The 71,030-nt window shown below is 46.0% G+C and overlaps 4 protein-coding genes, 2 non-coding genes and 1 pseudogene across 8 annotated transcripts in view; 5 read left to right on the plus strand and 2 right to left on the minus strand.

Moving 5' to 3' along the window:
• Positions 1-5,230: 5,230 nt before the first annotated feature.
• Positions 5,231-15,575, plus strand: LOC127342999 (probable NOT transcription complex subunit VIP2). 3 transcript variants are annotated; one of them, XM_051369067.2, is made up of 16 exons: positions 5,231-5,567; positions 7,960-8,064; positions 8,523-8,628; positions 8,725-8,888; positions 9,080-9,440; positions 10,411-10,617; positions 10,696-10,797; positions 12,292-12,377; positions 12,453-12,530; positions 12,715-13,143; positions 13,287-13,339; positions 13,545-13,586; positions 14,121-14,265; positions 14,353-14,438; positions 14,529-14,611; positions 15,267-15,575. In XM_051369067.2, the coding sequence occupies exons 2-14, from the start codon at positions 8,047-8,049 to the stop codon at positions 14,425-14,427; spliced, it is 1,866 nt and encodes a 621-aa protein (XP_051225027.1). In that variant the 5' UTR covers positions 5,231-5,567; positions 7,960-8,046; the 3' UTR covers positions 14,428-14,438; positions 14,529-14,611; positions 15,267-15,575. The 3 variants fall into 3 exon arrangements, with proteins under 3 accessions (XP_051225027.1, XP_051225026.1, XP_051225028.1); XM_051369066.2 differs by having other exon boundaries at positions 5,231-5,562; XM_051369068.2 differs by having other exon boundaries at positions 5,231-5,562; positions 12,292-12,353.
• LOC127346320 (small nucleolar RNA snoR35) lies at positions 7,343-7,420 on the plus strand. The gene has a single exon (XR_007879488.1). It is a non-coding gene; the product is annotated as a small nucleolar RNA snoR35 (small nucleolar RNA).
• Positions 8,551-8,628, minus strand: LOC127346318 (small nucleolar RNA snoR35). The gene has a single exon (XR_007879485.1). It is a non-coding gene; the product is annotated as a small nucleolar RNA snoR35 (small nucleolar RNA).
• Positions 15,576-16,983: 1,408 nt separating the features above from the next.
• LOC127339749 (uncharacterized) lies at positions 16,984-25,585 on the minus strand (annotated as a pseudogene).
• Positions 25,586-28,102: 2,517 nt separating this feature from the next.
• LOC139838076 (B3 domain-containing protein At1g49475-like) lies at positions 28,103-29,709 on the plus strand. Its single transcript, XM_071827429.1, has 2 exons — positions 28,103-28,108; positions 29,326-29,709. The coding sequence occupies exons 1-2, from the start codon at positions 28,103-28,105 to the stop codon at positions 29,707-29,709; spliced, it is 390 nt and encodes a 129-aa protein (XP_071683530.1).
• A 19,498-nt stretch (positions 29,710-49,207) lies between these two features.
• On the plus strand, positions 49,208-53,243 carry LOC127343000 (uncharacterized). The gene is made up of 3 exons (XM_051369069.2): positions 49,208-49,367; positions 49,437-49,588; positions 52,855-53,243. Exons 1-3 carry the CDS (start codon positions 49,280-49,282, stop codon positions 52,933-52,935), a joined length of 321 nt encoding a protein of 106 aa, XP_051225029.1. The 5' UTR covers positions 49,208-49,279; the 3' UTR covers positions 52,936-53,243.
• A 16,708-nt stretch (positions 53,244-69,951) lies between these two features.
• The window catches only part of LOC127343002 (calcium-dependent protein kinase 1), a 3,842-nt gene continuing 2,763 nt past the window's right edge, over positions 69,952-71,030 (plus strand). The window contains exon 1 of the mRNA XM_051369070.2: positions 69,952-70,698. Within this exon, the coding sequence (XP_051225030.1) occupies positions 70,014-70,698 (685 nt within the window). The 5' untranslated portion in view covers positions 69,952-70,013. The remainder of the gene's footprint in view (positions 70,699-71,030) is intronic.

Genomic DNA, 71,030 nt, shown 5'->3' on the forward strand with positions numbered 1-71,030 from the left:
CGGGATTTGCGACCCAGTCGGTGTGGATAACTTCTATTACAAAACCTGCCTCTAGTAACTTAGCTAGTTCCATTCCTATGGCGCGGCGCTTCTTATCTCCAAAGCGTCGCATAGCTTGCTTCACCGGTTTAGCCCCCGGATTTATGTTGAGGTAGTGCTCGGTGAGTTCCCTAGGTACTCCGGACATGTCAGAAGGTTGCCATGCGAAGATATCCATGTTAGCGCGGAGGAACTCGACGAGTGCGTCTTCCTATTTGGGGTCCATGTTGGCTCCGACTGAAACCTGCTTGGAAGGGTCGCCTTTGATGAGGTCGTGCTTCTTGGTTTCTATCGCGGCCTTGAAGGAGGTCTTCTGTTCGGAGATCTACTTCTTGGTGGTCTGCATCTCAGTCGGATCCACCGCGGCTGTAGCCTTGCAGCTCCTCTCCAGATATCACAGACTCTGCGAAGGCGGCTTCGCCTAACTCGCACTCATGAGCCTTTTTGTAGTCTCCGGATACGGTAATCATACCCTTAGGACCCGGAATCTTGAGCTTGTTGTAGATGTAGCATGCTCTTGCGTGGAAATTGTGGTAGGTGGGCCTGCCGAAGATGACGTGGTAGGAGCTCTTGAAGGGCACAACTTCAAACGTGATCTTCTCTTCGCGGAAATTGTGAACATCGCCAAAAGCCACGGGAAGTGTGATGCTGCCGAGGGAATTCGCCTTCTTACCCGGAACCACGCCATGAAACTCAGTGTTGCTGGGTTTGAGCTGTTCCTTGGTGAGGTTCATCCGCTCTAGAGTCTCCAGGTACATGATGTTCAAGCTGGCTCCACCATCCATGAGGCACTTGGAGAAGTCATACCCGTCTATGCGGGGACTTACAACCAAGGCGTAGCATTCTTTTGGCACAATGGCAGGGTGATCCTCCCTATCAAATGTGCACGGGACTTCCGACCACGACATATCTGCGGCACGGCCGGAATCGTGGCGTTCAGGATCCGGGTAGCTGACTTGGCAGCGCGGACTGTTGGGGTTCCGAGGAAAGTGTGGTAAGCCCCCACGCTCTTTTTCTCGAATGGGTTGGATTTACCTGCGGATCCTACCTTGGGATCCGGCGAGTTATCATCCTCATCCATCGCCTCGGAACTATCTTCCTCTTTGTCCTTGTTCTTGCCCTTGCCTCCCTTGCCGCGTGGGCGGTGCTTCCGGGCTCGCTTGTATCCTACCTTCGGGTCGTTCTTTAGATCATTGACCCACTTGCAGTTGCGGTTGGTGTGAGTGGACTTCCCTGTAACCGGATCCAGGTGGGCCAGGCAGGGCATGTCTCTGTACTCCTCGTAGGTTTGCGGGGCGCGGGATCCGCCAGCTGTGACCTCAGTGGCATGCTGCTGACCCCTGCCGGCTCCGCCTCCACGGCCGCGTCCTCTTCCGCCTCCTGAACCTCCGCGTTGAAACGCCATGGCGACCATCTCGGATCCGCCACTCTTCTGGTCATCAGGGTTCTTGCGCTTATGGCTACTGCTGTTGCCGTTATCACGGTTCTTCTTTTGTTGATGTAGGGGGATTGCTGTAGCTGCGAGATCACTGCCTGCGTCATCATCGGCGGCAGTATGATCACTGGCAATGGAGATCATTTCGTCCAAAGTCAGCTTGTTTGAGTTAGCCAAACGAGTGAGCGTATGCCTCAGCAATCCTCCCCTTTGCAGTCCACCAATGAAGGCGTACCTGGCGGTGGTGTGGTCAACATTTTCGCACTCGTTCCTGCATGCCAACCATCGTGTGAGGTAGTGTCTTGAGGTTTCTCCCTTCTTCTGGATGCAGGCTTGCAGGTCGCTTGCCGTGGCAGGTCTTTTGTAGGTGCCTCTGAAGTGTTTCTCGAAAGCGGTCTTCAGGTCGAACCAGCAAAAGATGGAGTTCTTCTCAAGGTCACTGAGCCAGATCCGGGCTGGACCTACAAGGTACAACTGGAGCATGCGGCAGGCGATGTTAGGGGTTCCTCCGGCAAAGGTTACTGCATTATAGTAATCCTCAATCCAGGTATCCGGCCTTTCGGTGCCATCATAATGCTTCAGGTTTCCGGGTAGCTTGAGGTTCATCCTTGGCTTTGGTTCCTCTCGAATCATCCTGCCAAAGCACTTCGGACCAATGTAGTCGGTTCTGTATTCGTTAAGGCGTTCCCGCGCGTCGCGCGGGCCGTGGCGAGGAGATTGTGAGCGAGAGCGAGATCTCCGGCCGTCGCCTCCGCCTCCACCTCCACCGCCACCGCTAGGTGGTGGTGAGGGAGACCTGCGAGGTGGTCGGTCCGATTTCTTGCTTCCGCCTTCCGATTCTCCTCGGCCTTCCCGGTGCTGGCTCCGGCTTCTGTGGCTGCCTTCGCCATGGCGCTGGCTGCCCTGGTCGTTCCGGCTCCGGCGAGGCTCCGGGTCGCGGCTCCGGCGAGGCTCTGGGTCGCGCTCCTCATTCCGACTCCTCCTGGGCTCGGGCTCACGATCGTTGTTCTGGTTCCGGCGAGGTTCCGGCGAGCGCTCCCTGTTTCTGTTTCTTGGCAGCACGTTGTCGCGGATAACAATCCCACCATGCCCTGGGGGCCTGGTGTTTTCGGCTGGACTACGGCGGCGAGGGGGTCGCGGGTAACCATTAGGCGGAGGAGAGGGGTTGCGATATTTGTCTCGTCCAGAGTACATTGCATCCTTTCCCTTTCTTGGATCTGACGAAGGCGTTTTTGACGGTACGGGGATCGGATTTGGGTGTTCCCTGGTTTTTCTTCTGCGCTCCGAGGATCCGGTGTGTGATTCATCGTCGGGATGTCGATCGGCGCGAGCGTCCTTCTGCGCGGTAGATACACAGTTATCCGGATTGGATTCTAACCTGCGCGAGGTATCCGCCTTGCTTTGTCTTTGCATTCTTTGAAGCGACAAGTTTGCGGAGGTAGTTGATATCAACCTCTTCGTCCTTCTTTTTCAATAGCTCCACAGCTTTTAGCATGTTGTCCTTTGGGGTTTCCAGCGGCTGCTGCTCTGCGGGCGTGGCGAAGTTGATTCTGCGAGGCGGAATTGCTTCTCTAACGATTCGATCGGCCTCCGCCTGCGCATAGGTCATCTTTACTTCCCACTCTTGCCTCATGCTCTTGACATGCTCGAGTGTGTCAGCAATTTCGCGATCCTGTCTGTCGAAGTGGTCCATCAAGCTTGCAGCTTCTGCCCTTTCATCCCTTAATGCGGCTGCGGTATCGGCGAGCTTCTTGGTTGTGGCCAGCATTTCCTTTCTAGTGGCCTCTAGAGCCTCCGGATCTGCGGCGTCGCCCGAGGTTATAGGTTTGTTAAGAACTGCTCGTGCAACCATCTCTTCAGGTGACAGGAGTTCCTCCGAGGAAGAATCCCTGCGGGGTCGCTCCCGTGACATTGGAGATCCTTGGCGGGATGGCTGAGGGTCGGATTGGTTGGTTGCCTCTTCTGATCCAGGTTGTCCCAGCGCTGCTACGGTTGCGAGAACCTGCTTAGGCTGGGCGGAGTCGACTTCAGGCTGATCACCGAAACCGTACTCTCCTAACTTGCGATTAAACTCGTCAGTATCCATGGAGGGGGTATCTCCGGAAATTGGGCTCAGATTGCCCAAAATCGACTCTTCAACCGGAGTTTCGCTTCCTCCGACAGGCTCAGCCTGATCCGGATCCGCGTCGTTTTCCGGTGCCTCTACCTGCTCAGGACCAGCTCTGTCTTCTTGAGGGGTGGTTCCGGCGGTATGGGCCAAGAAGTGTACGAAGTGGCACCTCTGCTTTTCTAACACCTGGGAGACCCAGGCGGATCTGCATTGGTCTTCCACCGTTGTTTCTGCTCGGGGCGGATTGGGTGGGCTTTGAAAATTCCAGATCCGAGGCGGAATCTCCACAGGAAGCTCCTGCATCTCAGATCGGATCTTCGCGACAGCGTCCGGCTCTGCGGCGGTCGCGTCTGCGTTACTTACCAGTGGGTTTCCGTCGGAATCGACGGTTTCCCCGATGAAGATGTGTATGCCGCCAACTGGGACGATGGAGAGCTTGACGGGGTTTGTCCTAGCCGGAATCCAACACTCATCCGGAGGGACGATCGGTAGATTTCCGGCGTAGAGGACGCGCCCCACAGCGATGGTGTCGTCGTAGCTTCCCATGGCGGAACCCTCCCGGTTCCGGCCTCCAGACGCCACTGGCCCCACGGTGGGCGCCAACTGTCGTTGCCTAATCGACGGTACCTCGGAGGAGGGATCCTCACGAGGGGGAGAAGAAGTAGGGGCCATAGGGCGGAGTGCACACGGGACGGTGGTACGCGATTTACCCAGCTTCAGAACACCTGCACGATGACAGGGCCTACTGCTGCTTGTCTGGAATTATCTGGGCGCTTTCGCGTCGTTACAATGAGTTGTGGTTGTGCCTCTAGGGCTCCCAGGATCCGGCTTATATAGGCGCACGGATCTAGGGTTTACATGGAGAGTCCTAGCCGGAATACAAGTTACCTAACTACGGTAGAATATCTTGCCGTGTACGTCAAGGATCCGCCTTCCTTCTAGGCCGTGCTGGATCCGGATACTTTATGGGCCTCTACGGATCCGGCCTCCTTCGTAGGTCGGTTAAGATCCGGCTCCTCGTTCCTGGACTGGACTTCATCCTTCACGATCAACAGCAACTGGGCCGCCCGATGGCCACATGCCACCATCACCGTCGGTGGGCCACCCGGGCTTGCCGGATCCAGGCCATGTCGTTGATATACCCATAAAGTATACCCACAACACCGCCTCTCCATGAGTGTGAAGAGAGGCAGAAGGAGGATTAGCAAGCCCTCCATCAACAGCGAAACCAATGGAGTAGACGACGGACGGACTATCCGAGAGAAATCCAAAAGAAAGGAAGGAGCCGGGCGGAGCGGAGAAACCGCAACGCTCCAGCGGGGCTCCACAAAGTAACAGCGGTGAGACAGCGCGGACCTACAGTAGCAGCACGAAAAGGCTAACCACACACGCACGGAAGGAACGAAATCTCAGGGCAGACACAGAAAATCCGATCTGAAAAAGCAGGACGTCCCCATCCGTGTACACGAAACTAACTGGATGCATCGAAATACACGTGTCAGCAAACGGCTTAAACAACTAAATTAGCCAAAAATCTGAGAAAAATCGGATCTGTTCAGGTTTAGTATAGTAGTAAGGTTTTAGGGCGTGGCCTGTTATGCAAGCTCCAGCCCAAACCAGGCCCAAAAAACTCACATTACCATACCGTGCTCGCCAACAACAAAAAAACAACAGACACAGGCATCCGCTCAGTTAGGGTTCGTACCCAGCCGCCACCTACCTCCGGGCCGCCTTCGCTCGATCTCCGGCGACCGGTGCCGCCGCCCTCCTCCAGCAGGCGGAACGAGATCCCGCCGCCGTGAAGACCTCACTCCCGGCGCCGACTCGTCGAACCCTGTGGCCTCTGCCCCGACCCGAGCTCCCAACCGGCCGGCCACCCGCGAGCGTCGCCGAGGAACTGTTCGCCGTCGAACTCCCGAGCCGGCGAACCCCCAATACCTCCTGCGCCACCACCAGACGCGACCCACACCAGCTCAAGGTAAGGTCTGCTCCTTCCCATCCCGTATTGCTTTTATTTGTCAAGATTGGGGGTCCTCCTGCGCATGTCAAATACTAGATACTGTAGGCATGTACGCTGTTCTATTGTTCTCGATTGGTACTCCTCTGTTGGTAGATACGTCTAGGCTTGTATGCCTATGTCAGATGATGATCTGCTGTCCACATATATACTACTGCCCTGTTCTGTCCAAATGCTTTTGTTAATTAGATGATGATCTATATGTGAACTGAAAATTCTGTTTAGATGGAGACTGGGAAAGCTGTGTGGGATGCTGCGGCAGCAAGATTTTTTTGTGAGTGTGCAGCCAAACAAGTCAGGCTTGCAAATAGGCCAACCAAGTTCTTGAGTGCCACAGGATTTCAAGAGGTTTGTTGACCATGTCATTAGTGAAGGCAGTAATACTACTGAAGATAGTGGGATCAAAGCCATCATGGAGGAAGTTGCCAAGTGTGGGGCTTCCGAGATGAGTGATGAGTACTACATGGCTACAAATCTGGCCGGGCATAAAAGACCGAACCCGAAAAAACTGGGACCGAACCCGAAAAAACCGTAATTCGGTCTTTTGTTACAGCTCGGTCTTGGACATCAGCTGACCGAAATTTTGTTGCGCTGTTCGGTTTTGGCTAGATGGAAACCGATATGACCGGAAAGACCGAGCATCTTCCCAGGCATCAATTTATTTCGCACGCGCAGCACCACAAGCCCACAACCCCGTTCATTTTACTATTCCCCTCGAGTTCGTTTGTTTTCCCCTTGAACTAGTGACACAGGCGACGCGCCGCCGGCCCACCAACCACCCTCGCCGACCCCGCCTGTCTCTCCGACCACGGTCGCTAGCAGCTGCAAGACCCAGCTCCGCGACCGTCGCGCCCCTTCCACACCACCTCGCTGCCACCGACCCGGCCAACCCCGCTGCATCTCCTACCACGGGCGCCGTCAGCCCAATGGCCGAGTAGATGCAGCGCCGCCGTCGCGCCCATGCCCTTTCCGCACGATCTCGTCGCGTCGTCGCCCGTCGCCCGTTGCCAACCACCCGTGCATGCTGCAGCGATGCAGAGTCGAGATCCCCAGCGATACAGACTGTTGAGAATGGATAGTGACGTGCTTTCTTGCAGCTATTTTCTAGGGTGCATCTGAATCTCAAGATGCAAATTGCGGTAACCAATATGTTGATGGCTAGTTCATTATGAGCTGAACGAGGATGTAGCTGGGCTGCTCGTTTGTACATGGCTAATTGTAAATTTTGTGCTGCCACCGTATGGTGTTGTTCTATCATTCTGTGGACTTGCGTGCCAATATAATCGGAATGGCAAGTGAAATGCTGCCATTTTGTATATATAACTGTGCTGCCAAATTTCTCTATTTGGTCTATATGTTCATGACCGAAGACCGGACCGAAAAAACCGAAGACCAAATACAGAAAGATCGAAAAGACCGAAGGCAATATGGGTAGCATTTCTAGATGACCGAAATTGACAAAGACCGAAGAGACCGGACCGAGCAAACCGAACAGACCTAACGCCCTGGGAAGCTGTCTCCATGAAATGCTCCCTCCAGTTTGCTGAACCCCAGAGGATGGTAGGCCACTCATTGCAGCATTCCTTTGAGCAAGCGACCCAGGCATATTTGGAAGATTGAAATTTCCATGAATGTCGTGCAGACCTGGAAAAGGTAGAAAATCATAAAAGATAACAGGTTTCGTCAATGGATGTTGCACTATGTCAACGCACTAACCGATCTAGGTGTATTTTAAGCTCACCAGAGTGATGGAAACCTTGAACTTATCCAGATTGGGCAGAAAAGGATGCTGCAAATGGTCGTCCTGTTGAGTCTGGAAGATTTGATGCCGTTAAGATTTGACTGCCAAGGAAAAAGTATAAGTTATCCAAACAAAGAATAAGACATACTAACATGGCAATACTAAAAGGATAACCACATTGACTTAAATAGGAACTATGGAAAAAATAAACAGTAACCAGTCAAAGTTAAATCCCACTACCTACTATAGCTCATTTAAGGGTGGCAAGGCAAAGAAAGAGAAGCATAGTGTTATCTTGAGACAATCAATGCATACATCATTCAACGACAGTTATTCAAGTGTTGACTACTGCCGCTGAATTCAGCATCCAACGACAGTTATTCAAGTGTTAACTTTGGTTTACGGCTCAGCAACCGCTCTGTTGGGAATTATGCCTGTTGAAGCCTTGCAGTACTAAACTCAAGCCTTAACAGCAGACTTTTGGAGATCCACGTGGCTTGTGTGTGGACTGCTGAAATCTGCACATGTAGCTGAGCTGAGACGGCTATCTTATATACCATTAATTTTTTTGTTTTGCAATTTTACAAACTGCTAATATATATCTGTTTCCGTTTCAGACTGGCAGGTTTCACTGTGTCGAGCAGTTTTTGTGGACAATCTTCAGTCGCTCCCTAGTGCTGACTTGCTGTTTTGTTGTCATCACAATGTCAGGCTTGCTGAACGTACGTGCTTCTTGTAACTTTCTTGTAACTGGAGTACTATGCATTCACCAGCATTTTCTTATTCTATCTGTTTATTATGTTTTGAGTTTGGTAGATGATTGTTCCTGCTGTACCTACCCAGTAACTGTCTGCAGTTGGACAATGGATGGGTATTTCAGTTTTGAACACTTGATAAATATCTCCTAGTCAGTAGTCAGGAATAGTTAAGTCTGCTTTTGAGGAATCTGTTGATTGATGTATGCATTGATTGTCTCAAGATAACACTATGCTTCTCTTTTTTTGCCTTGCCACCCTTAAATGAGCTATAGTAGGTAGGTGGGATTTAACTTTGACTGGTTACTGTTTATTTTTTCCATAGTTCCTATTTAAGTCAATGTGGTTATGCTGTTCTGAATAGTATTGCCATGTTAGTATGTCTTATTCTTTGCTTGGATAACTTATACTTTTTTCCTTGGCAGTCAAATCTTAACAGTTCAGCATCAAATCTTCCGGACTCAACAGGACGACCATTTGCAGCATCCTTTTCTGGTCAATCTGGATCAGTTCAAGGTTTCCATCACTCTGGTGAGCTTAAAATACACTAGATCGGTTAGTGCGTTGACATAGTGCGACGTCCATTGACGAAACCTGTTATCTTTTATGATTTTCTACCTTTTCCAGGTCTGCACAACATTCATGGAAATTTCAATCTTCCAAATATGCCTGGTTCGCTTGCTCAAAGGAATGCTGCAATGAGTGGCCTACCATCCTCTGGGGTTCAGCAAACTGGAGGGAGCATTTCAGGGAGATTTGCTTCGAACAACCTTCCAGGTGCCATGTCTCAGGTTTGAATGCCCACCTTTATGTACTATGGAGAATTGGGCATGCAGTAGTAATATTTTTGTAGTGCGAACAGCATGAACCTGCAGTTTAGTGGATTGTGCAATCTAAGTAATAATTTGTTGGTTGAATTTATAACATATACTCCTTCCATGGTTTTGCGTGGAAGACAATGACCGTTTCTATTTCTTTGCAGATTCCTCATGCACATTCAGGTGTCGGTGGTAGAGGAATGAATGTTGGTGGAGGTCAAGCATATAGTAGTGGCATGAATATTGGTGGTACCATTCAAGGCTTATCCTCAAACTTGGGCAACAGTGTCAATCGGAATTCTGTTCCTGGCATGTCCGCGTCTCCAGCTTTAGGAAACTTGGGTGCACGTATTACAAGTTCTGTGGGAAACATTGTGGGCGGGAGTAACATTGGAAGAAATATGAGCTCTGGTGGGTTGTCGGTGCCGAGTATTGCGTCACGCATGAATTTTGGTGGCAATACTGGGAGTGGAAGTCTAAATGTGCAAGGATCCAACAGGATGATGACTGGCCTTCTTCCGCAAGGTAGGTGTAGTTTATTTCACTACTGCATGGAAAAATGTTACACATAGCCATGTCATCACGCTTAATTTGTTGCTCGAACTATTATCTTTTTATCATGTTTTAACCACTGCTACACTGATTCTCTGTTCAGCTCCTACTTACCACATTGCTTACTTCATAACATGTTTTAACCCCTGCTAAATTAAATCTTTGTTTAAAATTTTAACCACTGCTATATTAAGTCTTTGTTCAGCGTCTCTACTTACCATATCCTGGCAAAAAAAAGTTGTGCATAAAGTAAGCACTCAACATCCCTTATGATATATTGATATTTGGATATTTTTTTTCCGAAAACACAGTAGGTATTCTTAATAAATTGTGAACCATGTGGTTCTATAGAGTATACTGAAAAATTCGTTTCTGCAAGTGCAACAATGAAGCAGTGAAAAGAAAAGAAAATATAGCTTCTGAACAATCACAATCTTCCCCCGAACAATCTCCCCACAATAAACAAGTTTGAATTTGTTATTCATTTAATTCTGGAACAACTCAGGAAGCGTGTTTGTTAAAGTTTGGTTGCCATGTCTGCCATGAAAGTAAAGCCTGGTGAACACCACTACCTATCTGGAGGAATCTGCATTTTTCGCTCTGGGTACAATATATGCCAGCTTATAGAAACTACAGTTTCGACCTTAAATATTAAGTCCAACTTATCATCAGAGTGCCGAGTTTCTGGTATATTGATGTTCTTCATTTTCCAGGAGTATGTTGGATACCTGAAATCACTTTGCTTACTAATTGAAACATCACCTTTTCCTTAACGTTATTCTGTTTTGTGATAGGTCCAACTAAAATTCATGAAAGCAATTGGGTTGTGATAAAAACTTGTTCTGTGAGATTGAATGACCAAGAACTATACAATGCGTTATTTTCTCCTATTGAAGTTACTTATTCAGCTATTTTTTTTGCTTCTATTTGTTTCTGAAACCAGGATCATCTCAACTGATTAGTATGATTGGAAGTTCATATCCAACGTCTGGAGGTTCATTATCCCAGAACCAAATGCAAGGAGGTAATAATTCTCTAGGTTCTATGGGGATGCTACATGACCATGGTGACAATGCTCCATTCGACATCAATGATTTTCCCCAGTTGACTGGCCGACCTAGTTCTGCTGGTGGGCCGCAAGGACAATATGGTAAAGCTAAATGCTGGAAAACCGTGAATATTTTCCCCAAATTCTGGAGGATGCTTTGCCAACCTCTTTAAATTGCAGGATCACTACGGAAGCAAGGAGTTGGTGTTAACACTATTGTTCAACAAAACCAGGAATTCAGTATTCAAAATGAAGATTTCCCGGCTTTGCCAGGATTTAAAGGTGGTTACAGTTGAATTATTCTAGAACCTATCCGACTCAGCGAGATTGTTCTCATTATACTTTTGTTGTATTGGTTCATGATTACTTAATTGTGTTACTTTGTGACCATGAAGTCTTAGTATCGGCTTACATGTCTATTACTATACAGCCCTGCTAGTCCAGCATTTGAACAGCTTAGTTCCCAACAATACCACTGTCATAAAATCCTCTATCTTGTGTAGAGTCCATTGTTTTTTTTACTTATCTACTATGGAATGCTGTGATCTTTTCCTCAGGTTAACTAATGGTTAGTACCGTGCCACTTTTCACTAACCTAACTAGGAGATGTCCCGCGTTGCAGCAGAATGTATAGCACAATTTTCTTGTAACGCAATCATAGAGAGGCAAGAAGATGAGAAGGTGGCATTTTCTTGAGAGGGCCAGCGCCCAGTAGGGTAGAACCATTCAGCTGGCGTGGCCTCACGAGAATCCAGAGAAAATTATAGTAAATGCTTATAGTGGGTAGTGGCTTTATAAGATATACAGATGCTAAATCAAGGGTTCAAATATGCACGATGCATTTGTAATAATAATAACAAATTATAGTAAATGCTTAGTGGGTAGTGGCTTTATAAGATATACAGATGCCAAATCAAGGATTCAAATATGCACGATGCATTTGCAATAATAATAACAATAATAACTACTACAGTTGTAATATGATGCTCCAATTGGAATTACCGTGAATCCTACTTAGAACAATGGTGGTCCCCTAGGAAAAATGCGCCAAATATTGTTCAGATGTTATGGTCCAGGCGCAACTTGCTTACATCCCATGCCGTTCAGATGATTATAACCTGTGCCTGTATTTTGTGGCGAGGAATGGAAGCATATAATTTTTTTACATATGTGGGATAGTTTTCCTACATGAGATAGGACACAGCAAGCTACCGTGTTGACCATTAGGGATTAGAAAAATGTCGAAATTGGGCGCAACATTTATTAAGGGATTGCTGCTACAGCTACCAATTAGGCCATCCACACATATACCTCGTGTCAGCGTATTGAACTTTATTTTCTTGTCCCCACTTGGTTACATCAAGATAGCTATACCGATCAATACAAATTGTCGCAATTAGGTTTTCAGCTCCAATTGTGTAAGTATCTAGTTTTTCTTTCTAAAATAGTTGTATTTGGGCTTCGGACCATCGTGCTACAAAATGTGATTTATCATTTGTTAGGTCAACTTAAGCGCCGAACTCCTTTAATGGTACCACATGTTTTGCATGGTTTTAATATCTCAAAATTTTGACCTATTCTTTCCACGTCGGACATGCTCAATCATTAATGCTTCATAACGCAGGAAATAAAACAAGACCATGATAGTGGTTTCTTGAGGTTTTAAAATTCTTTCCTAAAGTACCATCTTTTGGCTGATCATTGCACTACCTTAGTACTTTCCTTTATACTCCGTTTTGCCAAGTTATACAGAATAATGATATTTTCAATTATCAGGTAGCAGTTCAGAGTATGCTATGGAGTTACATCACAAGGAACAACTTCATGAGAATGTACCTGTAATGCAAGCACAACAATATCCAGTGGGTTTACATCTCTGAATTTTGAATCTTTGTTTCTCTGAGCATTTATTTTGACATGTTTGAACACTTATACAGATGGCAAGGTCAGTTGGTTTTAATTTAGGAAGTAGCCACCCACCAAATCGTCAGCAGCATCAGCTGGGTGGTAATTCAGTAAGTTCTATCAGGAATCCCTCTAAACAACCATCAAACGTGTAACATGTGCGGATCTGCCGCAACTATCATTGTTATGTTCTTTTCGACTTTGACATGATACTGCTAAGATGCATGATTCAGGTTTACTGTTTACATTTACCCTTCTATACAAGGAAGACTAATCTTCATTATGTTCTGTCAGATTCAGAGTGCTGGACCCCAAAACATTGGACTAAGACCACTAAACTCTAGCCAAGCTTCTAGTTTGGGATCATATGAGCAACTGCTCCAGCAGTACCAGCAGCCGCAGACCCAAAGGCCTTTCAGGTTGCAGCAGATGTCTTCGGGCACCCAGTCACACAGGGATCAAAGTCTAAAGGTCATTCAGGGAGGCCAGACACCACCTGATCCATATGGCTTGTTAGGATTGTTGGGAGTTATAAGGATGCATGATGCTGACTTGACATCTCTTGCTTTAGGAATAGATTTAACAACATTGGGTTTAAATTTGAACTCAGCAGACAATCTGTACAAGACATTTGGCTCCCCATGGTCAAATGAGCCAGCAAAAGGAGATCCTGATTTTCAGAATCCAGCTTGTTACTTGGCTGAGCAACCCCCACCACTCACTGTAAGTTGCCAAAAACCATTGGCTATTTCTTCCTAATTTGATATTAGACCAATCTTCTTAAGAAAAGAAACTCAAATTCTTTCGTTGGTGCAACCGGTTCATTTTACTATAAAATTATTGTAACAAGTTCTGTCTTGGTGCAGCCTTTGCATTTTCAGAAGTTTCAGACACTCATACTGTTCTACATATTCTATAGGTACTTCTGTTACTTGAAAATCGTACCCCATCCATCCATAAAGGGATGTCTCAACTTTGTCAAAATATGCATGTATAACACATCTAGATACATGCATATTTTGACAAAGTTGAGCCATCCTTTTATGGACAGAGGAAGTATTAGGTTTGCCCATTAGTTCCAGCAAATTTTTTAAGGTGATTATTTTGATGTCTTTGGTTTTCAGCATGCCAAAGGACGAAGCTCAGATATGTGCTGCCATCGAACTGTGAGTACATCGTTCTACCGTTCCTTGTTCATGATCTGAGTCTTTTACCAAGAAATGTGGTCTTATCGCGGTAACATTTGATAAGGGAAGACACTGCTATGTTGTTATCAAAGTTTTAATGCTATGATCAAAGTTGTATGCTAACACATATTAACTTGTAATCTATCAGATGCCAAACCAGACACAGTAACTGTCACGGATCTACCAAAAAAAAGAGAACATTTTTGGATTTATTTATCTTCCTGGATGAATACTTTAACTCGGCAACATTTGATTGTATATTCATAGTCCGACTATGTAATTTTTGCTAACTCTCAAAGATCCTGTTTAGCATTGCATCCTGCAAAATTCCTTCCAAGCTTTTGATCTTTACTATTGTGTGTCTTCACTTAAAAGTAAACCAATAATATCTTAATCCTTGCTCACAACTAGTGCGACGTAGGCACGTAGCACAACTGAATGGCGCTTCAACCAGTTTGTTTTGTGGCATATACTTATTCTTAAACATTAATGCATGCATACCATTTTCCTCAGATATAACCGTGGATGGTTTTACCATAGAGAACTGCGGCTGTGGTTCACAAGAATTCCTAACATGGAACCTCTTGTCAAGACTCCTGATTATGAACGGGGTTCTTATGGTTGCTTTGATCCACACAATTGGGAGACAGTCCGTAAGGTTTGGTCATGTAAATTTGTAGTTTGGATGTGTATCCTCTCTTATGCACTGCTGCAAAATGATAGTTGAGCACGTGGCTTGCTGCAGGATAACTTTGTTCTCCATTATGAGCTAGTAGAGAAAAAGCCAAGTCCCCCTTCTGCATACCAAATCGTTAGGTGAAAGAAATCTGGGTAAGCACTTCCTGGCAACAAGCATACCATTTTGTCCCCTGTGTATCGGACAATCATCTCATTGTTGTTTGCAATGCTTTTTTTTTGTAGGTACCTCCTGACTCTAGCTTTGTTGGACATGAACAAAAGCCTTCATTTGAAACAAAACAAGTGTCATTGCCCAATTCATCAAGGTACTATTTTTCTTAGAAGTACATACGCTAAACACTTTGATTTATTTATATTTTGTCATAAGTTAAAACTAAAAGTGAACTACTAGTTAGGAAGGAATGTTGCATGTGACCATTTTAGAAAAGTAATTATTATTTTTCTTTACACAAAAACTTGACCCATGGGTAGTAGCACCATGTATCCAGGGCCTGTTTTAATGCAGAGGCAGGGCCTCGAACGCGGTTGGGCAAGCACGCGATGCACGGTGCTGTCCAACCGAGCAATGCTCGATTCTCACTAGGAAAGAAACTATTTTAATGTTGTTTCAATTTTCCATCCGACATGTTATTGAAAAGTGAAAACCTCGAGGTACATTTAATCTCTGCGACAATTATTTTGGAACGGAGGGAGTACATGTTAATTTGGTAAATCCAAATATTTCCCCCATATATTGAGGGAAGGAATTTATGACCGCTAATCATCGCCAATTGTAGCTCATCTCGTTTAGTCTGATATATGTTGAAGATGTCATGTTCATTTGGCAAATCCAATTTTTTCCCCTTTATTTTGAGAGAATTAATTTATCGCTTGTAATCATGTTTGATTGTGTTGACCTGTTTTGAGACTATTTTGATTGGATTGGACATTAACATCCGCTCCTACGTTTTGCTTGTACAGATGAGGGCAAATCATGTCGATATGCGGAGAGAGAGAGAGAGGATAGGAGGATGCATAAGAGAAGTTGTTGTAATTATAGCAAAACAAAGCAAAGCAAAACAAAACAAAGAGAGATAGCATTGCATTTTTATTACCTTACCTGGATGATGGGGAGCCCTGTTGTACGACACCCTGTAACATTCGTCATTTACAAACTTTGATCTTAGGAGCAGCTGTCTGCATATTACTTTTGTACCTGGATGGATCCTTAAACCAACAAAACTCTTAACTTTGACGGTGCAAAATTAAAAATCTGTGAGCTTTCCCTTATTGGCATTGCCAGGTTGTTCAACCGTTGAGATCTGATGAAACTTTTGGATTTTTTTTACAGGAGCTACCACCATTTTAACAGAAAATATGATGGATTGTAAAACCACCGAGTGAAACTTTCAGAGGAGTAACCGGACCTCTAAAATTTAGAGGAGTAGAGCATCGCCCGTAAATTGAGCGGAAACTGAAAACTCGGTGGTTATACAGGTTTGGGCTGAAACTGGGCCAGAACGGAGCCTGAACTCGCGCATGGCCCGTATAACGAGTTTGGGCCCCTGAGAAATTGCGCGGTTGACCCATATTAAAAGGGGCCGTGGAGGGAAGTTCGGTTTCCAAATCCTACTCCCCTCCGCCGCCGCCTCCCCCGTATTTCAGCGAGCAATCGAGCAGCCCGCAGCCACCCTTCCACCCTCGTTTCCGGTGCGATGGCCTCCCGTGGCGGCTCAGCAGGCCGCGGCGCCACCGCCGCGGCCCCCTGTGTTCTGCACCGACGCGGAACGGCGGAAGTGGAACAGATCGGAGGGCGCGCGCAAGCACAACGCCCGCCAGTGGACGAATTGGGGGCTCACGCCCCTAGGGAAGCTAGCGAGGTACGCCAACGCCGGCGAGGGGTCCTCGTCCGGCGGCTCCAGTGGCGCACCGCGGCTCCCCATTGCCGACAGCTCGGACGACGACGAGCTCGTCCCCGCGCGGTCGCCCACCTTCTCGGCGGGCGACTACGTCCACGGCTCCGATGAGGAGGAGGCCGTGCTCGTGCAGATGAAGGCCATCTCCGAGGCGGAGGCCCGCGCTCGCTTCCGCTGGGAGGAGGCGGACGCCGTCCGCAGGTGCGTGAGTACGAGGCGGCCTACTGGGAGGAGCGTGTCCGCCGCGTCAAGCTCGAGATAGTCGAGCTTGACGCCGACGAGGAGTGAAGCTCCTCCAGCCAGCGTCGATGTCGTCTGCCGCCGAGACGCTCTGCCACCACCGGCACCGCCGCGCGCATAGGCCATTATTTAGGCCGCATTTTGGTTCAATTTAGTAGCGCCCGCCGGTGTATAAGTAATTTAGGTTTAATTTCTCGAATTATGTAACTTGCTCAATCGAAGCATCAAATCCATCTATATATATGATCATCGACTAATTTACCCGCGACATTTCAAATTCAGTTTTTCAGTTTCTATTTTACGGATTATACTATGTGACAAGATTTTTCTGACCCGTAAACACGAGTTCGGTGAACTAAACTCGCAGTTTTCAGTTCACGTGTTTACGTACTGTTCTAAAGTTTTGGGGTTCCTAACCGAACACCTATGTTTGGAGGAGTAAATTTTTTTTTTATATAAATCTATGTTGCGATCAACAGCCATCAATGTGTTATGTTTACAGTTTAGAGACTTCTTTTTTGCGAGTATAAAATTTAGAGACTTCATTCCTTTGTATCAGCAAACCCTTCATTTCCTGCCTGCCAGCCTCAAGTATTTGTCCTTACGGGTGAGCTTGGTTGACTGAAACCCAAGAATCCTACCAATCTCACCCTGCACGAAGTTGGCCACCTCGTAACTCTCGCATCTTTTCCCATCGATCACCATCCTGGTTGGCATCTTGTCCATGAACTGAACGTCATAAGCCGGGCGTGGGTTCATGAAAAAGTAGAAGTGGTCTATGTACTTGGACTTGCCGGTGGAGGTGCCGTGGAACATGCTGGACCAGTTCACCGGTGCGACTGGATAGACCTCATCAACGAGCTCCGCAAATAGATGGCTGAAGCGAAGCAGGTAGGGCTCCCGGCATGTGGTCACCTCAGGGCAGACCACCAAATCCCCCAGCCTCAGTGACTGCTCCATCCTCCTCCGGTCCTCATCTCGGTTTCGGGTCAACCAGACAGTCCTGATCGGTGATATGAGCTCTGTTACACGGCTGACACTGTAAGTGACGGCCGATACCAGCTTGTTCAGCATTGCTGAGATGTAGACTGGGTCGAGAAGTGTGCGATGGTTGCACACGTAAAGATGGCCATGCGGGCTAGGCTGGGCATGTGGTTCAGAGCAAGGTGAGGGGCAGCCACATGAACATGGCTATGGTGGCTTGAGGGGTAGGCCTAAAGGCCAGCCTGCCGTCATGGAAGATCAGGGGCCTTAGGTACTGGTCTTTTGGCAAGGGTGGCCATTTTCTTTTTTCTTCTGGTGTCACCAAGTATACTTCCTGCAAATGAGAAGCAATACTTATATTAGATCTCACATCTCAATGCTTAAACTGAACCTATCTGCCCTGTATTTTTTTTTTGCAAATTGAAGCCAACAAGTATAAATCGACAAAACTGAAGAAACTTTCTCAGGGTAGAAGGTAAATTGTTGGTACTAAAATATTTTACTTGTGTCTTTCATATATTGCCTTGCAATGAGCTATCTTTTAAAGAAAGCTCACACATGGAGACATACCTCCCATAGCTGACCCATGAATTCAAGGATACTCCCGGCTTTGTTACCAACTGATAGAAACCCCTTAATATAACGTTTTTCAAAAATAGCATAAGGTAGGTAGACCCGGTCTTGCGCTCGTCCGGTTAAGTGGCACATTGTGCTAAGTGCTCCAACCGTTGGCTGATCTCAGCTGTATCGCCTCATAAAAATTAGTTAAGCGAGAAAACAAACGGCTACATAGGAGCTCTATGGTGGACCACCAGCATTGTGGACGAGACATGCATGAAGAATTTTTATAGTCTTTTTTTCTATTCAAGTTTAGATTTCCAGGCACATATGGGTCCTTTTCTCCATCGCAAAGCAACATATCTCGGTTACCTTTTCATGGGGCCTTCAACTACCACATGTGTTGTGTCCAACTAACTTGTGTAAGTAAGGTGTCCCGTAATGATGTAGGAGGCTAGCTACATTGAGCTAAGTCAAAAGCTGCACAAATACATATGTCATGTTGTGCTTCGGCATAACACGTGTGATAGTGATGCTTAACTGCATGTTATGTGGTTTTGAGCATGTAGATTGTGAATGACTGCGCCGTGGCCATGGGTGGCGGCGGCGGGCCCAGATCTGGGCCATCGGGCCTAGGTCTGGGCCTCATCAGGGCTGCCTCGGGTGGGCGGCCTCGATGCGTCTGGTCGGCGAGCAGCGAGGGTGCTGGTTCGTCTCCCCTGATGTCCTGCGGCAGGCATCGTGGTGGGTGCCTCAGTCCGGCGTCCTCGACTCCTCGGGATGTGAGGCAGCAGCGGGCGGCGTCTGCGGCGTGGAGCTACGGTTCACGTCAGTTCTGAGGTAGTAGCTGTTGTCCTGGGCTCATGCTCACCTTTCCCCCACCTCCCGGACGAAAGTACAAAATCTTGTTGATTGGGCGGCGGCGACGCGCTGTTGCGCCGTGACCTTCTTGGAGGCGCCGGCTGGGGAGGTTTCGGTAGGTTGGCGGAGCTGAAGGTTGCAGCTTTGGGCAATGTCGGCCCTGAGCAGTTGCGGTGATCTCTATCCCGTATGCGTGCGTCGACGGCAGTCTGCCCCGTCCTCTGCAGGTGCTCCCGGCGGATTTCTCGTCGTTGGTGGATGTCCAAGTGCTCGGCATTGCGGCCGGTATGGTGTGATCCTTGTCAAGGTAGTCTTCTCCAGGGTGGCGTCGGGTCCGGAGCCCAACACCTCTGCGGCTCTCGGGTGAGCCTCTCTCATGTCCGATGGTTCGACGCCTTCGAACCAGGTGAGTGGGCAGGGGCCCTCTTCGGCATGAGAACAGGTTGGTGCTTCTGGTGCTCGGAGTCCTGGTTGTTCTCCTCGGAATCAAGACTACAATTCTGCTCATGGCAGTTACTCGCCGTGCCTCTGGTCGGTGTCCTTGGTGTCGAACAGCGGCGGTCTGCACTCCTGCAAGCTTGTCCTCGCTCGTAGTGCAGTGTTGTAATTCGTTCTGTATGTACCCGTGTATCTTTCCTGCCGTGGTGTGCGTGTGTGGTGTGGTGTCATGTTGTAACTCCTGGCCGGTTGATGGCTTTGTTAATTCAAAGCTGGGCTTTCGAGCCTTCTGTTTTAAAAAATGACTGCCCTTTAGCTCATACTATTCTCAGGTGCATGATTTATTTGTACTCCATGTGGTGAGCTAGGCAGCTAGTTTCAGATATTTAGTTACATATATAATTTCTGCAGATCTAGGATGCTCTGTACTGTGTACATACGGATATAGATGTGTAAAAATCAATGTCTACACATGGTGCAGGATGGTGGAGCTGTCTGGCGTCACGGTGACATCGACGGCAAGTATGGCAAGATCAATGTGGTGATCCCTCTTGAAGATGGGTGCGAGGAAGACGGCGGTAGCAATTTCTGTGGCGTGTGTGTTGGCGTGCGCTGAGAGTCTGCTTGACTGGGTGTGCTTCTCACCTGCTATTGGGCGGCTTGGGAAGGCATTCGGTTGTTTGGATGATGTGAGTTGGTGTATTGTCACCCCCTTCATCCCTCTGTAGGTTTAGCGAGGTGGCTTCGAGTTTGATCTTTTGTATTGCTCTTGTAAGATGTTATGAATAATCTAATAAAAAAGCCGTGTGCATTCCTTGGATGCAGAAGTTGGGGCAATTTTTTCCCCATTTCGAAAAAAAAATGTATTCATAACTGATTTCGAAAATGTTAAAAACTGTAAGAGTAACACACATATGTTCAGTAACCAGTATGATGTTAAACCTATATAGCTTTGTGAAATGGGATAGCTTGTGAATGGTTATTTCATGGAAAGTATCAGCAATGAAACACCTTTCAGCTTCAAGTGATACTAGTTCACCACATGATTGTTTCATAGATCAGCCACAGTGCTCAACTAATCAAGTAACACTCGATTGGACTAATTGGTATTTTGCAACAAAAAATATCACATGGATGAAGGAAAAAGTGGGTAAAAGACACGATGCAGTATATTTCAGTAACATAAACGATATCCACTCATAGTATCTAACCTTGCACCAAGAGAAAAGCTGGTGATGACCATAACCAAAACAGCTTGAGCTGCATCCGAACCCTATCATCTCTGTTTGGTCGAACTTTGCCTGCTCTAGCCTTCCTTCGCACTCCTTTTCCAATAAACCAACATAACACCCTTTTATCATCTTCGCCTCCCTTCCCACCACCACTTCCAACCCCATATACTCCTTAAGAAATGGTTCGACCATTACCCTTTGTAACAGGCTACAAACCCCTGCCACCCTCTTCATCCCTCTGAGCACCTCAAATCCTTCCCTTCCCACATACTCTAGGAAATACTTGGGTAACGTTGCTCTTGAAACCCTAGCCACCTTCTCCTCACTTAACCCCATGAAGCACATCATGACAATGATCTGTAATTCTACTTCTTGTGACAGGCAACATAGCAAAGGGTAGATAGATAGTAGGACGAGGCCTCTTAGGAAACTACTTGCCTCTATTGCAACAAGCATGAAGTAGGGAAAGGTAGATGGAGACCTCCTTCGACACCTAGGATTAGAGTTTTGTTCCCGAGGTGTTCATCATCTTGTGGAGTCTGCAAGGATGTGAGGATAATCTCAGGATAGGTAGATATGCCAGTCGAGCGTTGCCGGTGATGGTGTTGGCCTAGCATTGAACCCCAGAGAATTATACGTGCTGTGTTGGTGTCAAGCTAGTTTATTTGATGCAGATTGTAAGGTGCAATTGTAAGAGGTGTCATATATATATATATTTGCAGCTCAAGCTTACAGATGGATGGTGAAATGGGCATATTTTTTAAAGGAGAACAATTATTGCAAGAAAAGTAAGTTATGATCCGAGATTAGTCACACCTTATGTCTCGGCTTAGCACTCTAAATTTTGCTGCTTCACACCAGATCTCAAAATGAACCAGGATTACTTGAGCCTTACTCACCAGGTAAGGACATTGATTTGCTGACGATAGTAATCATATATATGTATGTTGACCACCTACACTATTTAGGATAAGAAAAAAAGTGCTAAACTATTAATGTTTTAGGGTTTAACCGGTGTACCTTTTGGGTCCCGGGTTGCATGTTTATATAGGTTGGAAAAGCCCTAGTCGGAGCATTACAAGAGCATGACCTGGGTCGGTGTACTACACCGTACCCAGAGTCATATACAGTATTACATGTATTCTAACAACCCCTTAATCTAACTCATGAAGATTTTTAACTAGAAGTGCCTTAGTGAAACCATCTGCAACTTGATCTTTGCTTGACACAAACCTAATATTCAACTTCTTTGCAGCCACTCATTCGAAGTGGAAATTTATCTCAATATTTTTTAGTACATGCATGAAATACTGGATTTGCTGACAAATATGTGGCACCAAGGTTGTCACACCACAAACAAGGTCTTTCCTTTAACTGAACTCCAAGTTCACCAAGAAGTGCTTCCACCCAAATCATTTCAGCAGTTGCATTGGCCAATGCTTTATACCCAGCTTATGTACTTGAACGTGAAACCGTTGCCTGTTTTCTGACACTCCAAGAAATCAGATTTGGTCCTAAAAAATTTGCAAAGCCTCCTGTAGATCTTCTGTCATCAAGACAACCAGCCCAATCAGCATCAGAGAAAGCACTCAAGAGTGTAGATGATGATGGTTGAAAGTGATAGCAATATCAACAATGTCTTTAACATATCTGAGAATTCTCTTGACAATTGTCCAATCAACAGTGGTTGGAGCATGTAGAAACTGACATACTTTTTTTACTGGGAAAGAAATATCATGCCTTGTAAGTGTAAGATATTGTAGCCCTCCAACAACACTATGATATTTTGTGCTATCTTCAGGACCAAGGGGGTCTCCATCAACAAGAGAGAGATGATATGTAGAAGAAAGCGGCGTAGGAGCTGACTTGCATATACGCATACCAAGTTTCTCAAGTAGATCATTGGCATACTTCTCTTGCGTAAGCAGTAGACCATGCCGAGTTTTCTTGACTTCAATTCCTAAAAAGAAATGCAAATCACCAAGATCTTTAATAGCAAAATTATCATTGAGATCATTGACTAAGGCAGTTATAGCATCATTTGAGGAACTTGCCACTATAATGTCATCAACATATATTAACATGAATATTGTGATACCTGACTTCTGATATAGGGACAGGGATGTATCTGCCTTTGATGGTATAAAACCAAGATCATGTAATTTGAAGCTAAGACGAGAGTACCTTGCTCGAGTGGCTTGTTTAAGACCATAAAGAGCTTTATCTAGATTGCAAATAAAATCAGGAGATTCAGGATTTTCAAAACTGGAGGTTGTCTCATATAAACCTCCTCTTCCAGAACACCATGCGAAAACACGTTCCTGACATCTAGCTGCCGCAAATTCCAACCTCGAGAGACTGAAATAGCTAAAACTGTTCTGATAGTAGCTACTTTAACAACAGGACTAAATGTATCTTCATAATCAATTCCATATCTTTGCTTAAAACCTTTTGCAACAAGATGAGCTTTATACCTGTCAATAGTGCCATCTGCACGTTTCTTGATGCTATATACCCATTTGCAATTAAACACATTTTATTGGAGCTAGATGGTACCAGGTGCCATGTTTTATTTTGAAGCAATGCCCCATGTTCCTCCTCCATTGCTTGTCTCCAATGTGGATCCGCTAGTGCATCAGTAAGAGAGCAAGGATCATCTGAAGATGCAAGCATGCCATAACGAACGGTATCATCTTTATAAATTTTGGGTGGTTTTATACCTTTTTGTAACCTGGTGTGAACACCAGATGCAGGAACATATACAACAAAAAGAGTCGTATAGGATCCAACAGGCTGGCGAAGATCCTCCTCGGGATCGGTGTTGCCACCAGCAGGTGACGGAGATTCTCCTAGCGGGGACCTGGGGCGACCAGGTGGTGACGGGGACTGGGATGGGTCCCGCGACAACTGCTGGCACGGCAGGGCGTGTGTCGTGGAAGCATGGATGGCAGGAGGGGCCCGCAACATCGACTGGCGATGTGTGTAGACGTGTAGTGGGGCGAAGGCGCGTGGCTGCTGCTCCTCAGCAGCAGATCTGACATGATGGCGGGAGGCAGGAGGATCCTCCTCGGGATCAGCGCCGTCAGAGTCCGAGGTGATAGAGGAATTAGCCTCGGATCTAGTGCTCGCGTTGTCTTCTTCTGCAGCATCAAATATACCACTGTTTTCACTTGTTTCTTCATCATTTTCACTCGAATTTTCACCAGTATGTTCATCTTCAAAACCACTATCTTCAGCAGCAGCATGTGGGGGAGTATCCTGAGTAGGATTAGTGACAACAAGAATAATAGGCAGTGGCATATGATCATCAGATTGAGTATCCCCATGAGTACATGCATTATGTGGTGTGGGTAAAAGAAGAATATCTTGGGTGAGACGCCTACCAGCATTAGGATGGAGAGATGCAAAGGGAAAAATATTCTCATCAAAAACTACATCCCGAGAAATGTAAACACGGCCAGTAGTCACATCGAAACACTTGACACCTTTGTGAAGTGGGCTATATCCCAAAAACAAACAGCGTGTGGATCTGTAAGCAAGCTTTCGTTTGTTATAAGGATGAAGATTGGGCCAATATGCATGCCCAAAAATCCGAAGGGAATTATAATTTGGTTTGACTTTGAGATGGCGTTGTACAGGAGTCTCATTGTTGAAAACTTTACTAAGAAGAAGATTTATAATAAAGGTGGCTGTGAGGAAAGCTTCATCCCAGAATTTCAAAGGCATGGAGGCATGTGCGAGTAGAGAGAGACCTACTTCGACAATATGCCGCTGTTTTTGTTCAGCGGAATGTTTTGTTGATGGGCATGAGGGCAAGACACATGATGAGTAATGCCTATTTTCTGAAGAAGCCATTGAGCTTCTCATATTCACCTCCCCAATCTGTTTGCATAGTAACTATTTTCTTCTCAAATTTGCGCTCAACATAGGATTGAAAGTTAATAAAGACTTGGTAAACATTAGAATGCTTTTTCAGCAAGTAAATCCATGAAAATTTACTAAATCATCGATAAAGCTTACATAATATGAATGTTTGCTAACATAAGCAGGTGGTGGACCCCATACATCAGAGAATACAAGTTCAAAGGAAACTGTAGACACACTGGTAGACACCGGATATGGCAACTTGTGACTTTTGGCAAGTTGACAAGAGTCACTAGCATAAGGATTTATTTCTGGACTATATGAAAGCTGATTTTTTCTAACAATCTGCTGCACCACAAAGGAGGAGTAATGTCCTAAGAGGCGATGACATGTGGATGAAGATGACATTATTGTGATGAATGCTTGCTTGGATGACCCGGTAGAGAGAGGCATTAGCGGGTAGAGACCACCATAGCATAGTCCCTTAAACAGAGTCCTTTGCGTTTCATGATCCTTGAACTAGTCGGATGGAGTAGATAATTGGTCCTTGTTACAATAGAGAAAAACCCCTCCCCACATCGTGCACACGACTTTCCCTATGTAGAAATAGCCTATTTTTATTCCAAAGAGGAAGTTCTACTAGTTTTTTATTTATTTTTTATTCGTAAATTAGTAAGTGGATTCGCCTCCTCGTTATTATAATAATTTATTATAATAAAAAGAACATTTCACAATGCAAAATATGAAAGTTTTATCTTGATCATTTATCAACCCTTTTCTATTTATTAGTTCTATTTAGTGATTAATTAAGAGGCTTCACCAGGTTGTTGATACGTATAATATCAAAATACCAAATACGATCACACACACCAAGGGTGAAATTCAATATAAAAACATTATCAAGGCAAAGTTTATGAACAGATAAAAGATTTTTGGAAGCATTTAGGACATGAAGGACATTATTTAAATGCAATGTACTATGGGGAGTATGCAACATGGAATGACCAATATGCGATATAGCCGTACCATTTCCATTGGTAGTGTGGACGCGGTCCTGGCCCTTGTACTTGTCGGAGGTGGTAAGCTTGTTCAACTGGCTTGTAATTAATGTGATCGGTAGCTCCTGTGTCGGAGTACCAATTGCCGTCCACTCCATAGGATGCAACATGTGCACCCTTCTTCCCACGTCCAGCATCATCCTCATCATCGCTGTCATCATTCTTGAAGCGCCACCAACAGACGGAGGTAGGGTGGCCGTGGATTGTACAAATTTGACATGTCACATCCACGAAGGGAGTGGGGGCATGACCATGACCACGACGACGACGACGGTGCCCTCCATTATCTCGGTGGCGATCAGAGCCACCATCATCACGCCGCGCAAGGTGGCGGTCTTCCCAACGCTGTCCACCATCACGACGTCCTGGGTCGTCATCACAACAACGATCTTCCCAGCGGTTTCCATCATCATGACGACGTTCTTCACGTTGTCCACTCCCACAGTCACCGCGATCACTGCAGTCACCGCGATCACCGCGGTCTGGCGAGCGTGCACGTCCACGTCCAGTGTCCTGGCCACGACGCATAGCAGCATTGGCAGAGGAGCTGAACCCGGCGTTCTGGCCGGTTTCAGAGAGCATATCCTGGCGCATATCATGGGCAATAATCTGATCACAAACTTCATCCAAGGTGATTTCATTATTACCGTTGACAGCAGCAGCAACGTCGTTGTAGGAGCCGTCGAGACCGTTGACGATGTATCCTATCATCTCATTTTCTGGAACGGGTTTCCCGGCCCGCTGCAGCGAGCTCTGACGCGAACCCCTTCATCTTGGCGAAAAAGGCAGAAGCAGTCAGCTCCAACTTCTTGGTACCACCGAGAGCACCTCGCAGCTGGTTGATCTTGGAGCGAGAGCTTGAGCCGCGGACCTTGGTGATGATGGCCCAGAATGCGGCGGTCGAATCGACACCGATGGTGTGAGCAAGGATTTCCGGTGAGAGGGAGTTGACAATCCACCCAAGCACCGTGGCCGTGAAACCCACAACGCATAGTCGGGATTCGGGATCTTTTTCTTCTTCCCGTCGCTGTCCTCAGCCTCCAGGTGTGTTTCCGGGGCAGCGTCAGTGCCATCCAAAAGATCGAGCATTTGAGCACCGCGAAGGGCAGGGTGCACCAGGGTCTTCTAGAACAGAAAGTTGGACTGGGTGAGCTTCTGGGAGGGAGGAGGCCCCAAGGCAGCGGCGAGGGTAGGGCTAGTGGACGATGACGCCATTGTATCTAGGGGATGGCTTCCAATCAGATGATCATGGTAGGTTTAGAGGTTTTCCGATCCGTAGATCGTGAGGTGGGTTCTTGGTTTCCGATCAGAGGATCGTGATAGAGGTTTTGAGATTTTCCGATCGATGAGATAAGAGGTTGTGGGTGGTGATTTTTCCGATCTGATGATCGTGTGAGGTTTTCTCCAGAGCGGCGGCTAGGTCATGTGAGAGGATAGCCCTGATACCATATTAATGTTTTAGGATTTAAACGATGTACTTTTGGGTCTCGGGTTGCATGTTTATATAGGCTAGAAAAGCCCCGGCCGAAGCATTACGAGGGCATGACCTGGGTCGGTGTACTACACCGTACCTAGAACTGACCATGATTTTTCACCTGAATGATGCATGTTAAGGTCACTGTCTCTACGTGTGTAGCTGTATATGGTATGATGTATTTATGTACTTTTGAGTTCGCAGAGAGTTGTACCTGTTGATCTAGCTCTTTTCTGTATTGCGCACAGTTCATTTTGGCCGATTCGTCGATGCATCATGCATGAGTTTTTTTTTCTACTGGTGTGATTTGACCTCACGGCCCATACATAATCCATGCCTTAGTATGCAAATGTCATTTTGGCATGCTCACAAGTCACATGATCTGACAGTGGTCAATGCATGTCTTTGTGTTGGCAGTATTACAGGCGAGATTATAAGAAATGAAAAAGTAATATGTTTGGTGCATGCTTGATCTCTTCATTGTTTCAACCCTGGAAGAAACCTAGCCGAGGACGACCTCTCACCTAAAACCTAGAGCAATGCGAGGTACATATCCGCAGGTCATTGGTGGGATATTATCTCTTTATTTGCTTTTAACACCATGGGTTCAACATGTAATCTAATTTTTTCTTTTCTTCAAGATAGAGTTAAAAATATGAATCGTCAGTAAGGGTGCAAGTGGTGTGAGAAAACCGTTGTTTGTAAAGGGCGCGTTTGGTAGCCTGGATGGGCCTTGGCTCGCATCGGCCCAACAATTTTCGGCCCGTTTGGTTGCCTGCAGGCCGCCGCGTTGTTGCGTGAACCGGGTCTCAAAGCCCCTGGGACAGCCCTGGAGGAACGCACGGAATGGCAGTTTCTCTGGAGCTAGGCCCGTTGCGGCCAGAAGGCTAGACGCGTGGGGAAGGGAGATGGAAAAGTTGCGTCCCTTCCGGAACACGCACCATAATTAGCCTCACCGCTCCCCTCTCCTTCCTCTCACTCGCAACTTCACTCTCACCACCCCCAAACTGTCACATCACCAGGCGGTTCCCCTCCCGCCGACCAATCTGTCGCACCGCCGCAAGGAGGAGCACCGGTACAGGAGGACGAGACATCGGCGAGCAGCACCGCGACATCGTCCTCAACCTGCTTGGCAGTCTTCATCGGCATCTCGAGTTCGGCCGCGAACTCAACCTCCTCTTCGGTCGAAACAATGGCGGTAACGACCTCTGCTTCTCACCCTCTTACTCGCTGTGCCATAACATGCCATGCTTGGGCATTTGTGACGACATACACATTAGATCTGCTAGGGTTTCCATTAGGATAGGGTTCGGATTGATGTTGCAAGTTGTTCCTCGGCATTGCTTTCTGTTCTTGTCCAGTTCTTGGTGTTCACGGTCTCGATTTGCTTAGATCTATTACTCTAATCTCCAATCGCGATAGATCAATCTTAAATCAGACTGTCAATTGGTGAAACTGTCAGATTTTACTGTGCATGCAGAGAGGGGAAGTTTTTTTTGTGTTGGGGTTTAGCATGTTGTGATTGTTGTGCGAAATATTAAGCTGGGTCGCGCTAGTTTGTTCATATTAAGCTGGGTCGCGCTAGTTTGTTCAGACGCAAGAGGAGTGGGATGACTTGAAGAACGAAGTTGCTATGCTCAGGAATCTGTAGAGAACACAAGCACAAGTGATGAGGGCTAAGAAGCAAGAATGGGAGGCAGAAGGAAAGGCTTTGGAGGCGTAGAAGAGAAAGCTAGAGTATGACATATACGATCTGCTTCAGGTGAACTTTGCAATCAAGGATAAGCTCAAGAGGATCAGAGCTACTTGTGATGAGTGATGAATGTGTTGTAGATGTAATGTAGGAGAATTTGTAATGTACCCTAAGTAGAATTCGTAATGTACCCTAAGTACCACTCGTAATATACTCAATTTGAATTGCTACTTGTGTTGTTTGTGATTGAACTAGGCCGATGATTATAACCCTGTATCATAGTTTGAGGAGATGATTGATCAGAACCTATGGCATGACTCATAGTATGAGGCCTCTGCTACCTTGCTTTGCATGTTTCTGCTTCTTCAGTTCTGCATTGGCCAAATGATTGAACAATGGTACAACGAAAGGCAGGGTGCTGCCCTCAAACTTAGTCATGTGTGCCATATTCGTTGCACACTAAACTTAGTTTGTGATCCTAGATATGAGGCCTCGTTTTGTTTTGTCTAGTGCATTGGCCAATGATTCAACAAAGGCTAGGTGGTGACCTCAAACTTAGTCATGTGTGCCACAGTCGTTGCACACTACACTTAATTTGTGGCCACTCCCTATGTCTGCCGTGTGAGCCAATGTATGAGGCCTTACTAATGTTATCAATGTCCGTTTTCATGTAAACTACTTGTGAGCAGGCACACCTATAATGGCATGTGTTCGTGTGGCAGACTGAGAAGATCATGCTTGGGTCACCTACTGAGGTTCCTAGCGAGGGACCGACAAAGAAGCGCCGTGGAAGGCCGTCTAACGTCGGCCACTTCCACGAGGATGTAGGGCTAGACCACTTCCTCCGCATCATCTTCAAGCCCACCTTCATCCGGCTCATGATCCCTCAAGATTTCGTCAAGTGGTTTAGAGAAATCCCTTCCAACATCATCGTCACCACCAACACCGGATGCAACTGGAGGATGACTACGAGGAGAGAAGGCAATGACGCATTCATCGACCATGGGTGGGCGGCCTTCGCCATCGCCCATCAGCTCAAGGTAGGCCAGTTCCTCACCTTCAAGAAGGTGTCCTCCTTCGAGTACAATGTGGTCATCTTTGACTGACAAGGTATTAACTTGTCAATGCCTACGGATTGTAGACTAGGGTTTAGTTGGAAGTAGAGGGCAAGTAGATCTCGAAGGTTTCAGCCGAAAAGTACTCGACAATTATGAAACTAGGGTTTGTAAACAATGATTCGATTATTTCTGCGTCCCTCGACTCCCCCTTATATAGGAGGCGGAGCCGAGGGATTCGTGTCATACAAGTTACAGAGTCCGGGAAGGTTTCTAACTCATCCCGCAAGATTACAAATAACACTTCCTACTACAACTCTAGCTTTCCTTAATAATATCTTGGGCTCCCGAATCTTCTTATTCTTCGGGTAATGGGCCTTCAGTAAACCCCGGGTACTATCTTCGGCAGGCCCATTTGGGATGCCTATGTCAGTAGCCCCCGAGATTTTGCTTGAATCGCAGAGTTAAGAAAAATCTCCACTGTTTATTTTTATTTGACAACTTCAACTTTTCTATATTTCTTCTCATAAACTTCTATATTGTACAGGGATAATGGTAGTTGGGGCTAGTTCATCTGACGGATCAGGTACTAGTTAACTGCTCTAGTGGCAATCCGCAAAATCCTACTTCAAGATCACGTCCCTGGACATGATCTCGGGATACTGGTGCAAACTTCGACAGGTGCCGCTTAAGGTCTTACCATTCTGTCGAGTCCCAGCAAAATTTATCGGGTACCTAACGCGTCCGTTAGGATTTTTCTTCGTATCTGTTGATACGGATAAAAGTAGCAGAGCGCAGTCTTTGGCGATGCCACGCCCAGCAGAACGGATCTGGGGTCTTACCTTCGCAAATTTACGGCATTCAGAAATTGATCGCAACTTTGGCGTTCTGAGAATATATTGTCGAGTGCTTATTCGGCTGTTGGAATGTCACATTTTATCGAGTCAAAGATGACTTATATTGCTCTCCCGATGGGAGTATATGCAGAGTTATTTATAACTCGAAATATACTCTTTTGCTCTGCTATCTTTCTTTTTTCTTTTTTCTCTTTCATTCTTTCCTCTTCTTCTCTTTTTTTTTTATAATTTCATCGGGCACGCGAACAGCGTTCCCAATGGGAGTAGCCCCCGAGGCTACAGCCAAGGACTTGTACTTGGTTGTAGGCTCCACGCCTTATGCCGCTATATTTTCTTTTTATCTCCCGAAGTTTTATAATTCCTCGGGTGTGCGAACAGCGCTCCCGATGGGAGTAGCCCCCGAGGCTATGAGCAAATATTTGTATTTGATCATAGGCTCACACCATTTCTATTTTGTCTTTCTGGATCTTTTTCTTTTTTCCGAAGTAGCCCCCGAGCATTTGATCAATGACTTGTATTTGATCAAAGGCTCAGCATTATTTTTCCATGTCGCCTTTTATGAAGCTGTTGAGTCGAATTTTTCCTTCTGCCAAGGTGACGTTATTGCTGACGATAGCCACGATTGCTAGTCAAAAATTTGCGAGAAGTCTTCTCCCGCTGCCTTGCGGGCCCAATTGATCCACTATCTTGACACGTCGTGCAAGTGGGGGACACACGTCCTCCGCTTTTTCTGGCGCACGCACCGTAACTTCTCAAATGTGAAAATACTTTTTTACCCTTGTTTCCACGTGGCTATCATCTGCCGCACACTTTTCCCATCCAATGGTCTGCCGCTTCACCGCACCTGTATATAAACACTCCTTCTTCCTCCTCGAGCACTTCCGCTCGCGCAGTTCTCCTGCTCTCATCTGCGAATTCTCCTCCTGCGACCCACAGCCTCCTAAGCTCCTCGCCTCCAAGCTGCAAACCCTGCGCCATTGTTGATGCCACCGCGGCGGTTGACGAGGCACAGTACGCCGGAATCCTCTATGGCCGCCGTGGATCTGGGGACGGCGGAGTGGGAAAGATCGAAGATTTCCACCCAGGACATCAACATGTTGAAGAAACTGGGGATCAGCAAGAAACCCAAAGCGCTGTGCTTCCCCAGTGAGGAGAGCTACCCAACCCCTCCAATGGGGTACCGGGTAAGTTTTGTCGACCATCTCATCCGTGGTCTTTCCACCCCCATTCATCCTTTTCTCCGCGGACTGCTCTTTATCTATGGTCTGCAACTCCACCACCTCACGCCAAATTCAATCCTCCATATCTCCATTTTCATCACCCTTTGCGAGGCCTTCCTTGGCGTCCAGCCTAACTGGGCGCTATTGAAGCGCATTTTCTTCTGCCGCCGTAATGGCTCGCCCAATGTCGCATATAATATAGGCGACGTTGTAATTTCTGTCCGGCCCACTGTCGACTACTTCGACGTCAAACTCCCTGACTCAGTTCAAGGGTGGTGCAAGAAGTGGCTGTATATTCAGGAGGAGAACCACGGATGTGCTGAAGACAACATCCCTCCTTTTGATGGTGCCGAAAAAATCCTTCGCCGCCGCTCCTGGGACGCAGAGGCTACCGAAGAAGAAAAGGCGTCGACAGAAACCTTGATGGCTCGCATCCACGAGTTGCAAAATACTCGCGGCAAAGAGCTGTCGGGTATCCAAATCACGGCTTATTTTCTTAGGACTAGAGTGCAGCCGCTTCAGGCTCGCAAATACCCTCTCTGGAAATATGCTGGCGACAAGGACGCAGATCGGCTGTCGGTGGATTTGGAGGTCAAGGACTTAGAAAAACTTGTCCGAAAAATCTCGTCTCTCAGCAAAAAAGATCCTGTCCCTTCTTCTTGTCGTGTAAAACCATTCAGCGCCGCCAATCCACTTCCCAAGGTAATCTTTGTCGATTGTCTTGTTATTGCTTTGCTATCTTTGTTATAACTCCTTTTCTGATATCTTCCCCTGTTTTATTTTTATTTTGTACAGAACCATCCAGACCTTGTCTCGCTTCCTCCTCTTCCTGAAGGTGGAGAAGTCGAAGAAAGGGCCGTTGTCACTGATGACAACCAAGAGGCCCCCTCTTTTGCGAATGAACCCGTGGATTCTCTAAAATCTGCGGGATCTTCTGAGAAGGATGGTGCCTCCGAAGGTACTGCATCAGCGCAATCTCCTCCTCCTGCTGTTTCTCCAAGGAACAAAAGGAAGAGGAATGATGTCAAAGATTCCGGCACCTCCAAAGCCGAAGAAGTTGATCCTTCACGTCAGAAGGCAACTTATGATCCCTATCTTGAGTCCCTCATCAGCTCGTAAGTCACTTTGATTTCCCCTTATTTCTGTACTCGATTTTTTTTGTCTTATCTTGCTTTTTATGCTGTCGATCTTTAATCACAGTGATGATGAGGAAGAAGTACCAACTCTTGACGTGGCTCCTCGAATAAGCACATCGCATACTTTAATTGTTTCGGAGACGCCAGTTGAGGGAGAAGAATCCTCGCCTCCTCAACAAAACGTCGTCACCACCACTCCTCCTTCAAGCCCTCTTGCTCCTTCACCAAAAAGGACAAGGGTGGAAACGATCGTGGAGCCTACCCCTCAGTTGGGTAGCTCCTCTAATCCGCTCTTAGATGATGTAAGTTTTTACCTTTCTTGCCAGTATCTATATTTCCTCTGTTTGCTTCTTTATGCCTTCATATTTTTCTCGTACCGATGTTTTCTTTCTCTGTTCTTCTTTGACAGCCCATGATCAAAGAGCTTGTTCGCATCGGATCCCAATTCATTGGGTACCGTGAGTATGCCAGCAGGACTGAAGGTAATAACTTTTTTGCTGCCCCTTGTTTATAACATCTTGCTCCTGTTTTTGTCGCAATTTTGATGATTCTTTTCTATTTTGGCAGAAAAACTTGCAGAGGCCAACAGGCTTGTCGACACTCTTGCTCAGAAACTGGAGCAAAGTGAAACGGCTCGCAAGAAGGCTGAACTTGACGCTAGCCAAGCCAAAGCAGGGGCTGATGAAGCCAAGGCAAAAGCTGCTGGTGTCAAAAATCTGCAAAAGAGTCTTGAGGATGCCGAAACTGCTTTAAACGAGCACAAGGCCGCGCAGGCTACTCGTGAAAAGGGGATCCTCAAGCGCTTGAACACGCAAAATCGGCGCTTCCTCGGTAACTTTGTCGATCCCTTCTATTTTTCTTAGGACTTGCTCTTTTTTTTTTACTTGCTGTCGACCAACATATATTTTCTGTGGCAGGTCAAACAAACCAAGAGTTTGATCTTGAGAATCCCACCAATGATCCTCTCCTTGACGCACTCTCTTATCTGGAATTTCATGGCCAAGAAGTTCGCGAAGGCGTGGTGAATGCTGGCGCAGGATTGTCGAAGCTGTTCCCCTACTTCTTCCCGAAGAAAGAGGAGCCCAAGACTTTCCTTGCCCTTGCCAAGGACTTCAATCCACCGGAGGATCTTGGACTGAAGATGCGCCAGGAGAACATGAAGATTGCTGTTGAGAGCACTGTTGCCTTGGTTGCTGACAGCCAACAAACTGTTGATTGGATGAAGGTTGGCGACACCGAACAGATAGAGCAAACAAAATGGCGATCGTTGATCAAGGCAGCCAAGCCCAACACGATGAAAATCCTTGCCTATCTCGGGATCAAACCATCTGCAACTCCTAGCTCATCAAGGCCGGAGGTCTAGTTGAATGCCTCTCCTTTTTTCTTTTTCTTTGCTCTTTTTATTCCTTTTGCCCTTGTCGCCACCTTAGCTTTGGCGACAATTATCCTGGTAGTCCTTTTGGAGAACTTCTTTTGTAATGTCCATGTAAATTTTCTAGAAATCAATGAAATTCCTCCTGGCACTATCATTGATCCTGGGACTTTTCTTTTCCAGTTAATATTTGATAACTATTCGACCAATCCTTGCTCTGCCGATGCTTCACCTGCTTCTTCCTTCTCGAAGAAAATGCTAATCGATGATAACCCCCTCGAAGGTTCTTCAAGCAAACATTTATCGGAAGATTTGCAAGAACTTCGACAACAACTTCAATCCATGAAGAAACAAACTCTTGCGATGATGGAACAATCTCGACAAGCGTCCGAGAGAGAGAAAATTGCTCTTCAACAGGCAAAAGAAGCTATCGCTGCGATGGATGCTGCTGTTGCTGAGGCTGCTGAAACTTCTTCTCGCGAGAATTATATGCTTCAGCTAATGACTGACGCCAGTTTGGACATGACAGATATGTTTCCTGCTCATAACCATGTTGGATGTTGTTCTTTGCTATTCGTTACTTGATATTTCGTTTGCTGTGCTAGGCTCATTTCTGGATACTGCTGCCGAAGACCAACGTGTTGAAGCTCGAACCACTATTTTGCTGAGACTGGCTGCGCAACATGGATCTAACTTTTGGGTTACTCCTGAGCGCACCCGCCAAATCGTCAGATTTCAAGATCGCGCGGCTCAGGTCCGTGACTTCCTTGACTTCTGTACGAAGACTTTATTCTTAGCTTATGGAACCATGTTCCCTCGGAACAAGATGCCAGAGACCCTTCCAGCTTTAATGGAAAAATTTCGAGATGCTCCTCGAATCCATGGCTTTGTGCGGGCTCAACTTTCTGCTGGCGCAAGATTTGCCATGATGATGATAAAAATTTGCCATCCAAAATTGCCCATAGATCAAATTGTTCCTACTTGCCTGGCGAAGATGGCAAAGAAAAAGAGAAATATGGGCAAGATTGATGATTTGGTGACTCCTGTTGCCGAAGATATGATGGATGAACTTCTTCGGATGGATTCTGAGTTCTTCGCGAAGGGAAGCTATGCTGAGCATAGTACCCGTCCTTCTACTGAGCGAATAACCATAGACCATGTGCTAGGTTTCCATTGAAGACTTTTTCCTCTTCTTGTTGTATTTCCATCATTGACACATCTTTGTGTATTTGTAAACACAATCTATATTGTAAAGCTGTCAACTCTGTATTTTTTCTATTTTTGATCACCGAGCCCCCGAGCCTTTGGCTGGAGTTTATACTGTTTTGCTATCTCGAAGATTTTCCCTCCTGTCGTAATAAGATATCTTTGTTTTTTCATTAATGGGTTAGAAGCCCCCGAGTGTCGTGGTGTCGAAGTTCTATATTTTTTGTTGCGAGGTTCTTGGACCAAAGCAATAAGATTTTGACGAGTACACTATATTTATAATTGCTAGCTTCCGATGTTTATATTTGGCGAGGTATTAGTGTACCAAGGCGAAATATTTCGGTAAGTCTAGTTTGTCTATATTGTACGTATTTTGAGACTTGAAGGCGTTAAGCCCCCGAGCGTGTCGAAGAATAAGAAGTATATCTCCACTATCTTTATTATATTGCAGCACCGCGAGCCCGCCTCATTAAAAACCTTTCCGGCCCCACTCAGTGCCCCGAAAAGGAAAAGAGTGCGTCTGAAAACTCGCGGGCGTTTCAGTACATTGTATTTTTACAGAGGAGGACTATATTTCGACTCTAAGCGTAGAACCGCCTGAGCTGCGCCACGTTCCAGGGGTTTTTCTCGGGAGCCCCTGTCTTCTTGTCCTTGATCCTATATGCTCCTCCGTCGATGACTTCCGTGACGACGTAAGGGCCTAGCCATGGTGATTCGAGCTTTTCAGTACTTTTTTGATTTAACCGCAAGACCAAATCCCCGACCTGGAAAGATCTGGGCCTTAGCCGTCGACTGTGGTAGTTTTTGAGGTCCTGCTGGTATTTGGTGACTCGTGAAAGTACTTCATCTCGAGCTTCGTCGAGTGCGTCCATATCATCCTCCCGAGCTTTTTGTGATGTTTCTTCGTCATACTCTGTTACTCTTGGAGAATCATGCTCTATTTCAATTGGTAATATCGTCTGCTCCGTGGACGAGAAAAAACGGAGTTTCTTGTGTCGCCGTATTTGGTGTTGTTCGGATGCTCCACAAAACACTTGACAATTCCTCTGGCCAAGTATGTCGAGCTTTTTCAAGCGGTCCTAGCAGGCGCTTCTTGAGGCCGTTGCAGATGATACCATTGGCTTTCTCGACTTGGCCGTTGGTTTGCGGGTGTCCAACTGACGCAAAGTGCAATTTAATGCCTACTTCTGCGCAGTATTCATTGAATTCCTTGGACGTAAAGTTTGAACCGTTATCTGTGACAATGCTATGGGGCACTCCAAACCGAAAAACGAGGCCTTTCACAAACTTTATTGCCGACGCTGCATCTGGTGAATTTATTGGCTTCGCTTCTACCCACTTGGTGAATTTGTCGACAGCGACCAGCAGGTACTCATATCCTTCTGGCGAAGCTTTGTGCAACTTGCCCACCATATCAAGTCCCCATTGGGCAAAGGGCCACGACAATGGTATTGGTGTTAATTCTGCCGCTGGAGAGTGAGGTTTTGCGGCAAATCTTTGGCACGCATCGCAGGTTCGTACTATTTCCTTGGCATCTTCGATTGCTGTCAACCAATAAAATCCTGCCCGAAAAACCTTGGCTGCAATGGCTCGACTACTTGCGTGGTGGCCACATATTCCTTCGTGTACATCTTTCAGAATTATTCTTCCTTCTTCGGGTGTGACACACCTTTGCAAGACGCCTGAAATATTTCGCTTGTATAACTCCCCTTTGACAACTGTGAAAGCTTTGAATCGTCGAATAACTCGCCTTGCCTCAACTGGGTCGTCGGGTATTTCTTTCCTGAGGATATATGATATATATGCTTGCATCCAAGGAACTTCTACCATCATCACAAGCTCTTGGTCCTCTTCGTCCTCCGTGGTTTCTTTGAGGGGCGCCGAAGTTTTTTCTTCCTTTGCTTTTTTCTGCACCTTTTTCGGCTTCGTGGATCTCTCCGCTATTTCTTCCAAAAATACTCCTGGCGGGATTGGGAGGCACTGCGACCCGATGTTTGCGAGAATGTCGGCTTCATCATTGCTCAATCTACTGATGTGATTTACCTCGCACCCATCAAACAGCTTCTCGAGCTCATTGTACACCTCCTTGTATGCCATCATGCTATCATTGACTGCGTCACATTGGTTCATAACTTGCTGAGCCACCAATTGTGAGTCGCCAAAGATTTTTAATCAAGTTGCACCGCAAGCTTTCGCCATCTTCATCCCGTGTATGAGGGCTTCATATTCTGCTTCATTGTTGGATGCGTTAGGGAACGTCATCCGGAGGACGTATTTTAACTTGTCGCCTTCAGGTGATATAAGTACCACTCCTGCGCCAACTCCTTCTACTCTCTTGGACCCATCGAAGTTCACGGTCCAAGTTCTCGACAAATCTGGGGGTCCCGTGTTTTGCAGCTCCATCCACTCTGCAATGAAATCTGGCAGAACTTGCGACTTGATTGCCTTTCTTTTTTCATACGTGATGTCCCGAGGGGAAAGTTCTATTCCCCAAAGGGAGACACGCCCTGTAGCTTCTGGATTGTTCAGTATATTTGAAAGAGGTGCTTCGTTGACTACTATTATCGGGTGTGCCGAAAAATAGTGGCGCAACTTCCTTGCTGTTGCAATTACTCCATATGCTAGTTTCTGGTACTGCGGGTACCGCTGTTTGGAAGGCGATAAAACTTCACTGATGAAATATACCGGCCTTTGCACTCCATGGAGTTTTCCTTCTTCTTCTCTTTCAACAACTAGCACCGTGCTAACCACTTGGGGCGTGGCTGCAATGTACAGCAGAGGTTCCTTTTCCTTCGGCGCCACCAAGATTGGTGGTGTCGAGATTGTGCGCTTCAGATCCTCGAAAGCTACGTCGGCCTCTTCGTTCCATCGGAATTTCTCTCCTTGCTTTATCAGAGCGTAAAATGGTAACGCTTTTTCTCCCAGCCTGGCGACGAATCTGCTCAAAGCTGCGACTCGCCCAGTTAGCTGCTGTATTTCTTTCAACTTCGTTGGCTTCCTCATTGTTACGATAGCTTCAATCCCTCTTGCTGAAACTAGAAACCCCAGAAGTTCTCCTGCTGGGACGCCGAAAGAACACTTCGTCGGGTTCAGCTTGAGGCAGAATTTGTCGAGGTTGTCAAAGGTTTCCTTGAGATCCTCGATCAGCGTCGCCCCCTTTTTTGACGTTATGACGACATCGTCGATGTATAATTGCACGTTTTTCCCAATCTGTGTCGCCAAACACTTCTGCATCATCCTCTGATATGTTGCTCCCGCGTTTTTCAGACCAAAGGGCATTGTTCTGTAGCAAAACACGCCATAGGGTGTGATGAACGCTGTCTTTACTTCATCTTCTTCTTTCAATCTGATCTGGTTATAACCAGAATATGCGTCCAGGAAGGAAAGACGTTCACATCCAGCCGTGGAGTCGATAATTTGATCGATCCTCGGGAGGGGAAAGTGATCCTTTGGACAATGTTTATTGAGACACGTAAAGTCGACGCACAAGCGAAGGACCTTAGTGTTTTTCTTCGGCACCAACACAGGATTTGCTACCCATGTGGCCTCTGTGTGCAGCTCCTTGATAAAACCAGCTTCTCGTAGTCGATCGATTTCTGACAGCATAGCTTTGCGGTTTGGTTCCGAAAAACGCCGCAAAGGTTGTTTGATTGGTCTCGCTAGTGGATCCAAGTTTAGGTGGTGCTCGGCAAGTTCCCTGGGTACTCCTGGCATGTCAGCTGGACACCATGCGAAGATTTTCCAGTTCTCACGGAGGAACTCGACGAGCGCGCTTTCCTATGCGAGGTCCATGTCGTTTGCGATGGACGTCGTCTTTTTCGGGTCTGTCGGGTGAATCTGCACCTCCTTAGAATTTTTCTCAGTATTGAAAGTTGATTCTTTATTTGGCCTTCCAACGTCTGGCAGCACGTCGTAGTCAGTCATACTCCTTGGCGCCAAATACTCAGCTTGCATCCCGAAAGTTTCTGATATCCGATGAAAATCCTTATCGTACTTATCGGCTAAGGCGAAGCTTCCTTTGACTGTGATTGGTCCCTTAGGTCCAGGCATCCTCCACAACAGGTATGTATAATGTGGTACCGCCATAAATGTAGCATATGCTGGTCGTCCCAACAGAGCATGATATTGCGACGGAAAATCCACAACTTCAAACTCCAACTTCTCAATTCTATAATTCTCTCGGGTTCCGAACTGAACGTCGAGATTAATCTTCCCCTGTGGATAACTTGGTTTCTCTGGTGTGATACCATGGAACCTTGTGTCTGTTGGCTTCAGGTTTGCTAAGGATATGTTCATCTTCCTCAATGTATCTGCATACATAAGGTTTAGGCCGCCGCCATCTATGAACACTCGAGAAACATCGAACCCCACAATAATCGCTGGTAGGATAAGTGCCGACTGCCCGGTCGAGGAACTTGCTGCGGGTGATCTGCTATGGTAAAGCCAATGTCTTGCCCCGACCAATTAAGATACTCGATTGTTGGTGGAGGCATTTTTTCTCGCCATGAACACATGTCGCGAGATTACTTTACGAGCTCATTGGATGGCCTTCCCTTCTGAATCATCGACACCGCTCCGTTGGAGTTAGGATCAACGTAAGGCGGTGGTGGAGGTGCTGCCGCTATTCTGAGCTGATGTCGATTGTCTTCCGTAATCGCGGGAGGGGGTGGCAAGTGAATCTCGCTCCTGGGTTCTCGAGGATTTCTCTGTGCTGCTCGAGCGTTAGCATGCTCTGCCCACCTTAACATTGCCTGGAAATTGCGACAATCTTTCTGCAGATGTCCTGACTGTCTTTTCCCGTTGCTATCGAGGAAAAAGTGCATCTGACACGGCCCATTCATCATCTCTTCAGGAGACACGAAAGGCCTCGGGAACCTAGGCCCGCTATTTTGCCTGTTGTTTCGAGAGTCATCTCTGTTGTCGCCTCGCTGCTCATTGCTTCTCTGATAATCATCTCTGTTGTTTCCTCCGGTGTTTGCTCGAAAGCCTTCCGAAATTTGTCCTGGGGCATCATAACTCGGGTACTGCCGAGGAAATCGTCGCCTCGGTTGATAATTTCGGCCGCGGTCCTCCTCTAGCGACCTGTGCCGTTTGTTGTGAACAACATCTTCTCCATCTGCCCATCTGTTTGCTATTTCCATTAACGTGGATACGGTCTTTGGGTTGGTCCTCCCCAAGTCCTCAACAAAATCTCCACGCCTGATTCCTGCGACAAACGCATCTATCGCTCTCTCGTCAGATATATTTTCTGCCGAGTTTTTGATGATGTTCCACCTTTGGATATATTTTCTCATTGGCTCGTCTGGATTTTGTCGGCATGCTCTCAACTCCTCTAACGATGCAGGTTTCTTGCACGTGGACCTGAAGTTCTTGACGAACACGTCCTCGAAGCTTTCCCAGCTGTCGATAGATCCTGGAGGAAGTTTCTTTATCCAAGATCGTGCGGCTCCACTCAAGTGCACCTGGATGCTTTGCATAGCTGTTGCTCTGGTTCCTCCTGTGAGCTTCATCGTCTCGAGATAATCAACTAGCCAATCCTCTAGATCTTGAAGGCCGTCGAATTTTTTGAAGTTATCGGGTAACTTGAATCCCGAAGGGACTCGAGTTTTTCGCACTCTCCTCGTGAAGCACGACAAGCCGCACATATCCTCGTCGTTTAACTCTGGGGACTGCCGATGTTCCCTCCTGCTTTGTCGCGCTCTGTCGACCCTTGCTTGTGCTGCCGTATCCCTTGCTCCACTTGGTCCTTCAGGGACTGCTGCTGCTGCTGCCGCAGGTCGTGGACTATTTTGCCTTGCTGTTCCTTCGGGCGGTGTTGATACAAACGCCGTCCCCATGGCTCCAACTCCTGCTATCGCCATGTTGTACAGTGTTTCCCTTGGATCTCCTGGAGGTGGTTTAGATGCGAGGATAAAAGCTTGTGTCGCCATATACCCAGCCTCTGGTGTCTTAGGGATGATGTTTCCTCTCATGTCTATCGACATAAAAGACATGTCGAGGTTTTGGACTAAGTGCTCTCTTTCTCCTTCGGGTACGTGTTGTAACCTCGATCTTGCTCTATTCCGAGCCTCCCTGTGGCTGTCACCCGAAGTTCTAGATTGTCGACTCAGCTCTGCCCTTCTCTCGCTTGGATGCGAAAGCTGCCTCCTTTCTTCTGTTTAACTCACCGTCTGTTTTTCCAATTCCCTTGCAGCTCGTGCGAGCCTATATTGATATGCTTGTAACTCCTCTGGCGTGGCTGTGGTGGCCATTGGTTCTGAGCCATCCATAGCTCTCGCGGCTCTATCCCATGCTGCTTGCGGGAGTCGAACTCTATCTCGCGGCTGTGGCCCGATATATTTATTGCCTAGACCTCGTCGCAAATCAGAGGGATCAACGTATGGATTTCTCAAATCGTCGAAAGCCTCAGATGTTTCTTCTTGGTCATGGCTTGGCTCTCCGATGACATCAATCTGATGATACTTTGTATTCAGATCTATGTTGGGTTTGGTGACACCATCGTTAAGATTGACGAAGACCTTGCCCACTGTAGTAGACTTGTCGATGAAGTTGTAGCTGTCGACACTGCTTGAGCCATCGCTTATATATGAGTCCGCAGATGACTCAAACGACATGTCGCTGAAGATCTTGGCGAGTTTTTCTCTCGCCCTGGTGCTGATGAAGCGTGACGACGAAGTTTCTTCTTCTCCTGATTCGGTTGACGATGTATAGCTTGAAAAATCGTAATCGACCGCCGACGATCCCGAAGAAATCGGAATTTCGACACGATACGATCCCTCTTTCTCGACGCGAAAGTGAAACCTTCCGAACGTCATCTCCATAGGCTCCTCCAGATACGCATATGCATCCAAACGGGAGGGCGGGTGAGGAACGAAATCAACAGGACCAGTAGCGATCTGTTTACCTCGATCCATTGCGTTGCTTGCGATTGATGAAGTCGATGTTTTTGCGGTTGATGAAGTCGATGATCTTGAACGTGCCATCGAGACCAGATCCTTGACGCCTCTAGTCCCCACAGACGGCGCCAATTGACAAGGTATTAACTTGTCAATGCCTACGGATTGTAGACTAGGGTTTAGTTGGAAGTAGAGGGCAAGTATATCTCGAAGGTTTCAGCCGAAAAGTACTCGACAATTATGAAACTAGGGTTTGTAAATAATGATTCGATTATTTCTGCGTCCCTCGACTCCCCCTTATATAGGAGGCGGAGCCGAGGGATTCGTGTCATACAAGTTACAGAGTCCGGGAAGGTTTCTAACTCATCCCGCAAGATTACAAATAACACTTCCTACTACAACTCTAGCTTTCCTTAATAATATCTTGGGCTCCCGAATCTTCTTATTCTTCGGGTAATGGGCCTTCAGTAAACCCCGGGTACTATCTTCGGCAGGCCCATTTGGGATGCCTATGTCATCGACCACACCTGCACTGAGGTGGTGAGCAGGTGCCCGTACCATGGCGATGACACCAGGTGTGTCGTCTCCGAGCATCATGTCTGAAGCTAACCTACTACCATGTCCTGTCTAGTTGTTTTTCGTGTCAAGTGTGATGAACTATGATCCTGTCCGTTGTGTCCAGAACTATGATCGAGTCTGAACAATGGTGTGTCGTGAACTTGTGTCGTCTATGATCAGTGCTAAGTTGTGTGTCGTATATGATTGTGTTCTTGCTTGTGCTGTTGATCGTTGGTAACCTCACCACTGAAGGGAAGAGGTAACCAGAAGCTGATTTTGGGTTGCAACCAAACAATAGTGGCACCGTTCTGGGTTGCTACTAGGCCTAAAACCCGACCTACCAAACGGGCAGAGCCCAAATCTCCACGGAGCCAAAAAAATATATGCAGGCCACCAAACAACGTGGCTTTTCTGGCCCATGGCCCGTCTTGGATGCGCAGGGGGTTCTTCCCACTGCGCTAGTGGTGCATGAAATGGATGAAGGCTACCAAATACGCCCAAAGATGCAAACGCAGCCCAGTAAGCGCAGCTGGAGTGACCATGTTAGGGAACCGGGTTCACACGTCTGCCTGAGCTTCAGAGGCAAGCTAACAGATTTTCCACATATGCATCTCTTCTCTTAGTGTAACCCTATTTGCTCTGCTCCTCGCTCTGAAGCATTTGCATTACCATTTCAGTTAGATTGCCAAATGTTAGTAAGACATATTTGATGTGGAATTTTCAGTAAGTACTGTTTTATGTTTTAGGTTTATTCTTCCCTTCGTCAGCCTTTCAGTACAAATGGTTCTTTTTTTGACAGAAGCAGCGCTTTATTGATTAAACAACATCAATATCGAGAGTTTCCCGGATGCAATCCGGAACAGAAAAGAAAACCTCACTAGAGTTTACAAAAACGCACGATTTAGCTAAATATGTGCTGCGACATTCAGGCTTCGCTTCACATGGACAAACGAAGCCGAGAGAAAAACCTTCGTCATGACCTTGATGTCTTGAACCACCACACCGATAGAAGATTGGTCCATGCTCCAAGAGTTGAGACGTTGCACGAGGGAGAGGCAGTCTGTCGCAAAGATGGCCCTGCCAAAACCCTACCCTTGGGCAAGGGAGACGGCTCGACGGAGGGCTATAGCCTCGATGACCTCGGGGGACTGAACACCAGAGAAATGTTGCCGACAAGACACCAAGCATGTTCCTGAGCCATCCCGAATAACGACCCTTGCACCCATCGCACCCGCAGACTCAAAGATTGCTGCATCTGCATTCACCAGAACAAAACAGCGGTGGATTCCATCTCGGAGCTTGAAGGACCAACTCACACCTAGCAACCGGGGCTTGTTTGAAGAGCTGCGACTTGATCAAGTCCACATAGGCAAGGATCTTAGCACATGTACGAGCATGATAAGATTTCACACCTTCATTGTGTGCTTCATTACGTGTTTCCCAAATGTGCCAGAAGCCTACTGCCAACGTAGTAGCTTGCAAATCATTCGATCTTCCTAGGAATTCAAACAACCACTGTCTATGCGAGATGAAGGTTTTGCGTGACAACTTAAGAGGCACCGTCTGTTTGACTTCCCTTCACACAAACTGAGCAAATTAACATGATAATAACCCATGCTCAATGCCTTCTAGTCTCTCACAGAAAATGCATTGACCATCCTCTAGCACCTGACGCTTGCAAAGCTGCACCCCACTCGGTAGATAGTTATGAACAAAACGCCATAAAAGAATTTTCATTTTACCTGGAGGAGATGTCGTGTGAGAAGGAGATGGAGAAGAATTGGAAACTTGTATGGAAGGTTAATGCACCAATACAAATGGTTCAAGAAGCTGAATTCGTGGGATTTTGAATGAGGGATGTAGCCTATAGCTGTAGGGAGCGGTGTTATTTAGCAATCGACCATTGTGCCCCCCGTAACAGAAGTGCTTTTTTTTCTATGACGGGACCCACGCTGTTGTTGGTGGTCAAGTGACAAACATGCCTTGTCTCCACATTAGATTCAGAACAGGATCAAAGGGATCAAAAACTGCTAATTCGTATAAAGCCATCGAGCCAGCCCAACCAGAAACTAGAGCTGTGTGCATTATATGCAAACCTTAAAATAAATATTTTCTAGTGCCCACTTTGTTAAAATATTGGCAGTGTCGACGCGTTCACTAATGGGTACACCACACATTGGCAGTTCCAATGAGGGTGTACGTGGAGTTTGACTGTTTGATCTTGGATGAATATGCAAGATGCATCAGATATTCAGATGTCACACTTGCAACTATTTTTAGAAATCACAAACTCACCGAAATCGTTAGAAAAAAGATGACCTTCGCGAAGGAAAGACAACTCGCTCCACACGCGATAAGTGGCGCGTTGTGGTGCCAGAAAATCCCTGGGAAGTGGTCTCCCTGAGGAGTTGCGTTGTATCAGTTTTTCCCTTTATTTTCTAGATTTGTTTTTGCAAAATGAAATATCTTGAGAATCGTAAGTCCAAATTACGATACGTTTTCACTTTTGAGATCTTTGCATCGAGATCTTCTAGATCACATGTTGATAGGTTTCAAAATACTTTTTTTTTCGTACTTCCAATACTAGTATGGTTGTACTCGTGGTGTGTACCTAACTGTACTCGTCCTTCAACTGATAAGTACTTCTATTTTTAGTGTATTTGTTACCCAGTAATTGTACTTACTCGTGTGCGCTACTGTACATGTGCTTCTGTACCAGTATTTCTCCGTATGCGCGATTGTAATTTTGTACCTGTAGTTGCTCGTGTGCGTCACTGTACTTTTCTACATGTACTCGCTCGTGTGCGCGACTGTACTTGTACTTGTGTTCTATATGTAGTTGTATGTGTGCATTATACATAATCGTATTCGAGGATTTCACTAAGTTATACTCGTACTTGTAGCTTTATAATTTGTACCTATGCCACCACAGAAAAAATACAAACTGATACAAACTGACATGCATCATCATGCACGTGGTGGCTAGCTATCGATTTTCACATGCACTTAGCACACTCCAGCGCCGCGACGCACGCGCGTACACCACGCGGGTGGATCGCGTACTTGCTCGCACTCGCGCGCGGGTACTTATCGGGCTGTGGTCGACACGTGTCGGCTCCTCATACGTTGCGGCAACAATCCTGGACCTCTCTTGTTGGCCCAAACAGACCATCCAAAGTCATAAGCCCATTCAACCCTCAACCCTCGCCTCCCGAACACGGGGAATTTTACCTTTTGCCCTTAGTTACTTTGACACTTGATCTTTTGCTTTTGAAGTAAATTATACAAATCTACCATAATAGGAGCACTGGTCACAGATCAGTACCATTCTTGATTTTTTTTTTTTGCTAAAACTACCACTTCTGGGACATAGCGTTACAAGTCGAATTCTTGTGTAAGGACATTGTAACAGCAAACATGACCGGTAAGCCCCATCTGTCAGTGCTGAGTTGAGGATACAGGTGGAGAAGAAGATGAGTTCAACATGGAGCCACCTGTCAGCCCCACATCTTTCTCCTATTCTTCTTCTTCCTCGCTTTTCTATTTTTCTATTCCTCCTCTATTTTTTTCTCTTCCTTTATTCTTAGCGTTGCCTCGACACTTGTGCCCGTCGTCTCGCCCCTACCGCCGCTCCGCTGCTCAACGTCCGACTCATGGCCAGGGGAAGCGAGCCGTCGACCTTACGCAGGGTGGTCGGGACGGGCACCGCCGGCATCAACTGCCACACCTGCATCATCTCCTGAGCAGCCCACTTAGCGGTCAACGGGGTGGGCCTGCTGCCGCCGGGTGGGTGCTACTGCTAGTACTTCGCATGTGGCTCCGCCGTGGCGATGGACGCACACGCAGCGTCACAGCGGCGTATGTAGGTGCCGTACTGCCTGCCGCGGCCGTCCCTAACCATCGTCTTCATCAGCTCCGGCCAAGCTCGTCGTCAGTGTTTGCCGACCTTCGCTACCCCCTTAGAAGCACTAGGGTGAGCACCTGATTCACCTGAAGGCGTAGGCGAGCTCGGCGGAAGCGAAGGAGGGCTGGAGTGGCTGGAAATAGGGAATTTTGCCGGTGGCCGTGGCCCGTCGCGTACAGAGCTTCGCGGACGAGGTGAAGACGATGGTACACTCGAAGGAGCTCGGGGGATGGTCGGACGAGGAAGAGGGAAAGAGAAGGGCATGCTGGTGTTTGTGCAGTAGGCCCGGATCAGCAGGGGCATATCATCGAGTGCCAAAGAAAATAGGGGCGAAAAGCTCTAATGGCACATGAGCTTCAGTGAACCTGCCAGCTGTAGCTTCTCTCAGCCGTTCGCTTTGTCCATCTATCCATCCATTTGCATGTATCCTTCCAGTACACATACATGTTTTTTAGTGTATAGAATCACATATATTAAAGCTCTCGTGTATTTCCCTGCCCAGTGCATTTAATGACATAGCACGTGGGCTGATGCCTCCACGCGTGCCGTGTTCGTGTGTGTAGCTGTCTATGCTAGGCTACTGTCAGGAGCGATAGGTGTGCTTCCAAATTGCATACTCCCTCGTCCACAAATAATGTACATGCTACTATTCCAAAATAAATTATAAAGTGGAGTAAAAATGTATTGGAAAGATGCATCTCTTCTCTTTAATTCTTTCACCTGCAATGAACTAAATGCATGTAGAAGATAAAGAGAACATATGCTCAATATTATTGGGTTTGATTTCCGTGAGAGAGAAACAATTAAAGTGCATTGGGAAGATAGAAGTACACTCTTTTATGGACAAAGTTTAGAGCTAGATGTACACTTATTTAAGAACAGAGAAAGTATGTAATTTTTGTGATGGGCCATCTACTAGATTCGTAAACCAAATATGAGTACACCAACTTGGATTTCTGGTCTGCTATAAAAGATGCGAACGCATCTCAGAATTTAATTGGTGTGACTATGTGTTGCTAAGATTAGAGAGGAAGAAATGACTGAGGAGAGGATTTGGCTGGTCATCTCCAACGGGCGATGCATTTCGGATGTGCGTCCGTTTGTGTCGGACAACGAACGCGGAATTGGTAGTTTTTAACCGTGCGTCCGTTTACGTTTGGGGTGCCTCTAGTGGAGCGACGCATTTGTTCCGCGAACATGAATTGGGATGTTTAAACAACAAAATAAACAAGTTTAAAGTAGTCTCAGTTATTACATCCAAATTCTTAAAATTCTACATGAAAATAAGATGATATTGACCTCTCCGTATTGTCTTCATGGCCAGTCAATGTCCACTACTGCTCAATCAGATCCGTTTGTAGGCATTTGGACATGTTCTTCTCACTAACTTCAACATTCATATGCAACTGGCAGATGTTTGACCCCCAAACACGCGACTGATGCGCCCCAGAACCTACCCCAACTTAGATCCTATTCTCTGGCGCGGCAAGGCTCGAGCAGATGGCGTGTATTGCGACAGTGCGGCGAGATGGGGTTGGGGTGGTGACATCGCACTAGGGAAGCAAAGAAGGGGAAGAGGAAGCAAATGCTCACGATCGATTTCACTGTCCCTGACGTGTAGGATCCGGTAAAAAAGGAGGACGCTCGACGCGACCGTGCAGTGTCTGCGGAGACGTAAACGTGCCGCATATTTGAGCCGCGTTTGCATCTCTGCGGACATCCCGGTCACTATGCCTCGCCCCGGTAGAAGATGATGCATGCGCATTTTTCGACCGCGCGGTCGCAAACGATTGCTCAGCGTCCGTTTGTGTTGTCCGGTTGGAGATACCACGAGAAGAGAGCTGCCAGATATGGAGGATGAGTGTTGGCAGCTCAAGTACTTGAAGAGGAGCGGAGCGAGTAAATGCAAAGGCTGACTGGTCAACAAAAATAGAATATCACTCCTGTCTGTCAACGAGACATGCTCTGGGGTTCAGAACAAGGTGTAGATAGAGGCTCAGAGTTGTGGAAATAAATGAACACTTAAACTGAACTTGATATATATTAAACAGGCTTACACAAATGGTGCTTACAAACTGCAACACCATTAAACACATAACTAAACGATGCTCATACTAAAGAACACATGATCTGAACATTACACTGCTACGTGTAGACGCCCTTCTCTTCTGGCACATCTTACTTTACGGGGAACAGCACCGGCCACCTACCAACTGCACTCCAATATGTAACACCTCGTATATGATCTTTCTAAGCGTTCGTATTTGTTGTCAAATACTTCTGGCACAACAGCAAACATCAAAACGAGCGAATCAGAGAGCAACAGCTGGTAGGTGCACTGAAGCTCGTGTGCACGAAATCCCCTTCCCGAAATAATGATGGCAAAGTAAAATAGGGAAAAAGATCTAAACATGGGTAAAAAATAAAATTCCCCCCGAACACTCTCTTGCCCCTCCCTCTCTCCTTCCCCCCATGGCTGCCCTCGCCCATGTGCGCCGCCTCCTCCTCCACACCGGCGCCGGAGCTCCGGCGAGATCCTTCTACGCACAGCCCTACCAAGGTACGCCTATCTCCCCGCTGATCCCCAAGCTCGTTCGCTGAGCAGAGTTCAACTCCTGCGCGTGCGCAGCCAAGGTCGGCGTGGTGGAGTTCCTGAACGGGGTCGGGAAGGGCGTGGAGACGCACGCCGCCAAGCTGGAGGAGGCAGTGGGCGGAGATCTCCAGAGGCTGCTCGAGACCCGCACGCTGCGGCTCAAGAAGCTCGGCGTCCCCGTCAAACATGTGCGTCTCCCTGTTCCAGTCTTCCAGATCAAACATTCCTTATGGTTCACTAGTTCTTGCGGTATATGTTGTTTCGTACAAGGCATTGCTGTGGTTCCTTCCTATGTTAGCTTCTGCTTCGTCGGCCATTTAGCTGTGTCAATGTAGAGTTTGGTTAGGTTTTTTTGTTCTCAGATGCTGTGATGATTGGATAACAACAGCAATTGGGCTGGGTTGGGTTAGTATTACATGGTTCATGTGTACGTATGCTGACTGATATCTAAATTTCTTGTTAGATTTGAACTGAAACCAGGAAATTTTGTTTTGTAGGAAATACAGTTTTCTGAAAATTCAGTAATTAATTCCTGGTATGTGTGAAACTTATTGATGTTTCAACACATACATGAATGTATCATCCCACGGAAAATCCTGATATGGGCAATCCATATGAGGACCATGACTGCTGTGTTACTACATAAAACGGATGGCAAATCTCTAACTTGACAATGCTTCTAGAAATAACAAGGCTCTTGATCTGATTCTGAGAAGATAGAGATACGCACCCCTCCCCATGCATTAGGGTTGCAGAACTAAATTATGAACTAGGTCAGGTCATCTTTATTGCGTGGGTTGTCATTTAGGCCTTTCCCAGTTTATTGTCTCGTAGCACGCTATACTAGGAGATATACGATGTTAAGAGAAAACACCCCCATGCGTTGTCTCTTAAGTGTTGTCTCTTAGGAAAGTTCCATTTAATAGCTTTAGGGATCCTAATTGCATATCAACATTGTTTCCAGATTATGTACTCCCTCCATACCGGTTTATAGGGGTATTACGCATTTCGAGAAAAAACTTTGACTACTAATTTGGTCGGCAAAATTTAAGATAAATATCACAACAATTGTACTATTGGAAACTTCTTTTCAATATGAATCTAATGGTATAATTTTTGTGGCATATATCTCATATTTTGTTGATCAAATTTGTAGTCAAACTTTTTTGTCGAAATGCGTAATACCCCTGTAAACCGGTATGGAGGTAGTATGTAAAGCAATTATCATGTTGTTTTCAAAAGCAATTACCAGGTTAATTAATCACCATTACCAGATTAATTATTCACAATTACCAACCAAGTGATTAATTAGCAGTTATAAAATTATCAGCTACCACAAAAAATACAGTATACTTTAGGTGAGCCCTTGCTGTTACAGGATATCTGCCAAGGCGAGGTGAAGAGAGGTGGATACCTGCTGGGTAGAGATGCTGGCATATGGCAGCGCCGTAGCCGGGGTCCTGAGGCCTTTGACCACCGCTCGGCCAGGCTCACAATCCGCACCAGAACCTGAACAAATCGCACGTAAATGGATATCAAATCCGTTGCGGTTTTCAATTTGGGGGTTCATGTGCCATCATACACCATATCAAAATTCCAGTACCTTGAGAGACTCCATGTCTTTGCTGGACGCGGTGGTGGGAGGCGAGGCCGGAGGTGAGGAAGAAGTCGTCCTCGTCGCCACGCTCCTTGTAGTTACAGTAATGCGGCCGAAGGCGATGCAGGTGCAGGGTCTGTGGCGGCTTCCCGCACCCCCACAGGTTGTCCTTCCGTCCACCTTTCCATCCTCAACTGAGAGAGATTGCCTGGCTGTGGTTAGTTTAGACTTTGGAGCAAAGAGATAAGGTGGAGAGATACATTAGGAACGATTCGCATCAGACGGCCACGCACGCGCCGCATGGAAACACACCGCGTGCGGCACCTCTGTGTATAATTTCCCTTCTTTGAATTGAAATGTACAAAATGAAATTGAAAATTCATAGTATACTAGATCTTGGCTATTTGACTCCGAGTATTTTCTCAGGAGAGCAATAGCAAAGTTTCTTTTGCAGTTCCTTATCTATGAATGCATCTAGTGAAACATAAATCGAGTCTTTAGCTTCCACGGTATCAGCTAGACAGGCATGAAACTGAATCAGGTTCCAGGTAAAACTACGGACTATGTACTTTGATTGATTTCATATCTGCCACAGCTTATTTAGAGTGCCTGCAGCATCACACATGTATAGTCAGTAGTTAAGCTTAATTAGAACCAAAGAGTATCTGTCTAGTGAAAATATGCATCAGCTAGCAAGAATCAAAATTTCCAGAAGCACTGTCGGATGGAAAACTGAAACAGCATTTGTCCAAGGAAAGAAAAAAAAAAGGTGAAGCATAGCACATCTGCAGGAGCAAATAACATACGCAAGAGAAGAAGTAAATCAAAGCAAATCTGCAATCATCCATGGCGCAGTTGAACAGGATCCCCACTCCCACTTGCAGCTAGCACTCCAGGCCCTGCACTTAGTTCATCTCCCTATTCAGAGACCACCACATCACCTAGTGTCCATGGCCGTGCACGGTGGGTACACGGTGCACATCGTCGTCCTTGCGCAGGTGGACGCGGCCTGCCGGCAGCGACAGCAGGCTGGCGGCAAGGGAGAGTGAGACAACGATGTTGGCAAGGATAACACAGAGGAGTGGACCAGAAGGGGAAGAGAGGGGGGGGGGGGGGGGGGGGTGCGAGGATGAGGGATTGGCTGCTTAGGGGAGGCAAGGGAGGATGCTGGTGCGGGGGATGCTGCAGCGAGGCGAGTGGTGGATGGGATGCAGGGAGGGAGATGGCGGCGACTCAACTGCACTAGTCGGTTGTTCACAGCGACAGAAAAAAAGAGAAGAAATAGGGAGGGAGAGGCCGTATGTTGATTATGCCATCTGTGGCAAGAGAGGAGCTAAGAGCCGTATCTGTGCTAACATACAGCTTCCCTCTCGTCATTAACTAGTATGCCAAGTCTGCAAATTGCCTATGATACTGTGCCAAGAAACCTGCATTGGGAGAGGTTGATTGTGATGTTTCCTAGGGACTAGGTAGCTCGTAAATTTGCGGATAACATTTAACATGTTCTTATGTCACAAAAATCTGTTAGATGTTTCAGTTTCTAGTAATACTTACAGCAGCAGTGTTGTAGAGAACAGCATGTACAAGCGCATATATGTGCACCAAAAGCATTTCAGATAATCCACATATCCAGATTGTAACCCACACAAATTTTCAAAGATGGTTCACAGCTTGTTAATTGCTAATGTAATTGCCATTGTAACATTGATGTGAGTTCAACTGGTAGAGTCCTTAGTAGATATGTTTTCTCTGTTTAATTTCCTTTCTTTTTCATGTGATTGTAATTAATATACAAGAGAATTATGTTTGGATTGAATTACTGATTTCCTCTATTTTGGTTGCTTTGCCATGGTGCAGAGAAAGTTGATTTTGAGTTTCGCTCACAAGTACCGTCTTGGTCTCTGGAAGCCCCCAGCAGAACCCAGGAAAGCACAATGAAGTTGGTTTGTTTCTGAAGTGTCAACATCGAAAACTATGTGCTGATATTGGGTTGAAGCATGTCTGGGATGTGTTCATTTTGATGCCAGTCAGAATGTTGTCTGATAAGCTGTTCTGCGGATCCAACCAATAACTAGCCACTCTTGATGGTGCTCTTTTGTAGTAGTTCTCTTTGTTAAATTTTGTCTAGATTTTCTCCTGTTAGAGGAAAGCATCATCATTTCTTTTAACATTCCGCTTCCCCTGTGTTGTACTAAATCATATGCCCTTATTGATCATAACAGTAGGAGTATATGTTTTCATCAGTATTTCGTATGGCGCATTTGGTCCTGGCAAACGTTTTCATCTCATTGTTGAAACTGCACAGGGAGGATTAACCACTAACCAGGGAGCTATACAGGTCAATCTTGGGGCATGCACATGATAGATGCAGTTAATGTAAACGTTGCCAGTCGAGAGAAAAGTGTTAGTACCATCAGAACTTTTCGGGTTGGAGACGAGTCAGAGCCCAGAACCCCGTAGCTTCTCGCATCCACGATGCAATTGATTCTGTGTGCCATCTTGGCTGTCATGAGCTGCTTAGTGATATATCCCAAACCTCCCTATTCCTGATGAATGTTGAGTTCAAATTCCAGCAAAACCCTTGCCCGGCGTTGCAGTTCACTAGAACATGGCTCTCCTCTGTCCGCGTTACTCTCCGGGCTATCCTTCCAGTACTTGCCCATCTTTTGTCTAAATTTCTTTACATATGAGATCCATTTGGTAGGAGCGTCCTCGATGTTTCAAAGGCAGCAAGGGATCCAAAGAAAAAGCCAAGTAGTTAAAAATTAAGGATAAAAAATAATCCAATAAAGAAAACATTCATTGTACATTAAGGCTGACATATGGAACCCATTTGCAGCGGCATCCTTAACAGGGCAGCAGGGATCTAAAGAAAAAGTCAATTTTCTAGAAATCATGAGTGAAAAAAATCGAAGAAAGAAATCATTTATCGTTCAGAGAGGATGACACGTGGAACCCATTTTGCAGCAGCGTCTGATACGTCTCAAACGTATCTATAATTTCTTATGTTCCATGCTACTTTTATGATGATACTCACATGTTTTATACACACTTTATGTCATATTTATGCATTTTCCGGCACTAACCTATTGACAAGATGCCGAAGAGCGATTCTTTGTTTCTGCTGTTTTTGGTTTCAGAAATCCTACAAAGGAAATATTCTCGGAATTGGACGAAATCAACGCCCAGGGTCTTATTTTTCCACGAAGCTTCCAGAAGACCGAAAGGATTACGAAGTGGGGCGACGAGGCGCCGCCACGCCAGGGCCGCGCGGCCAGGGCTGGGCCCACGCCGCCATGTTGTGTGGGCCCCTCGCGCCGCCTCCAACCCTACCCTTCCGCCTACTTAAAGCCTTCGTCGCGAAAACCCCAGTAACAAGAGCCACGATACGGAAAACCTTCCAGAGACGCCGCCGCCAATCCCATCTCGGGGGATTCAGGAGATCGCCTCCGGCATCCTGCCGGAGAGGGGAATCATCTCCCGGAGGACTCTTCATCGCCATGATCGCCTCCGGAGTGATGTGTGAGTAGTTCACCCCTGGACTATGGGTCCATAGCAGTAGCTAGATGGTTGTCTTCTCCTCATGTGCTATCATTGTTAGATCTTGTGAGCTGCCTATCATGATCAAGATCATCTATTTGTAATGCTACATGTTGCGTTTGTTGGGATCCGATGAATATGGAATACTATGTTATGTTGATTATCAATCTATCATCTATGTGTTGTTTATGATCTTGCATGCTCTCCGTTGCTAGTAGAGGCTCTGGCCAAGTTGATACTTCTAACTCCAAGAGGGAGTATTTATGCTCGATAGTCGGTTCATGCCTCCATTTAATCTGGGATAGTGACAGAAAGTTCTAAGGTTGTGGATGTGCTGTTGCCACTAGGGATAAAACATCAATGCTTTGTCTAAGGATATTTGTGTTGATTACATTACGCACCATACTTAATGCAATTGTCTGTTGTTTGCAACTTAATACTGGAAGGGGTGCGGATGCTAACCCGAAGGTGGACTTTTTAGGCATAGATGCATGCTGGATATTGGTCTATGTACTTTGTCGTAATGCCCAATTGAATTTCACACTACTCATCATAATATGTATGTGCATTGTCATGCCATCTCTATTTGTCAATTGCCCAACTGTAATTTGTTCACCCAACATGCTATTTATCTTATTGGAGAGACACCACTAGTGAACTGTGGACCCCGGTCCATTCTTTTACATCGAATACAATCTACTGTAATACTTGTTCTTACTGTTCTTCGCAAACATCATCTTCCACACTATACAATTAATCCTTTGTTACAGCAAGCCGATGAGATTGACAACCTCACTGTTACGTTGGGGAAAAGTACTTTGATTGTGTTGTGCAGGTTCCACGTTGGCGCCGGAATCCCTGGTGTTGCGCCGCACTACACTCCGCCACCAACGACCTTCACGTGCTTCTTGACTCCTACTGGTTCGATAACCTTGGTTTCTTACTGAGGGAAAACTTGCTGCTGTGCGCATCACACTTTCCTCTTGGGGTTCCCAACGGACGCGTGTTGTACGCGTATCAAGCTCTTTTTCTGGCGCCGTTGTCGGGGAGATCAAGACACGCTGCAAGGGGAGTCTCCCATTTCCAATCTCTGTACTTTGTTTTTGTCTTGCTTTACTTTATTTTATTTACTGCTTTGTTTGCTTTATATAAAAAATACAAAAAAAATTAGTTACTTGCTTTACTTTATTTACTATCTTGTTTGCGTTCTCCATATTAAAAACACAAAAAAATTAGTTACTTGCATTTACTTTACTTATTTCATCATGTTTCCTCCTAAGTTCACTCTTAAAGATGTACCGGTAGGACGAGGGTCTATCATTGGAAAAGATAATATAGAAGATTTTTTCACTCATATTAGTACGGTTGAAGATTTTGAAGATAGACACTTGGTAGAACTTGCTCATACTTATGAAATTGCTGCTGCTTCTTTAGTACACATGTTAGAAGCTAGATTTGTTAATCTCAACCCTGTAATTCAACATATGTTTCTTACACTCTGTGATATGGAAGAAGGAGAAAAGAAAATTTTTGTCTTAGAAACCCTTCTTAAAGAATTTGGTGATGTGGCAAGAGAAGCTAGAAAAGTCTTTACTAAATATAAGATGCTTGGTGACGAGGGATCACCTCATCAATGCCTACGTATTGTAGACTAGGGTTTCGGGAGAGAGCGACGATGGAGGTTCCGGGGACGAGATTAGGCACACGACGTACCCAGCTTCGGGTCCCCTCGGTGGAGGATCCCTACGTGCTGCTAGCAATCCAGTATATGATCATAGATGTGTTTACAGGGTGCCGCCATAGGCGGAGCTATGTTGTCTATCTGTTGTCCTCCTTATTTCGGATGCCCTGGCTAGCTTTATATATGCAACCAGCCTAGGGTTTTACAAGAGTCCTAGTCGACTACTTCTTCGGGTTGCCTTATTGGGCCTTCTCCATATTGGGTGTTCTCCATATTGGGCCGAGCCAGGTATACTAATAATGGGTACCCGAAGGGTATGCCCATGTCAGTAGCCCCCGAGTTTATAGGGAAGTCGAAGACTTGCGTAGAAACTCCAAGCATAACCATCTCCGAAGTCGAAGAAATACAAGGCGAGGTCCATGTCGTAGATCATGTGTAGCGTAGATGATGTCGACGATTCTTGAAATTATCGGGTGCGCGGCAGCGCTCCCGATGGGAGTAGCCCCCGAGTCTATGGGCAAGTGCTTGCACTTGGGCATAGACTCAAGTTGTACTACTCGATAAAGAACTTAACTATATTTCTGGAGGATTTGATGAAATCCATGTGCTCCCGATGGGAGTAGACTCCACTCGAGTCGTGGAATCGAGTTGAGTCTACAAACCTTGATTGTCATAGATGCTGTCGAAGTTATTTTTCTATCGGGTGCGCGACCAGCGCTCCCGATGGGAGTAGCCCCCGAGGCTACAGCCAAGTGTTTGCACTTGGGTGTAGGCTCAACTTACTTGTAATTGACTCCACAGTTTTTCCTCTTTCTTATCGGGAGGGTGAACAATACTCTCGATAAGAGTAGCCCCCGAGCATATGAGCAGGTGCTTGCACCTAGGCATAGGCTCAAGTTGTACTACTCGATAAACAAGTTTGCGCAGCCCCTCTTTTTATCGACTCCAGGCCATTGCTATTTTTATTTGACATCCATATCTATATTGTACAGGGATAATGGTAATTGGGGCTAGTTCATCTGACGGATCAGGTACTAGTTAACTGCTCTAGTGGCAATCCGCAAGAACCTACTTCAAGATCACGTCCCTGGACATGATCTCGAGATACTGGTGTAAACTTCGACAGGTGCCGCTTAAGGTCTTACCATTATGTCGAGTCCCAGTCATATTTATCGGGTACCTAACGCGTCCGTTAGGATTTTTCTTCGTATCTGTTGATACGGATAAAAGTAGCAGAGCGCAGTCTTCGGCGATGCCACGCCCAGCAGAACAGATCTGGGGTCTTACCTTCGCAAATTTTGCGGCATTCAGAAATTGATCGCAACTTTGGCATTCTGAGAATATATTGTCGAGTGCCTTGTTCGGCTGATGCAATGACCCATTTTGTGGGTTCTTCTATATTTTTCTCTCGGGCTTGATGAGACAGCCGAATATATTGGTTCTTCTATATTGTCGTCAGGCACATCGCCGATGCTCTTGCTCAGAACAAATGACGAGTCAATGGACCCGAAGATTTTTCCATCCTCTTTTGTTTTTTTTTCTCCTCCTCTATTTTTTTTTTTGGGTTTCTCCTTGATGATAATTTCGTCGAATTCCTCCCTCAGGAAAATTTCTTCGGGTCCTCCTTGAGGACAATTCTTCGGGACCTCCTTGAGGATAATTCTTCGGGACCTCCTTGAGGATAATTCTTTGGGACCTCCTTGAAAATAATTCTTCGGGTCCTTCTTGAGGATAATTCTTCGGGTCCTCTTTGAATAAAATTTCGTCGGATTCTCCCAAGATTTCGTCGGGTTCCTCCCTGAAGAAGATTTCGTCGGGTGCTCTTTTGATTTCGTCGGGTTCCTCTTTGAAGAAGATATCGTTGGGTGCTCTTTTGATTTTGTCGGGTGCTCTTTTGATTTCGTCGGGTGCTCTTTTGATTTCGTCGAGTGCTCTCTTTGAATTTTGCTTTCTCCTGCACAAATAAATAAACTTTTTCTATCTTTCCCTTGACTATCTTTTTCGCATGCGGTGTCAGATGCTCAGATTCGATGATATGTAAAGTGAATATATGTCGCGCAGCCCCCGAGCGTCGGGTGCGGCAAAAGTAAATGATAATCAACTTTATGTAATAAAAAAAACACTTAGCTTTTTGGACACGACGAAGTCGATGCATGATGAAGTCTTCGAGTGTAGATTAGAAATCTAGCCAAAGTAGAAACCACCAAATAGCAAAAGTGGATGCCGTGAAATTGTTGATGAAGAAATAGCTGAGCCCCCGAGCATTGCTGAGCTGATGTCATGATTATTGTGTCGCAGTCGTGACCCGAGACGAAATCGTTGTCGAGCCTCCGAGCGTTAGGCGTGACGTCGGAAGAAGTTGACGGAGTCGTCCGGCGTCATATAAGATGAAGCCATTTAGGATGAAGCCATTGACAATAATATAATATGAATCCACTGAAAATATACGCCATTGGAGAGGAAACCATTGAAGATTACGCCATTAAAGATAAAGTACTTGGAGATCAATTCAAGATGAAGTTTTTGAGATGAATCCATATTTGAAGATTACGCCAGTAAAGATGAAGCACATATTGAAGATGAATCCGCCGATATCATAGAGGATGAATCCATTGACCCGAAGAAAATAAATCCAGTAATAATCATAGATGATAAATCCACTGACCCGAAAATGCGTCGGGTAGTATTATATTATAGAAAACCAATAATAACCTTATAGGATGAATCCGAAGAAGACAAATCCAATAAGCCGAAGAAGATAAATCCACTGAGCCGAAGAAAATAAATCCACTGTGCCGGGGAAGAAATATCCACTCCGGGTGAAGCGAGTCCGCAATGGGCGGAAAATCCGGCCAACCGCGAGACAAAGTGGCCGATGACGAACTCGATAATCTTCCTTCGTTATATATATAATAAAATTTTTTTTATCCTTCCTTCAGAATTCGCCTTATCTTGATGTGTAGCAGTCGCTTGTTTTTTATGCGATGTAAAATATTGATTACTGAAATCAGTCTAGTATTTACCTCCGCCAGGTAGGACTTGGGCGATGCTGCATATTAGTCTGATCATGGTCCTCATAAATAATATCAATCAAGCAAAAATTTTTTTTTTTAAAAACTATTGCTATCAACTAGAGTTAACCATAGGATATACGCATATGATATTAATATAACTAGGCACTTAGCTTTGCTTTTCGCTGCTAACGTAGTAGTAGCAGACATCCATCTGGTTTATATCTCCTTAATTCGGTGAACAGCTACTCGGCGGAGTAGATCGACGAGTTCACGACGTACGAGCCTCATAGCGTGGCTCATACAGGATGACGGGTCCATGGTGGCGGAGTCCATGATGATGAAGTGTATCACTCTGTGCGCAGAAAAGTAGACAAAACCCGAGACAAGTGCCCGTATATTTGTCCGCAATACAAGAAAAATATATCTTAAAAATAACCAGATAGATAGCACCTGAAGAGTCGATGCCGCAGGGACGAAGATGGTGTGGATCAGGCAATGTCCGTAGTTCATGGCGATAATGTATATGGAGGGTTTGCCGAACAATAGACCACTGTGTTCGTAGCGAAGCGTTCGAGCACGGAGCCTCCGGCCAAACAACCTAGGCGAATCTCCGAAATTTTTCAGGTCGCTCGTCCGCCAAGATCCAATATTGCTGATGCCTTATGTCGGGCGAAGTCGAGATGGAAAAGCGCAGCCGAGATTGAATCTTTGAACTAATCAACTAATCTTTATCGAGAACCTTCCAAACTTCGTGTTTCCGGCTTCGAGCTAAAACAGATTACACGGACTAAATAGCTGCCATATTGATCGATCTCTCCTTCTTTGCTTCCTCGCGTGGAGTACTAGATTGATTGATCCTTTCCTCTGTCTTATTTTTGGGCAACCATATTTCAGAATACTCTAGTCGCTTTGCCCGCTAAATCTTGGAACAGTAGCCTTTGGACCGATTTTTTTCTGATGCTCATATAAAGTTGGTGTCCTCCACCAGGCAACTTGCCGTTGCGCAGATATCTCCCCAGGACGATCAGTTGTGATGTAGGTCGAGAGCCGTATCAAATTTGTTTGTTTGACGGTAGAAGCACGGTGTGAAGACTTGGCCAACACACGCACGCCCTTTTGCCGATCTTGTCGACTGCTTTTGCCGATCTCGTCGAGTCGGCTACAGCCTTGAAATCACTCGACGAAGTTGACATTGCTTATGTAGATGAGTTTTCCCAGACGTAATTTGGCCACGACCCAGAAGTTGCGCTTGACCCGATCGTTGTGCGCTCACGTGCGCGAAAAAATCCGGCCGGCCGACAGATGTTGTAGTTGATGACGAACTCAATGATCCCGCCCGGATGACAAAATCCAGTCGTCGCGATTCCCCACGGACGGCGCCAATTGACGAGGGATCACCTCATCAATGCCTACGTATTGTAGACTAGGGTTTCGGGAGAGAGCGACGATGGAGATTCCGGGGACGAGATTAGGCACACGACATACCCAGCTTCGGGTCCCCTCGGTGGAGGATCCCTACGTGCTGCTAGCAATCCAGTATATGATCATAGATGTGTTTACAGGGTGCCGCCATAGGCGGAGCTATGTTGTCTATCTGTTGTCCTCCTTATTTCGGATGCCCTGGCTAGCTTTATATATGCAACCAGCCTAGGGTTTTACAAGAGTCCTAGTCGACTACTTCTTCGGGTTGCCTTATTGGGCCTTCTCCATATTGGGTGTTCTCCATATTGGGCCGAGCCAGGTATACTAATAATGGGTACCCGAAGGGTATGCCCATGTCACTTGGCTCTTATACCAACTTTGCTAGTACCCTTGAAAAGATGGAAAAAGATAGACAAAAGTACACTAATAAAGTTAATTATGAGGGGGATATTAAAACATCAATACCTTGCAAGCTCTTAGGAATGTGCGAGGCACTAGAAAAGAATTTTGATTGGATTGTTCCTGAAAATTTGTTTGATGAGAGTAGCAAGCCTAAGAGTAATGAAAAAGGAGCCTCTGAAACTTACATAGATAAGATACAATGCATAGTTGAGAAAACTCCAAACCCCTATGTTGATGCTTCTTCTCTTGATAATACTTGATTCACACTTTCTGCGCCTAGCTGAAAGGCGTTAAAGAAAAGCGCTTATGGGAGACAGCCCATGATTTTACTTATGCACTTTTATCTTATATTTGATGCTTGGAAGTTGTTACTACTGTAGCAACCTCTCCTTATCTTTATTTTATTGCATTGTTGTGCCAAGCAAAGTCTTTGATAGTAAAGATAATACTAGATTTGGATTACTGCAAACAGATTTCTTGCTGTCACGAATTTAAGTAGTATTCTCTGTAGGTAACTCAGAAAAATCTGCCAATTTACGTGAGTGATCCTCAGATATGTATGCAACTTTCATTCGATTTGAGCATTTCCATCTGAGCAAAGTGCCCCAGAAAAATTATTCTTTACGGACTGTTCTGTTTTGACAGATTCTGCCTTTTATTTCGCATTGCCTGTTTTGCTATGTTTGATGGATTTCTTTGTTCCATTAACTTTCAGTAGCTTTGTGCAATGTCCAGAAGTGTTAAGAATGATTATGTCACATCTGAACATGTGAATTTTTTATTATGCACTAACCCTCTAATGAGTTTGTTTTGAGTTTTGTGTGGAGGAAGTTTTCAAGGATCAAGAGAGGAGGATGATACAATATGATCAAGGAGAGTGAAAGCTCTAAGCTTGGCGATGCCCCCATGTTCATCCCTGCATATTTCAAGAAGACTCAAGCATCTAAGCTTGCGGATTCCCAAGACATCCCCTTCTTCATCGACAAATTATCAGGTCACCTCTAGTGAAACTATATTTTTATTCCATCACATCTTATGTGCTTTACTTGGAGCGTCTTTATGTTCTTGTTTTTGTTTTGTTTGAATAAAATTGGATCCTAGCATTCATTGTGTGGGAGAGGGATAAAACATCAATGCTTTGTTTAAGGATATTTTTGTTGATTACATTACGCACCATACTTAATGCAATTGTCTGTTGTTTGCAACTTAATACTGGAAGGGGTGCGGATGCTAACCCGAAGGTGGACTTTTTAGGCATAGATGCATGCTGGATAGCGGTCTATGTACTTTGTCGTAATGCCCAATTGAATTTCACACTACTCATCATAATATGTATGTGCATTGTCATGCCATCTCTATTTTTCAATTGCCCAACTGTAATTTGTTCACCCAACATGCTATTTATCTTATTGGAGAGACACCACTAGTGAACTGTGGACCCCGGTCCATTCTTTTACATCGAATACAATCTACTGCAATACTTGTTTTTACTGTTCTTCGCAAACATCATCTTCCACACTATACAATTAATCCTTTGTTACAGCAAGCCGGTGAGATTGACAACCTCACTGCTACGTTGGGGCAAAGTACTTTGATTGTGTTGTGCAGGTTCCACGTTGGCGCCGGAATCCCTGGTGTTGCGCCGCACTACACTCCGCCACCAACAACCTTCACGTGCTTCTTGACTCCTACTGGTTCGTTAACCTTGGTTTCTTACTGAGGGAAAACTTGCTGTTGTACGCATCACACCTTCCTCTTGGGGTTCCCAACGGACGCGTGTTGTACGCGTATCAGCGTCCTGAACGTTTCAAAGGCGGCATGGGATCACCAATGATTGGCAAAAAACGGAGATTTTACATAAAAGTTGTTCTTATTTCATTTGAATTCTTGTGTTGCAATTTTTGAAACTGCTCATACTCAATATGAAAATCCTTGGTCACTCCATTCCTGTCGTGAACAGGTGTACATAAACCTGTCGTGAACAAGTGCAACGTTTTGAACCAAATATATCTGAAGATGATGTATTAAAGAAGATGTTTAGTAGAAACTTTCATCACATTGTTGTTGTAGGAAAGTAGTCCTAATATAACGGGTATTTTTTTCGACGATATCACAAGTTTTTTTGTACAAAGAGGCTAACATCGGGGACCCATCATCCAACAACGTTTTGTATACGAGATTACAAGGGGTAGATGAAGATGGTGCTGCTGTAGAGGGTGATGAAGATGATGAAGATGCTGATGATGCCCACTCTAGAGGGGGTGGAGTCCACCAGAGGTGATTACGACAGCGTTTCCCCCTCCGATCTCCGCCGGTGGCAGCATGCTGACTCTCTGTTTATGTGTTTTTGATCTCCGCCGCGGTAACTGATACGTCTCAAACGTATCTATAATTTTTTATGCTCCACGCTTGTTTTACACCAATTCATATGTGTTTTGTTTACACTTCATTGCACTTTTACATGATTTCCGGCACTAACCTATTAACAAGATGCCACAGTGTCAGTTCCCTGTTTTCTGTTGTTTTTTTATTTCAGAAAAGTTGTACATGAAATATTCTCGGAATTGGACGAAACAAAAACCGAAGTCAATATTTTACCGAAACAAAGACGAAGTCCGGAGGGGGGACGAAGAGGCGCACCAGGGCGCCCACACCACCCCTAGGAGCGGCCTAGGGTTGGCTCGCGCCTAGGGTATGTGTGGGGCCCACGGTGCCCCACTGACCTGAATCCACCGCCTATTTATACATCTTTTCGGGAAAACCCTGGATACCCGAGCCTCCATCCACGAAAAGTTTCGTTGCGGCCGCCATCACCGAACCCATCTCGGGGGTTTTGAAGCTCCTCCCAGCATCCTGCCGGAGGGGGAAATCATCGCCGGAGGCATCTACGTCGCCATGCCCGCCTCCGAAGTGATGAATGAGTAGTTCATCTCTGGACTATGGGTCCATAGCAGTAGCTGGATGGTTGTCTTCTCCACTTTGTGCTTCATGTATCGATCTTGTGAGCTGCCCTACATGATCAAGATCATCTTTGTGTAATCCTCTATGTTTGGTTTGCTGGGATCCGATGAATATTGTGTACTATGTTAAGATTGATTATATATTCATTTCATATGTTATTTGTGATCTTGCATGCTCTCCGTTGCTAGTAAAAACTCTAGCCAAGTGGATACTTGTGACTCCAAAAGGGGGTATTTGTGCTCGATAGTAGGTTCATGCCCCTAGTTTCCTGGGAGAGTGACTTAATAACTTCTAAGGTTGTATATGTGCTGTTGCTACTAGGGATAACCCAACAACGTTTTATCTAAGGATAATTCTATTGTTTACTTTACACACATTGCTTAATGCGATAGTCTGTTATTTGCAACTTTATACTAGAAGGGGTGCGAACGCTAACCGGAAGGTGGATTATTAGTCATAGACGCAGTTGGATTATGGTCTATGTATTATGTTGTAATGCCCAATACAAAATTATCATAGTAATCATCTTGTCATGTATCGATCGATATTCTGTCAATTGCCTAGCTGTAATTTGTTCACCCAACATGCTATTTCTTTATGGAGAGACACCTCTAGTAACCTGTGGACCCCGGTCCTATTTCCGTTACTGATAAATTCAACTGCAATCCTGATCTGTTTACTTTCTGCAAACATCTCCTTCCATTCGATACGTCTAATCCTTTGTGTTAAGCAAACCGGCGAGATTGACAGCCTCACTGCAAGTTGGGGCAAAGTACTTTGGTTGTGTTGTGTGCAGGTTCCACGTTGTTGCTGACGTCGGTAGTGCGCCCTGCCACTAGTCAGGCAGCAACACCTTCAGAAGTCACGCCTTTCTCCTACTGGTCGATTAAACCTTGGTTTCTTACTGAGGGAAAACTTTCTACTGTGCTCATCATACCTTCCTCTTGGGGTTTCCCAACAGTGCGAAGTCGGTGTTACGATAAGCACTATCAATACCCTCGACGAAACCTATGGGGTTCGTATATATAGTTGTGTTTAGGTCAAAACAAGTCGGTGGGCGAAAAGATCACGCAAAATAGACGCTTGAGATGGGAAAGAGCACAGGCGGCGCGCCCAGAGGGGGGGGGGGCACCAGGCTTCTTTCCTAGCTTGTTGATCTCCTGGTGTCCTGGTTCAGCCCATCTTTTTCTTTTCGAAAATTTCGAAGCGTGGCCCCTGACCTTGCCCTTTTTCGAGCCCCGTAGCTCCTCAAAAGTCAAAAACACAAAAAGAGACGTTTTCTGCCAAAGCAAATTAGAACCAGAGGAGAGGGGGTTGTTTAGAAAATCCTCCAAAACATCATAAATCATGGAGATAATGTTTTATAAGATGAAAATATGTGGTAACATGTTGCAATAAAGTGAAATGTTCATGTATGCATTTTATAAGCATCACCCGCCAACCATGAAAATAAGAAATTCCAAAAGGGCATTTCCTACCAAGGGGCAAGAGGTACCCCAGTTGAAGCTCTTGAGGGCATTATATGTTTACGATGACATGCTTCATGGTGAAGGTGCATGAGACATTCAACTTGTAGGATGTCAAGTACATAAGCCATAGAATCTCTAAAATAAAGTAAAAAGAGATACTTCGAACTCCATCCTTATGAGTACCGTTGACATGAACTACGTATCTCAAAATTTATTTTATGCTCTCAACTATCTTTTACTTTATTGGAGGTCTAGCACATATGTTCCCTACTTACTTTCTGTTATCCAAGATTCAAAAGAATCAAAATAAGAGTATCGAAGAAAAAAAAGAAAATAAAAGAAACAAAAATAGTCTTCCATAAATTCTATTGGTTCATCCAAGCATGCTTTACGGTCTATAATACTTTTTATTTGTTTAAACAGAATACCCCTTATTGTTAAGCATGTTTTGTAGATTGTGAAAGATATCACTTTATAGCTCACTTGCTTAATGTTATTATTTAAGGATTGAACCTTCTGAACTTTGTGTGACAATGAAAAGAAGCAATGCAACAAACTCCAAAGTCCATGTTAGTTTTATCACCTTTATGCTCGAGGACAAGCATATGTTAATCTTGGGGATCTTGATTCATGTAAAATGCATACATGAACTTTGTAGTTTGTTGAGACCTATTCCAACATATTTGCAAAATATATGATGTTATATCCATGTTTTATATTGATTTTTGGGGATTTACCAAAGATCCCCTTTATTTGGGTTATAACTCTGCACAACATCAAAATCCTGTTTTGTGTATTCTTGACTTTCAAGGACCTTAGCGAAGTCAAATTGAGTTAGGATTTCGGGATGTCAATATTTCACCAAGAGAAACATCTGGAGAGCTTGGACCTCACGAGATGGGCCAGGAGGGCCAAAAGAGGGCAAATGGGCGCGACCTGGCAGGGAGGACGTGCCGCCCCCTCTTTCCCTCCTCGGCCGATCGGTTCGTCTGATTATTTCTCCCACGACCTTTGTTTGACCTAAAAACCCATATATATGTATGAATTCCCGAGGCTTCCTTGAGGAGAGCGCGTCGAAAATAGAGAAACACCGAAACAGAGCCAGAATCAACGAAGATTGGAGGGGGAAGCTCCGCCAGTGTGATCTCCACCTTCTCCAACATCTCCACTGTCATCACCATGATGAAGATGGAGTAGTCCACCTCTGGACTATGGGTTTTGTGGCAGTAGCTTGACTATATCCCTCTTGTTCTTCATATATTGTAGTACCATATGAGCTGCTCAACATGATTATGGTCACATATGTAATTCCTATGTGGTGGATTTTTATTCTACGATATTGATATATGAGATTGGAATATATTATGTATAAGATGTATTGATAGATGCATATCATGTACCCCATTCTTAAGTGCTTGTTCTGATCCAACTTGTATGCAAGAACATGTGTGGGGAGAAGTGTGTATCATATGCAATAGCATGGTGGTGGTGATTGAATAATGACAACAAATTCATGATCTACTATTTATATTTACCTTTCTTTTGCTGCCTCACTAGGGATAAAGTTAATACATGTGCTATGTTTGTCATGTGACATTGTGATAATCTTGTTTATTCAAGGTACCATATTTTGTATTCAAACATAATATCATATTACTTAAGACTATACTCTGTTGATTCTTAATTCATGATTGCTTGGAGTTTTCCCTTTCTTGAGGAGTATAAGAGGGATGTGTCACATCATCTCTATGTTAGGACGTAATGCCTATATGAATACTTATCAAACACATGTTGAAGTTCCACCAATATTATGCCATTGATGAATTGTTAGTGTCCACTACAACTTAAAAAGAGAGTAGACCGGTTAACCCATAAACACCGATCCATTTTAAATAACTAGAAACACCTTTCCAATACATTTACCTTGCTTTATATTTCTATTGTTATTTAATCCGAAAATACCAAAAATACTATATCTACATACACACACAAAACCCAAATACCATTAGCCTTTACTTGGTTTTATTTTGTTTACGTTGTTTACACTTTACTTTATTCTATTTCTTACTTGTATTTCCTAGTACTAATACGAAACCTTGTGCTTGACAACCACGCGGTGGAGTTGGGAACACAAGGAAAGAACTTTATTTTGCAGGTTGCTAGAAGAGAAGAAGGAAGAATTCAGCTTTTAAGCGAATTCCCCAAGAGTTCGATATAAACTCTCGAGCCACCCTTATGGGAAAAATACGCTTGCTACAACACTATACACTTGGAGTCTCAGTGAATTGGTACACACAGATTGTTGGCATCAGTGACAAAAAGAGAACCATTGATTCTGTTTCAGTATCTGTATAGTTATATCCGTCAAACCATTTCCCTATACCGCGAGAATCGTCGGTAAATAATGTGCCCTTATCCTCACTGCCATCATAAGCAATTCCCTCTACAAGGTCTTCAACTACTTTTATTGTCCAATTGGCAACATCACAGTGATGAAACCATATCACAAACCCACTCATATGGGCCATGTTGGTACCCATACTAAGAAACTAACCACCATGGTGAAAACCAAGTGAGAAATAATCATTGCTTGTTCCTGCATCAACCACATGAACGCATCAAATATTTAGTCCCACTAATTCACCGTGTACACACGTAAAAAGTTCAATTATACTATCCTAGACCTACTGCCGAAACTATGCCTCAAACCCTAGCATTACAACATGCTGATTATGAGTATAAACTAAGATAAGCTCCATTTTTCGATGATTCAATCTGAAAAAGTTCATTTTCCTACACGCTATCCAAACCCCTGCAGTAGCCGCTGCGGAAAAATTACCCAAAACACTCTATTTCACCTCTAAAATTACCTAACAGAGATAGACTTCCTTGATGATTCTAGAAAAAATCAGAGCAAAAGAGATGCGATTGAGAAGATTTGGGGGTTTACCGTCGTCCCGTGGCACATCCCCTTCTGGCCGATGCACATGAGGCATATTTGTCATCTCCTATCAATGAAGTAGAGCCGCAACAGCTCCCCCTCCACCCGAACACCGATGATGGTCATCGACAACACTCTCTCGCTGTCGCATGTCATCGTGAATGAGCATCTCTTCCTCTCACTCTCCTCCCCCTCAGAATGATCGCGCCACGACATGATAGACAAGGGAAGCATGGACGTTTTTTTTCGATAAAGGGATACCAATTACACCCAGCCTCTGCAACAACGCACCACCCTAATGGCACTACGGATGCACACAGCCAAAAAAAGGAAAAGAAAACTAAGAAACAAAAGTCCCGCTACAGTATCACGGACCTAACAACAGCAATACATCCACCACCATGACAACACCTGAATTGCAGACTCTCCAAAAAACGACGCCTCCAAGAAGGGAACAGTGTTCCAACACTGTCGTCGCCCGATCAAAGATCTTAGGTTTTCACCCTGAAGATAGTCCCCACTCTCAAAACAATGCCTCCACCAAGGTCATCGCTGTGCACAACCGGTTAAGGCCGGACCTTGGGTTTTCACCACGAAAGGTAGGACTCTGCGCTTCACATGTGTTGTCGCCCCACTTTCATACCGCTGTGTGAAGCCCGACACCAAGCAAGCCCTCAACAACGCGAGACTTGAACCTCCCTTAGCTAGTCCTCCTCCGACCTTCATGAAATTCTCTTCTTCCGAGCTTTCATCATGAATCCATAGTCACTTGATGTCAACACGAAAAGAGTTTCGCGGCTCCCTCCAGAACCAAACGGTCGGAATAAACGCATGGGTGCGCACGACCGAATACCTCCGATCCAGCAAACTCCAGGCAAAACACTGTTACATTCGCCGGCGGAGCCTTCCGGAACTCAACCCTCCGGCCAGATCACGAGTCCAGGCCTCCGGTAGGTCCTCCTCTTCACGCAAGAGAGGCCCTAGGACCGCCGCCTTTATTCAGACCGGACCCTCACGTCGGCGACCATCCCGGGCTGGCCAACCCAACCCTCCACCGGCGACACCATTGCCGGCTTCCATGGAAGCATGGACGTGGAGAAGGAAAAGAAAGAAATATAAGTATTAGAAGTGCTGTAGGTCGAAAGCGGTCTCGCTGCCAGGTGAGCCCCACATTGAAGTTTGCTAAAAACCAAAGTACAGTACTGTAGTATGTTTTTCCTCCTCCTAAAAACGAAGAAAAGACGGAGCAAGGAGTGGCATGTAGTAGCACAGAGCGGTGACGGCGTCGTGGCGGACCAGATCATCGGTCGGGCACGAGCATCCCATCCCAGTTGGCCGCTGACTCAACCACCACGCGGACAAAGAACCTCGCCGCGCCGCGTTTACCACGAAACCGCCCGGATCGGTCCCAAACACCGGACCGCACATCACGGCCTCCACCACGCGTTCACGCGGTCTTCCCTTCCCTACCCGGCCAAAAGAAAAAAAAACTCCTCCCACTGGGCTGCCTGCCTGCTCCTTCAAACCCCCCAACCTCGCCTCGCCTCGATCTCCCTTCGTCAAACCCATTCATTACACACACCGCAATGGGCAACCGCACCTCGCGCCACCGCCGCGCCGCCGCCGAGCAGCCGGCGACGCCCCCGCCGCCCGCGCAGCCCAAGCCCCAGCCCAAGCAGGAGACGCCGCCGCACCGCCCGCAGCCGACGACGGCGCCGCCCCCCTGCCCAGCCCCGGCGCCGGAGGCGGCGGGGCAGGCGATGGGCCGCGTCCTGGGGCGCCCGATGGAGGACGTGCGCGCGACCTACACCTTCGGGCGCGAGCTGGGCCGGGGCCAGTTCGGGGTCACCTACCTCGTCACGCACAAGGCCACGGGGCAGCGCTTCGCCTGCAAGTCCATCGCCACCCGGAAGCTCGTCCACCGCGACGACATCGAGGACGTGCAGCGGGAGGTGCAGATCATGCACCACCTCACGGGCCACCGCAACATCGTCGAGCTCCGCGGCGCCTTCGAGGACCGCCACTCGGTCAACCTCATCATGGAGCTCTGCGAGGGCGGGGAGCTCTTCGACCGCATCATCGCCAGGGGACACTACTCCGAGCGGGCCGCCGCGGGGCTATGCCGCGAGATGGTCTCCGTCGTGCACAGCTGCCACTCCATGGGGGTATTCCACCGGGATCTCAAGCCCGAGAACTTTCTATTCCTCAATAACAAGGAGGACTCGCCGCTCAAGGCAACTGACTTCGGCCTATCCGTATTCTTCAAGCATGGTGAGTCATTAGTGCATCGATTTCGATTGGTTCGACTACCGGAGGTGTGTCTGGATCAACTGTCACCCGATTTTTCCGACGGTTGACCTCATGTAGAATTTGGTTTGACTTTGACCAATTTGCTGGGGTTTCAAGTTGGGCACTGCTAAAATTAGAGATAGACACCGATTGACTTATGCCTATGCTCTTATAGCTTTCATTCTGATTCTGTGCTATTCTTACTACGTACTATATATTGGGGGAATTTGGGGATCCACTGCTCCACCATCTAACTCCTAATACTTTGGCGCAGAAGGGGATATTGAAATGGCATTGTAGATTTGCATTCACTC

This window comes from Lolium perenne, chromosome 3 (assembly GCF_019359855.2).
Source record: "Lolium perenne isolate Kyuss_39 chromosome 3, Kyuss_2.0, whole genome shotgun sequence".
NCBI classification, from domain to species: domain Eukaryota; kingdom Viridiplantae; phylum Streptophyta; class Magnoliopsida; order Poales; family Poaceae; genus Lolium; species Lolium perenne.

What these genes read in the sequence shown, in the direction of transcription:
- LOC127343000 (XM_051369069.2), top strand. Translation starts at nt 49,280, where the DNA reads ATGGCTGCCCTCGCCCATGTGCGCCGCCTCCTCCTCCACACCGGCGCC. An exon ending in CTACGCACAGCCCTACCAAG is followed by an intron (nt 49,368 to 49,436) that starts GTACGCCTATCT and finishes GCGCGTGCGCAG; the next exon opens with CCAAGGTCGGCGTGGTGGAG. An exon ending in TCGGCGTCCCCGTCAAACAT is followed by an intron (nt 49,589 to 52,854) that starts GTGCGTCTCCCT and finishes GCCATGGTGCAG; the next exon opens with AGAAAGTTGATTTTGAGTTT.
- LOC127342999 (XM_051369067.2), top strand. An exon ending in CTGTTCTACATATTCTATAG is followed by an intron (nt 13,340 to 13,544) that starts GTACTTCTGTTA and finishes TTTGGTTTTCAG; the next exon opens with CATGCCAAAGGACGAAGCTC. An exon ending in ATATGTGCTGCCATCGAACT is followed by an intron (nt 13,587 to 14,120) that starts GTGAGTACATCG and finishes CATTTTCCTCAG; the next exon opens with ATATAACCGTGGATGGTTTT.